The sequence below is a fragment of the Lygodium microphyllum genome, chromosome 3 (assembly GCF_053477565.2).
Source record: "Lygodium microphyllum isolate KBCC chromosome 3, Lygodium_microphyllum_v1.1.10, whole genome shotgun sequence".
NCBI classification, from domain to species: domain Eukaryota; kingdom Viridiplantae; phylum Streptophyta; class Polypodiopsida; order Schizaeales; family Lygodiaceae; genus Lygodium; species Lygodium microphyllum.
Window position 1 is genome coordinate 4,467,595 of NC_141137.1, and position 72,089 is coordinate 4,539,683.

The following is a 72,089-nucleotide window of genomic DNA, read 5'->3' on the forward strand; positions in this document are numbered from 1 at the left end:
AATCTTCATCATCTAGGATCAACAAATCACCTCAAAAGTATATGTACACTACAAGGATACGGAGAAATAGCGACGGCGCTTTCTGACGCAAAATAGTGGCGTCGCTATTTGCATCGCTATTAGTATCGCAAATAGCGATGGTGCTCATATGAAAAAACGTGGGCCAAAACCCGAGTGCATTATTTTACATGAACAAACGAAAGAGAGAGCGAAAGGGAGAGCGAACTCCATCTTGCATTTGAGAGGGAGAGGGAGAGAAAGAGGGAGAAGGAAAGCTTCTCACTACTGTCGTCGCCATTCACGAAGAAGAGGACGAAGTGTACGGAGGGTGAAGAGGAGCCGTCGTCGCGAAGAGGAGCTGCTGAATTGTCGGGCCTTCACAATGAGTACATTGTTTCTTCTTGCTTTGTTTTTATTTTTTCTCTTTTTCTTTTACTTGTTTTTGTTAAAAATAATGTGTTTTGAGAGAGGGAGAGGAAATGAGAGAGGGAAAGGAAGAGAGAAAAGGAAAGAAGGAACGAGAGAGAAAGGGAGAAAACATTAAACATAATAGGGAAAGAGAGAAAGAGAGGGAGAGGAAGAGGGAGGGAGAGAGAGGAAGAGAGGGAGGGAGAGGTTGTTGTTATTGTTGTTATTGTTTTATTTCTTATTTTATTTTTTTATTATTTGTGGTTGTTGCAGTAGTCATAGCAGTAGTAGTGGTAGTGGTAGTGGTAGTGGTAGTGGTAGTGGTAGTGGTAGTGGTAGTGGTAGTGGTAGTGGTAGTGGTAGTGGTAGTGGTAGTGGTAGTGGTAGCAGTAGCGGTAACAGTAGTGGTAGTTGTTGTTTAATTTCTTATTTTCTTATTTGTTGTTTTTGTGGTAGTCATAGTAGTGGTAGTGGTAGCGGTAGTGGTAGCGTTAGTGGTAGTGGTAGTGGTAGTGGTAGTGGTAGTGGTAGTGGTAGTGGTAGTGGTAGTGGTAGTGGTAGTTGTTATTTAATTTTTTATTTTCTTGTTTGTTGTTGTTATGGTAGTCGTAGTAGCAGTGGTGGTAGTGGTAGTAATAGTAGTAGTTGTTGTTTAATTTCTTCTCTTCTAGTTTGTTGTTATTGGGATAGTCGTAGTTGTCGTAGTCGTGATTGTAGTAGTAGTAATAGTAGTTTTCTTATTTGTTATTGTTGTAGTAGTAGTAGTCTTTTTTTTTTCTTGTTTATTGTTGTTTAGTTTTCTTGTTTGTTGTTGTTGTATATTGTTATTTAGTTTTCTTGTTTGTTGTTGTTGTTGTAGTAGTGGTAGTAGTAGTAGTTTTTTCTTCTTTTCTTGTTTGTTGTTCTTGTAGTTGTAGTAGTAGTTGTTGTTGTTGTTGTTAATTTTTTTTCTATTCTTGTTTATTGTAGTGGTAGTGGTAGTGGTAGTGGTAGTAGTAGTGGTAGTGGTAGTGGTAGTGGTAGTGGTAGTGGTAGTGGTAGTGGTAGTGGTAGAGAGAGAGAGTTGTTGTGGTAGTCGTAGTCATTGTAGTCGTGATTGTAGTAGTAGTACTAGTAGTAGTAATAGTAGTTTTTTTGTTTGTAGTAGTAGTAGTAGTAGTTTTTTTTTTCTTTTCTTGTTTATTGTTTTTTAGTTTTCTTATTTGTTATTTTGTTGTTGTTGTTGTTGTTGTTTTTTCTTCTTTTCCCGTTTGTTGTTATTGTAGTAGTAGTAGTTGTTGTTGTTGTTTATTTTTTTCTTCTTCTTTTCTTGTTTATTATAGTGGTAGTGGTAGTGATAGTGGTAATGGTAGTGGTAATGGTTTGTCATAGTCGTAGTTGTGGTCATAGTCATAGTCGTCATAGTCATGGTTGTAGTAGTAGTAGTGGTTTTCTTGTTTGTTGTTGTTATTGTTGTTGTAGTAGTAGTAATAGTTTTTTCTGTATTCTTGTTTATGTTGTTTAGTTTTCTTATTTGTTGTTGTTGTTGTAGTAGTGGTAGTAGTAGTAGTTTTTTCTTTTTTTCTTGTTTGTTGTAGTAGTAGTAGTTGTTGTTGTTGTTGTTGTTGTTTTTCCTTCTTTTCTTGTTTCTTGTAGTGGTAGTGGTAGTGGTAGAGAGAGAGAGATGTTTTGTTAAAGGAAATGAGAGAGGGAGAGGAAGAGAAAAAGAAAGAAGGAACGACAGAGGGGGAATAAACATACAACATAATAAAGAAAGAGAAAAAGAAAGAGAGATGAAAGGAGATGAGAGAATGAATGGATAAAAAACAAAGAGAGAGTGGTGGTGAGGTTTGGTGCAATACCACGAGACAGGAAACACTCCAAACATACGTTAATTTATGGGTGAGTGGAGACTTTACATACATTAATTTTTGCTGAGTTACAAGAGAAGAAATTCCTTCTCAAATAATTAAAGAAAGAAAAAAAGAATGATAACAAAAACAAATTATTTGTCGTAACGTAGACAAAATGGAAAACGATCAAGATCGTGATATTCAAGATCGCGAGGCATATCTTAATCAACATGTCCCGTATCCTTGCTCTCAATGTAAGCTTGCAATTAGACGAAAACGTCGATTGTCTATAGAATACATATGATGCTTCGGCGAGTTTCAATTTGAGATCATTGATCAGGCGATCTTAGATTTTGAGCAAACGGTAAGAAAAGTTTATATTAATCATGCATTGTATTCGCAAGCTAATTGAATACCATATACAAAAAGATTGGGTGTGGTTAACAAATTTTCTATCCAGGGAGGTGACGTCTCGTGCCAAGGAGAAGTGCACACTTTGCAGCCACTTAGAAGAGTTCTGGGTGTGCAATGGATGGAGTGCCTGAGCCAATCCACCACTTGGAAGGTACTATCCAATCCATACCGTCAATACCAGAGGAGACAGGCAGCCTCCGAGACTTATCTACAATCTTGGAGCTTGAGATGGAGGCAATGATCGATGCATTGATGCCCATGGATGTCGAGATTTCTAGTTCGCTTAGAGAGGAAGCATCCATACCATTATATGATGGGTGTCGAGTATCTCGCCTGAAGACATTACTTGCACTCCTAAGTGTGCAAGCAAAATACGGGTGGATCGATGCAAATGTGACCGAGTTGTTCAGGTACCTTGTACGTATGCTTCGTTGATTTCTTTTTGGCACTATTATTAAAAAAATTGTGCTTTTTTAAGGTGTTTTATGTTTTTTTTTCAGGTTACTAAAGTATCATATATTACTACTTGCAAATATCATGCCTGAGTCTTGTGATGAAGCACGACATGTTTTACGAAAGCTTGGCATGGACTACAATAGCATCCACACATGTATCAACAATTGCATATTGTTTCAAGGAGAATACGAGACTATGGAGACATGTCCAAAGTGTGGTGCTCACAGGTATCGATAGGACTTTCAAGGACAAACCATCCCTCAAAAAGTTCTTAAATGCTTTCTGCTTGTCCCCGGCATAAACCACATGTTTCGTATGTCTGGCATGGCGAGCTTGACAATGTAGCATGCGCAGAATAGGTCCACATATGGAGTTCAACAAATATCAATGGATTCATGCGCATGGAGCCACATTGACTCTACCTTCCCAGACTTTTCCCGAGAGCCAAGGAATCTTCGTCTTGGTCTTGCAATGGATGGCGTGAACCCATTCGATCTGCTCTCAACTTCTTACAGTATGTGGCCTATAGTCCTTGTCAACTACAATATCCCTCCATGGCTTTCTACGAAGAAAGGACATCTTATCCTTAGATTACTTGTTCCCGACCGCTACAAAGTCAAAAATATGGATGTGTACCTTCATCCATTAGTCAATGAGCTTAAGATTTTGTAGGAGGAGGGAGTCACTGTGCAAGATATGAGCAAGCGCGATGGTCGATGGTCCACCGATATTCGAGCCATTCTCATGTGGACGATGCATGATTTTTTGGGATTCGGAGAGTGCTTGGGTAAGTAAGCTTCCGTTCTCGTTGGTAATATCTATCATAGCTCGTTCAAGTTTGTATTCACTGGATAGAGGTGTTGGGACATGTCTGGTTACCTCAGGTTATTATGCATGTCCATTGTGCGGGCCACAGTTAGACTCCCGAAGATCACGAATCATGAAGAAGATGGTATATCAAGGATACACCGCTTTCTTGCTAGAGGGTCATGAGCTCAGGGAAGGTTTTCTTGGACGACCTCTAGCACGTATGAATGCCCAAAGCTGGTACGAGGTGAAAATGGTCCACATGGAGTCACATCCAAATGGAATGCGACGATTCTCAGTTTTCTACGAGTTGCCATATTGGACCCACTTACAGATCAACCACTTGTTGGATCCCATGCATATTTTCAAGAACGTGGGCAGTTTGCTATGGGACCACATCACAGGAGACACTATAGGGGCACGAATGGATTTGAAGGAGGTAGGCAAGATGGAGGCGCTTTGCCCGCAATCGAGTGTTGATGGTTGCTTGCAGCTACCTCGCGCTCCTTGGGTTTTGTCCACTAAAAATCAAATAGTCAAGTCTATCCGCACTCCCACATGTATGATGCATTCTCTCAGGTCTGCGTTTTCTAAAGACAACCAATTATCAAGGATAAAATCCCATGATTGGCATAAGATATGTTAGGTTTGTACTACTAATGGATTGTAAGTGGCTTGCGTATTTTTCTATTTAGAGTGTAGTCGTTATTCATAATGCTTTCTCGTTTGTGGCAGTTTGTACTATCGATCGTGATCGCAGGATGCCTTACTCCAGAAATACATGGGGCAATTTTTAGGTTGTTGACTTTAGTGCAATGGATCTCACAGAAGGAGATTAAGACATCCTCTGTTGAATCCGTGAGGCGGGGAGCAGTGGAGACGGCCTGTCTCTTTGAGAAATACCTGCCTACCAGCATGCTCACAATAAAAATCCACCTTCTTATGCATCTTGTAGATGAAGTGGATATTACTGGACATGTCCATACGCGATGGATGTTCTTCTTGGAGCGCTTCATGAAAACCCTGAAACGCTTTGTATGACAATGAGCTCGGCCAGAAGGTAGCATGGCTGAAGGTTGGTTGGTGTCTGAGGCGCTAGTGCATATTTCAAAATGGCTACCAACGATGGATTTAGACAATAGTATACTATGGTCGCTGAAGGACGATGATAGACTAGCCGGAGATGTGGTGGTTGAAAATAAGATAGAAAAAAGAATGGATGCTGCAATGGAGGAGAAAGTGAATCGCTTTTGTAAGTTGCACCATGCCTCTATGGAGACGTGGCTCGCTAGGTACCAGCAAGCTCGAAAAGATCCAGAGGAAGCGCGATCTGAATTTCGACGTAGTACGCACCATTGATTGATTCGATATCTCGAGGACATGGAAGAGATGCCACAGTTTATGTCAACGTGATGGTTGCATGGAGCTTTGACCGTAGCTCTCGCGAAGGAGTGGAGGTATCAACCGAGGAGTGAAAATTCTCGAGGGGATGTAGTCCAAAGGTGATGACGTGTTTAGGGTTTGTCCTATCTATATTTTATATGTGACAACTAATTGAGTATTTCAATGTACAGTACAAAATAAATAGTGCAACATGGTCACACAGACGGCATTTCCGCGTGGAGCATATTGACAAAATGCACTCCACAACAGATTGAGGTATCATGGCAAGGTTCGAGCAAGAGAGCTGACGACAAGAAATGGATCCAAACACGGTTATAGATGAGATGGAGTATTTTGCAAACTTACAAAGTATTGTCACAGTGGATTATCATAGCTTCTCCATGATCCTATTTGATGTGCAGTGGTTCAAAGTGGTACTTGAAGGAGCTGGAGCAATAGTTCGATGAGGTCCATCTAGATTTCTCGAAATAGATTCCAAAAAAAATTGGACAGATTTGCGCGACAGGTTTGTGTTGTCGGCCCATTGTGAACAGGTGCATGAACTCATGTGTTTTTTAATTGTATTATGACATGGTACATGTCACAATAGTTAAATCTCTCTTGTACGTGATTGTGAATAGGTAATTTTCTATCCAAACACCCGACACCTCGATGGTGGTATGTTATACCTTCAGCTCCCCGAAGTGCGAGAATATATGATCAAAGAGATGTTTTGAGCATAGATGAGGACAATATGCAAATAGAGGGGTCGATATTGCAAGGGGTGAAGGCCACCGAAAGCTTGGAGCATGTAGAGGAGCCAATATTGGGTAACAATGATGGAAATATAAGAGTCCAAGAATTCTCTGAGAACGAGGTGGACTTATCCTTTTTTGGTGACATATCTATTGACCTTCTAGTGTATACGGAGTTGTGTTAGGAGATTGACATGGGACCATAGGATACTTCATACTTGGAGCATCCACCTACTCAATTCATTGACTAATCGATTATAAGAGTACATAAGATATGCATTTTAAGTAAGATCATTTTTTAAAGATTTATATTATCGTGCTTTGTATGATTTATATTGATTATGCTAACATCATTTTTTGTCTGTGTAGGTGACCTTTGTGGATATTTAGATCATGAGGATGAGTCAAGGGATGAGTGATGAGGAGCTGCAGGAGATCTTCACGCGTATGTCTCCAAATCAGATGGTGAGATTCAGAGATATGGCAGACCAGGAGCTGTCTCGAACACCATCACGCCGCTCTATTAGATCTACTTTGGTGTGCTCTGATGCTTCAGTTTCTAGCAAACGAGGTCAATGCTCTAGACTTGGGCCAGATAGAAGGAGTGGTTCAGGGGGATGCTGTAGGGATCCGGATGCAGTGAGTCAGCTTGGGATACAAGTGCTACTCCTCTCGCTCTCATGGTGGTTCGAGAGAGCGTGGCTCAAGTGGTTGATGTGGAGGTACAGATGCGGTATCTCCGTCTCCTCATTCTGCTGGAGTTGTGTCATCTCCAGGATTTGTTACACCTGTGGGGATGTCTACTCCACTCACTTTGGATTTTGCTCAGCTGTTCGCAGGTGGCACCTCTATGGGTGCTACTCTGATAGATACTACCCTAGTAGGTACACCAGATGTATAGGGGTCTCCTGGATATGCACAGGAGCGTGGTTGTAGGTGGGAGAGGACCCATCTTAGGCATACCCCAAAGGGGTATGCCTACCTTGTAGATGACAGGTTAGGAGCCATCATCATGAATGATGAGGGGAGAAGGGTGATGGCTCGCATGAGAGTGTTGTGCCAACAAGTTTTTTGGCACAATGTCTTGGATCATTGGAAGAACATACCAGAGGGGAGCAAGGACTATATAGTAGCATCCTTCCATGAGGAGTTTCCACTACCAGCTGCAACAGATAGGTTTTCTACAGGCTGGATAATGGAGTGCATGCATGCATATATGTCACACAGATGATCGGACGCATGCAAGGCACTCAAGAGTGGGGCTTCAGAGCCCGAGTGGCTAGATGCGGGCGATTGGCGCCGACCAGGGAGGAGGCTACAAATTCTCCAAGATGTTGGAGACAATAGCGCGAGGTGGCAAGGGCATGACTAGAGGCCGGAGTGGTCCATCATCTTGGGAGTGGCGGCCACAGGACATATCTGGAGGACTTTGTAAGTTTTTCTTTTATTTTACTTGCTTATTTTTTTGTAATATCCTTTGTACTGACAATCGTGTTTCTAACAATTGTATTTTGTTTTCTTTGCAGCACTCCATTGCAAATCGCAATTCCATTGGCCTTGAGACTCAATATGCAGAGAGGCATGGTCTCACTACATTGATCGACGATTGCATGGACGCGGCGGCCCTATAAGTCACTCATCTTTCTTGTCGGTAGTTACCATGTTTAATTAGAATGCATTATTTTATGGTGGACTAATGTGTAGTTGTTTCTTTTTTTGCAGAGTCTATTCGATGCTCCTTTGCGATGGGACAAGGTTTTGGATGGCAATGATCTATAGCTCGCCCTTGGATCCCTGGAGCTCACATACTCTTCTTTTTTGGTCACATGATCTGTGTAGACATTTTCTGTGTAATAGTAGTATCTTGCCATGATTGTACCAGTCGCTTTTATTATGCAATCATGTATTTATTTCATGTATCAATGTTATGATTTAAGTACACTTTGTCTTTATTTACACAAGCATTGTACACATTTCTGAAACTATTTTGTATGGCCAAAATAAAGCACAAGCTGCCCTGCCACAATTTTTTTTTCCTTGTTACTGTCGCTATTAGCGTCGCAAATTTACTGCACATGTTGCTATTAGCATCGCAAAATGCGTCGCAAAGCATCGTTATATGCATCGATATCAATGTCACTGATACCGAGACAAATAGCGATGCTGATACCGATTGTTCTATGGCATCGCCAATAACAACGGTTTTTGCGATGACGGGGACAAATTTCTTTATGAACATTTTTGTCCCTTTTAACGTCGGTATAAGGTCTATATCTTGTAGTGGTAAGACATAAACATGGTATCTGGAGTCCCAGACTCTAAAAACACCATTCTTACCACCTCATCCAATAAATCAGAAGACCAAGCTCCACTTCAGCTATCCTTTGGAGGAGATAAATCCATCGTGGAAATCTTAATATAAAATGCTAGCTTATGTTGATGATAGTGCACAAAGAAGGCATGATTTGGAGGAATAAATTCTTGGAATTACTCAAAACAAGTCCATTCTTAATTGAAGTCTTTCCATCTTGGCTTGGAATAAAGAATATAATGTCTCATGTTTTGAAGAACAACTAAATCTGCAAGAGATAAGGAAGAAACTTGCTACACCATAGGGACTTTGTGAAGCATAGTGGAACCGATGAGCCAATTATTCCTTAAGCTGCTGAATTTGAGTATTATTCTAGTCTATGGTAGTGTTGGTTGATTTGAGATTTTTGTTTGGACAGCTATCAAATCTTTCAGCTCTTGGGCTTCCATCAATAACCTATCCCTCTCCTCAATCACAGTAAAATGAACTTTAGATTTGGTATCTGCCAACAACTGAGCTTGCAAAGTAGACATCACTTCTTGCTAGGCATCAATGACCTTAGTCTGTTGTAGTAAAATTGAGAGTTCAATAGAGCTTTGAATGTCTTTGCACAAAAATGGAATTGCATCTCTCGTCACTAGACATTGCACAAAAGGATTTGAAATATCTAGGGTACCATCTCTATGTGCTCTAAAAAGATTGGGTGTTGTAAGGAAAGCAGGTAGTGTACTGCAAGATTGGATAGAAACTAGAACTAAAGGAGTGGAAACTAGTATTGATTTAGTCACTTGCTTAAGACATTCCCATTGAATGACCCAAGGATAAGGAGAATCAGCATCCTCAATGATGACATCAGGATCTTCAGTATATAGGAGGAGGAGGAACCACTACAGGATCAACCAGTAGTGGGGGAATTTCCTTCGCAGGGCAGCATATGTCAAGAAATTATAAATGTAGGAACCATATGTGACATTAGTCACATTATGCCTCATGACTTGGATAAAATGTTGATGCATTTTAGTGAGGAGATATACACTCCAATCAATAGTGATACCCTTCAACACCATGCAAGAAGCTATAAACAATTCCTTCAAAAGATAATTAGAAGGGGTTTTGGCATGCATGAACTTGTCCTAAAGAAACTGGCACAATTGTTTTCAGAAAGGGTTAGAAATCTTCAATGCACTAACTCCCAAAGTAGTAATGACCCACTTAGGATCCAAGACATTCGTGGTCTACTTTTGCAAAAGCTTCAGAGTGTCCTCATTTGAGAAAAGTTGACGAGTAGTAGGAAAAGATTCCCCATGGTAGGGTAAAGAAAGAGCTTTGCCCAGGCTCTTGGGTGTCATGAGGATAATTGTGTCACAAACAAAGCCAAACCTCTTGTTGTAAGAAGTTAAAATTTGATCACACATGACAGGATCATCAAGGACAAGTGGTAATGGAAGAGCCACAAACTTGGATAACTTGGCCTTAGAAATAAGGTCTCATTCCAACAACTGTAAATAATTATGAGAAACCAATTTTTTACTGTGTTTCCACAGCACAGAGGAGCGGAGAACGAAAAAAAGGAAATAGCAAAAAAGGCGCAAGATAAAAGCAGAAAAAGGCGCCTTGACCGGTAACCAGACCCTGAAAAATTTAAATGTTCGGGCACGACCCTCAGAAAGTCTCAGTGTCACCCCGAGGCCACAAAAGAGTAAAATGCGCACCATTAAATATGGAAGCGCTCCCGAATCCTTGTAAACGAGCGCCAGGCTTGCTCCTGTGCAAATTGTATGCATTAGTTGGGAATAGGATGAAATTAGAGTGGTGGAAAATGGGAAAAGGGCCTAGGCTACGGCCGGCCATGTAAAAAAGGGAAAAAGGGGATGACTGCCCAAAAGGGATTTAGGGTTTTGTATATAAAGTTGAAAAGTGAATGAGAAGCTCATTCTTTTGGTGTGTGGCAAAAAGAGTCTTCTTCTTCCTCTCTTCTTCTCTCCTTCTTGCTTGTGTGTGCTCTTGAGAGAGGGAGTGTGAGAGTGTGAGGGAGTGAGTGTGTGTGGGACTGAGGGAACAAGAGGGTGAAGCTCTTCACCATCTCCTCTTCTCTTCTCTTCTCTTCTCTTCTCTTCTCTTCTCTTCTCTTCTCTTGTGTGCGTAGCTATGGAGGATGGAGCTTGGAGATGGAGGAGACTTGAGGATGCTTGAGCTAGCATCAAGAATCGTGGAGCTACCGGAGTGCAAGAGAGAGGAGGGTACTCGATCAAGCATCAAGGTAAGCTCACTACACTCATAGGATCGAAGGCACGTCGGCTAGGTGAGAGATAGCCATTAGAGCTCGCTTGGAACGCTTGAAACAATAAGCGGTCCATGGGTCTTGGCGGTTGAGCAAAAGCTCCCAATTTTGGTTCCATTGCCAGGACCAACGGATTCAAGCTTGAGCCTCATATCAAGGATTGAAGTAGGGGATTCATCCCCGAAATGGAGCTTGAGATAGGTAGAAAGTTTGGGTGTCTTTGATCTTCAAAACAAGGAAGTATTTTGGGATATTTTGGTTGTTTGATGATTGGAAAGCATGGAGAATCTATTTCAGTTTTTTGCCTTCGATCTTTGTTGCATTTAGCATAGGTTAGAGTTAGGAAATCGAACCGGAAAAGGGTAGGGTTTACTGTTTCAAAACAGGGCAAAACAGGGCAAAAATCATGCAGAATGGGTAAAATGCTCCCTAGTGATGCCTAAGATCGGCAAGTGAGTGATTGGGGGCATCAACGCCACATTTGGAAAGGCATATAAGAGCCAGGAGGCCAAGGGAGAGCTCATTTGTGCCATTTCACACAGAGAGAGAGAGAGAGAGAGCTCTAGCCCGTATCGATTCGATCGCATCACCGATGCACTTACCAGCCCGTTCAGGTATACGAATCTCTCCCTCTACTTCCCTAGATAGGATCTGGAAGTGCATGACCATGGTGCTAGCCTACATTTGGTGAAACGATTGAAATCGTGTTCGCGCGGGTTATACGCACCGCATTCGGCCCGTCCGAGTGGCCTCTCCTGGGCCGAGTCCCAGAATCGGCCCTCGGCCCTTGTCACTCAGCCCACTCGGCCAAACCCTAGTCAACCCTCGGCCAATCCTAGTCGGCCCTCGAACCCCGTCCGAGGCAACTGTCTGAGTCAACCCACTCGGCCGTCCGAGTCAAAGCTTATTGCCACATGGCACATCCGGCCTCGGCCCGTCCGAGTAACCCGTCCGAGTCTCAAATTCGGCCCTTAGCCTAGCGCCGTTCGGCCCGCCCAAATCACCCTGTCCAAATTCGCCACTCGGCCCGTTCGAATCAAAATCATCCGAGTCAAACCTGGAAATTCGGCCCTCGACCCTGTGCCTCCGCCCATCCGAGTGACCTACTTGGACCTTGCAATTCGGACCAGTTGGTCCGAGTGTAACTTTTTGTCAAAATTTTCAGAAATTTGACCTGACCCGACAAATACGCAGCAGCGCAAACTGTCGAAACCCTTCGGGCACTCAAAACTTGATTCTGGCACATGAGATAAGAGAAATTGTAGTGCGCAGCCGCTTAGCGGCTAGAAGTGGACAGTTGCGAGACCCAAGGACTTAGATGTGAGCCGCATAGCCGTAAAACCTGATCGACCGAAAACGAACAAGGCAACATACGAGGAAACCCTAAACCCTGACAAAACGGCCAGAAAATTGACCTACAAGCCTATCAGGCCCGAAACAAGTGAGAGTTGTAAGACGCTGAGGAATTGCTTGCTGCACTCACATGGAATTTCCGCACTTGAAGTACACTTAAGAAAGTTGAAAGCCTGATTGGGCACAAGTGCACGAGAAACGACACACGCACCGAGTGACCATAAATTGAGGGTTGTATTCAATAACCAAAGGAACTCACTCAGATAAACCACTCAAGGAACCCATCAATAGGAGAGGACCCAAGATATAAACAAACCATCAAAGCGCAGAATAGGACCAAGCAGGGAGCGCCAACGACGAGGATCTGTCAAGTCCATTCAACCTGATCGACAGCATAGTGAAGTGCGAGAACTCGACCATGACGGAAGAGAGCTCAGACAATCGGTCTAATGAGGAGCTCGATTTGAACGTATTCCCAGATGATATTCAGCTGAGCTGGTGAGCAATTACGACGCGCACGCCCGGTACGAGCACCGCAGCAGGACAACAGACGTAATCATTGCAGATCTAGAGGAGGAGAGAAGGCTGGCCCGCAAGGCATTGCAAGGCATAGCCGAGTACAATAGGGATTAGCAGGCTAGGAGCCAAAGGCAAAGCATGGAGCTGCACGAGGTGCAGCGAGTGCTAAACTTGGCTGGCCGAAACCGAACTGACCATGAGAGAGCACTAGAGGGAGACTTGACGTTGAGCGGAGCTTCTCATGAAATGGTTGCTCGATAATACAGCAGTAGAGCAGAGTGCCACCGCACTAGCGACATCATTACTCATAGGATTAGGGGCGAACCAAAGCTCAAAAAGCCAGGCCAAAATACCCATTGTTGCCAAGCAACTCGATAAATACCAACCTCAGGATGACCCATACAGCTTTGTTGAGCAGTTTGAGCAAGTCTGCGAAGCCAATGGCCTCAACGACCAAACTCAACTGTCGCAAGCATTCGGGCTTTGCCTAGGCGACAAGGGTAGGATGTGGTATACGAGCCTAGATGCTGTAGAGCGAGCCAACTTCAATAATAGCCCGGATACTCCGATAACCTGCTAGTACGCTTGATGAACGTCAAGCAGTAAGAGAAGGAGGACATCCGCGACTACGTGACCCATGTGAGGAGTCTCTTTAAGAGAATCCCTCTAGGCGAGCGACTGACTGACAGAGCAGTTTCAACTGTATTCATCAGTGGAATTCGAGACGAGGAGTTGTATAAGGCTTTGGCAGGCAATTCAAGCTTGCAGCGGGATGTGGTAGCTAGAGTGTTTGAGGAAGCCATCAGAGTTGATGATCAGCTGAAAGAGCGGAGCTCCAGGAGCTCAAATCTAGAGGAGACCAACCCGCGAAGCTCAGAGAGAACGTCAGCCTCTAGTGAGCAGTCAATCCCATCATCCCAAGATAACGGGAAGGCCACCGAGACAGAACATGGCTTGGCTGAGGTCAAGATGGAATTAGCCAAGTCGCAAGACATGTTGAGATGACCAATGTGCCCGCACGTCCAATGCGTGTACTGTGGCGGAAACCACTTGACGGCTGAGTGTCAAGACTCTAGGTCAAGACCTTGAGCTAACTGTGGTAGGTTCAGCCATGATGTCGCGCATTGTAGATTACTAAGAAGACTTTCATACTCGCAACCCTACGGCCAGCCTTATCTAGCGAACAGGCCACAGCCATTCTTCAAAAGGGGAGCCCCATTGGCTCTTCCCACGCCTAATGATATGAAACCAGCCATCCCTAGAATGGACATAAATCCTACAGGCATTCCTAGACCGCCTGGCCCTTACGTGACCCACCCACCGAGCGACTCCCCCAGTCCACTATGTGGAAGAGCCAAATGAAGAAGAGACCTACATATACCCTTACATCTCGCACGACGACGAGGGCAACACGGTCTCATGGATTATCGACCCTATGCCGGTGATGGCGTTAGGATAAGGACGAGGTAGAGGCCTAGGAGGGCAGCTGCTGCAGGATCTAGTCATTTGCTGGACTTGTGGTCACCCCGGCTATGTCTCATCACGCTGCTCGGAAAGAGAGCAGCAAAACAGAGACAAGGCTGACCAAAGGTGCGAAGAGTGCAGAATCACTCATCTTTTCATGGATTGCCCAAAGCGAAAGCCATCCTCTAGCTCAGCCAACTTGCCATCTGTCCCATTGGGGATGTTTGGTGTCGAAAACCCCGATGGGGAGACCACACCTATTCCATTGCGGGTCATGACCCGAGCCCAAATGAAGCAGGCCGGCATCTCTCTGCCAAGACCTAGCAATCTCGACGCAACCTCCATAGGGAAAAAGAAGAGATCGGAAGCTAAAGTCGCACTAAAAACCGAGAGTGCTACGGCTCTGCCTGTGGGAAAGAAGGTTTCAGACGCGGAGGCAAAAACTTCAGCCCCTAAGACGGCCGAAAAGGGAAGCGCTAAGGTAGGGGAATACCCGCATCCGAAGTGACAATTAGAGGCCATAGAAAAGGTGAAGGAATGGGTGAAGGAGGCTCAAGAGCATCTTAAAGACACTGAGCCCATCATAGAGGACGAGATTGATGACCTCTCCAGCGTAAGCACGCCGATATCACCGCTTCAACCTAAGTCAGCAGAAGAAACCGCACCACAAGCAGTGCCGCTAAGACCAAGCCTAGACGTGACAGAGCTGCAGATCAGCCGCGGCCATTGGCCCGGACAATCTAGGTTAGGGGAAGGATGAGTATCTAATGATCTCCTGACCACGCTAGTGACCACCCCTGTAACACTTAGCCTAGGAGATCTGCTTAAGCAGCATCCTACCCTATGGCAAGATCTTAAGTAGTGGGTCGAAGGATCACAAGAGCAGGTCATGGCAAACCCTCAAGACCATGATGCAGAAATGCAAATTGCCAAGTTTGACGCTGTACTCTGTGCCTAAATCCTTGCATGTCAACACCTTTTGGGAAGGCTCTGAGATGCACGCGGTCTTGTCGGTCCTAGCCCTGGGAGACACAACAAGAAAGGGAATCATAGACACGGGAGCTGGGGTTAGCCTGTCGAAGTTGCTAGGTTTAATGTCATGCTAGCAAACGGTATGAGAGTGAAGCCATTCGGGGTACTGAAGAATTGGCCAGTGAAGATCGCAGGTGTCCAATTCTCTGTCGACTTTATAGTCATGAAGGGAGTGGACTACGATGTCCTATTAGGCCGACCCTGGATGTGCAAGGCTAGAGTCATCGAAGATTGGGGTAACGGCTTGATGTTCCTTGGCAATAGAACGGACGCCATAAGAATAGAGATGGACACTTGGAATACCTCACCAGTCAACCTAGACACCATCTCTGCTATGCTCAAGGGGAACACTCAGGTTAAGAAGCCCTATGGGTCCTTGACCAAGTATATCCCATGCCCAGAGGATGAGCGGGATTGGATGCACGTTCTTGCTACAATCGACCTGCCATTCTTAGATCATGAAGCATATGAGCAGGCCATCAAAACGATCGGCAAGTCTAATGAAGCACTCTCTGCACCAATCTGCATGATGGCAGGGAGCTACCGGGGAAAGTCTGAGCCTGTCACCTTCCACGTGCCATCCAACAAAAGGGAACTCCAGGGGATACTGGAATACCTAACGGACTAGCTAGCTAGTAACCCAGCTGCAAATTTTAAACCACTGCAGGATCTCTTAGAGGATCTCAAGTGGCAATGGACCAGGGTGCACGATTTGAACCTCATGTATAACTGGGCCCTAGTTCCTGACCAACGACACGAGGCATACCAAGCCCTAGGAGACGATGAGTAGTTGGATGACAAAGATTCCAGTGACGAATACGAAGACTGCCAATCCTTCAGTGATGAGAGCGAGGGTGAAATAGATACCATAGAATACGACACTGAAGGACGAGAAATTGAGCAGATACGAGCAGACGCCAAGCCGTAGGGAAGGCAGAGACCCCTAGAATAGAGCGAGGAGTCATGTGTATGGAATGCGATCGTGCTTGGTTGGAATGCATAGGAGCCATAGACATTGAGCAAGCACGCCTAGCCCAGCCAGAAACGACGTCAATACTTAGGACTGAATCACCATCTGAACTGCGGCCACCAGGGGAGACCACCTCTTCCAGCGAAGATGGAGGGTTTGACTTTGAATCGAAAGTTAGTTCGGATAGTGATCCAGAGATCCCTAGGCCGCCCATGACCAGATGCACCAAGGGGGACATACCCATCCACGTGAGGCACAAACAGTTAAGGCAGGAAAAGGCAAAGCAACCCAGGGATACACGATCAGAAGAACAACGAAAGCCACAGGACCTCCCTAAACGCTTCACGAAATTCAAAAAAGGGGATAGGGTAGTAGTTCTGTTAGGTGCCAAACGTCAAGGGCAGACGAGCGAACCAATTGAAGGACCAGCCAAGGTCAAGGAGGTAGACCTAGCCCATGAAGGGGAAACACCCCGACCAGTATTCATTGCCGATGACTTGACTGGTGAAGAAGAAACAAGTCTTGTCACTCTCTTGCGAGAGTATATAGACATGTTTGCCTGGTCCTTAGAAGAGCTGCAGGGGGTAGATCCAAGTGTTGTGACTCATAACATACCCATGACGTCGAACGCGACGCCGGTCAAGCAGCGACCGTACCCTATGAATCCAAAACACACTCATGCTGTCAAAGAGGAAATTGGCAAGCTAATGAGAGCTGGATTCATTTATGAAATTGAGCACACAGACTGGGTATCACCCATAGTCATTGTGATGAAGAAGAACGGAAAAATCCGAGTGTGCGTCAATTACAAGAAAGTGAACGCTGCTACGAGAGATACAACTATCCATTGCCGTACACCGAGCATATGCTTAAGAGGGTGGCAGGCAAGGAAGCCTACAGTTTTTTGGATGGCTTCTCAGGGTACAACCAGGTGCAAGTGCATCCTGCAAACAGGCACAAGACCGCTTTTGCCACTGAGTGGGGCGTCTTTGCATACATAGTCATGCCCTTCGGGTTGACCAATGCCCCCGCCACTTTTCAACGTCTCATGTGCACTATCTTTAAGGACATGCTTCGCAAGGAGTTAGAAGTCTTTGTCGACAACCTGTGTGTCCATTCGACCTGGATCAAACACTTAGACAGACTCCGTGCAGTCTTTGAACGGTGTCACCTATATCGTCTCTCCTTGAACCCTTTGAAGTGTCAGTTTTGGGTAAAGCATGGATGCATCTTAGGACATGTGGTGTCGAGGAACGGCATTGCCACTAACTTCTCGAAGGTGAGGGTTATTGTTGACCTTCCACCCCCAATTAATTACAAGGGAGTTCAATGCTTCATAGGCCATACAGGATACTATCGGCGATTTGTACTGAACTATGCGCTAATTGCCAGACCATTGTACAAGCTGCTTATTGTCTTCGAGTGGACCAAGGCATGCCAACGAGTGTACGAATAATTGAAAAAGGCTCTAATAACAACGCCAATTCTACGAGCCCCAAATTGGATCATCACCTTCCACGTGCACATCGATGCTTCTAAGTTTGCCGTGGGGGCAGTGTTGTGCCAACTTGGTGAGCACAACTTAGATTATCCAGTGAGCTTTGCTAGCAGGCAACTCACTGAGATGGAGATGAACTACTCGACAACAGAGAGGGAGGGATTAGCCATGGTGTTCGTTGTGAAGAAATTTTGGCATTATCTATTGGCCACACCCTTCATCTTTTTCGTGGACCATCAAGCCCTGCTCTATTTAGTAAACAAACCTTGTGCTACAGGGTGCATAGCTCGATGGCTCCTCCTACTTCTAGAATTCGATTTCTCCGTGGTAGTACGAAAGGGAAAACAGCATTACATGGCTGATCACATGTCAGGCATCCCCACAGGAGAAGCCGCTGGACAAGGCATCATTGACGAGTTACCCGACGCCCACCTATTCCACCTGTCCAGCGAGAGAGACTTATTTAAGGCTGATCTAACGCCATATTGGGTGGACGACATAGTCCAAGTGCTGGAGCACGGACTACCTGAGCGACCAATAGAAAAACCAGACTTAGACACTTGATCATGAAGATTCAGCCCTACTAGCTGATTGCAGGCCAACTCTATAGGCTGGGGCAAGATGGATTGCTGCGTAGATGCATGTGTGAGCACGAGATGCACGATGTGCTCTTAGAGGCGCACAACGGCATTGTGGGAGGACACTTTAGTGGAGATACGATAGCATGGAAGGTGCTGCAATCTCAACTATGGTGGCCCACACTTTTTCACGATGCCAAGCGATTCGTCAACCATTGTGATGAGTGCCAACGGACAAAAGTCCTGATTCGTAAAGATCAAATGGAGTTGATCCCAATTATTGCTCACCAACCCTTCGAAAAATGGGGAATTGACTTCGTAGGACCCATCAGTCCTGCGGTACAATACTCTCAACCCAAGTACATCGTGGTGGCCACAGATTACCTCATGAAATGGGCAGAGGCAAGAGCCACACAAAAAAACAATGCTAGGACGACTGCCAAGTTCTTATGGGAGCAAGTGATCTCGCGCTTCGGTTGCCCCATCGAACTGATTAGCAACCAAGGCACACACTTCATCAACAAAGTGATAGCACATCTCCTATCCACCTTTCTCATCATCCATCGCAAATCCTCGCCATACTACCCTCAAGCTAATGGCAAGGTAGAATCAACTAACAAGATTCTTATCAAGGTCCTGACTAAAGTAGTCTTAGCCTCACGAAGCGATTGGGACAACAAGCTGATGGCAGCCTTATGGGCCTACCGCACAGCTTATAAAATGGTTGTCGGCCAAACCCCCTTTAGGTTGACCTATGGAACTGAGGCAATTCTACCGTTAGAATTCTTCGTTCCTAGCCTGAGAATAACACTTCAAGAACGATGGGAAGGGAAGGAGGATGGACGCAACACCTAGTCAAACTTGAACGCCTATCAGAGACTCGTCTTCTAGCCACCCACGCGCTCATCTATGAGAAAGCTCGATGCAAGAGCTGGTTTAACAAGCATGTCAAGCAGCGTGAGTTTGAACAGGGTGACTTAGTGCTCCTTTACTCAATTAAAGGGCATAAGAAAAAAATGAAATTCAAAGGTCTCGGACCCTTCAAGGTTCGTGCAATCAGCCGAACCGGCAATGTCGAGCTTGAGACACTAGACGGTGAGGGAATAGGCTTCTTCAATGGCAGTCGTGTCAAGAAGTACTACCCTCCCATGCATCCTTGGCATGAGCTACCATTGTTAAAACCGCCGGTCAAAGTACGAGTAGCTACAATCACCGAAAGCAACAAAGAGGATGAGGAAGCCGTGGAACCTGCTTACCTCCGTGTCACGGTCACTGCCAAGCAAACATGCGCTTTCAATGCCTTGATCGACGAAGGAGCAGACTTCAATGTCTTAACCCACAATCATTGGATCCAGCTTGGCAAACCACTACTTCAACCCACAACTGCCAAATTAAACCCATATGGGGCTCAATCATATGCACTTCTCGGCAAGTGCAGAGTCGCCATTTCTATCGAGTCTGAGACTGTTCTAATGCTTTTTTACGTGTTGCCAAGTGCTACAGATGCAGGCACGGAGTCACTGCTGGGGCGAACCTTCAAAAAGCAAACTCACTACAATGTTGATTATGAGTTGCAGCGCATCCACCTAGCAATAGGCAACGTGTGCATTGTCACAACTTTTAGCAAGGGCTGTGCGACACCATCACCGTCCACAAAGCCACCAGTAGAAACATCCGTAGGCAAGACTAAGGAGGGGGGTAGTGCGCGGCTGCCACTCCCCGACTTCCATAAACTGCAGCCCATAGCGACCAAAGCGAAGGCCCAACAGCCTCACTTCCAGTGGGTGCCTAAACAACCGCAACAACTGCCTAGGAGTCAACGTGCCTATCCTCATAAGACCCAGAACTCTAAACCTAGGAGGCCAAGACGCAATCACAGGAAGAGCCACGTGATCAAGCAAAGATGGGTCCCTAAAGATCTCTTGCATGCGCAAGGCTACTACAAGGGAAATACCTCACTGTGGATCCCTAAGGCCCCCACGGCCAAAGGCACTATTCATACGCCACCCTCAAGCTTGATCAGCCCACGTCCCGTAACACCTCAAAACCATAAGCCGCAGTGCTCTCCAAAGCCCTAGCCATCTGACTCATCTACGCTTCGGCCCAAGAAAGTCGCACAAACCTGTCGGCCCAAGCAACAGCCCCCGTCACAGGAGGCATCATCCAACCAAGTCAATCCGACTCCCCAAAGCAAAGTTGAATGCAGCAGTCCATCTATTGGGGCTGACCCTAATCCACCCATATTCCAAACAACCCAATTGCAGGCTCAAGGAAACTCCCAACCGCCCATCTTCGTTGTCAAAAGTGCTTGTTCTGTCAAACCGCAACAACCTATCGGCCTTACACCCTCCTACGAATGAAAATCCTTCACCTTGCAGAGGACACCGGGATGATGTGGTGGAATGCATTAAATGACTTAATGCCACCTTCGTATCGCTAGCCCTCAGCTACGACCGCTTGGACTTAGGTCTATTGGAAGAACCCCTTGCAACAGAAGTGCACAACATGCCTTGCTCTTGGGAGACCTTTGAATTTGCATTTGCAAAAGCTTCTCGCTCCGCCGCCGCTGAGTTGATCAAAAGCGAGATCTCCAAGCCATCAGACAGCGCCTCATCACGTCATACGATCCACGGACCACTTCTGCTATCACTGACCAAGAGATCGCAAAGTTATCACACCTTGCTGACACTGGATCACCTTTCTTGAGGCAGTGGTACGCTCTTAGGTTGCAATGGGAAGTTGAAGGATGTCGCATAATGATCAACACCGAGCCATCAAAACGGTAGAGTATGATCCCACTTACGTCGCGCCCACATTGTATAGAGTGTTAACCACTCTTCGGGCCCGATCCATGGACGAGCACATAAAGGGGCATCCCTACCTTGACCGCCTCTTAACAGAGGAAGAACTCCACATTGCAAGTTGGGTCGACTCTGGTGACTTCCTTACAGATGTTCTCACATACATCATGCACGTAGGAATTCGACCCTTTGATTGGGACCGCGCAGCTCAACTGGAATACAATCCAAATTTCTATACTTGGCTCCTTCACAAGTGACTCCCATCCCAACATGCCGAAAGCCTTAACCTTTTGACTCGCAATCCTAGGAAGGATTCTTTTCAAGATGAAAGGGGAGGGGGTAAGATGGAATGAATCAGATGAGAAATGAATCAAAGGGGATAAATCAAAGTAAAATTAGCGAAAAGCATAAACAGGTAGTATGAAAAAAAAAAGCATTCAAAAAGCATAGAGTTTTTCTTTTTCCACAATCAGCGAATTGATATGTGAAAAATACTAATGAAAGTTACAATTTATGGTAGGAGCATAAAATGTCGCAGCAAGACCACGCCCATTGACTTCCATTCACAGACGAGGAAAGGGAGCAATACCACATCCATCTAGAGAACCACGCCTTCAGCCAGCTCAAATTCTGAACCATCCACAACATAGAAGTCATGGTGGCTAAGGAGGAAGCAGCCAGGAGGGTGGTGGAACAATGCAACCTAGCAAAGTATCTCGAAAAGTTCTTACAGGAGCCGGACCACCTGAAGTGCATGGAGTTCCTCAGAACATACAACCCGGATCAAGAATGTGGTATTGTAACAGTGGGCAGAGGAGAAGATGCAAAACAGGTACAGGTCTGGTTAGATCCAGCCTTGGTGGAGAAGGCTTTGGGATTGGTACCAAAGACGGAGAGGAAACAAAGAAGGGATGTTTATGCCATGCTGAAAATGAAGAAGGAAGAGGTGCTCACAAATGACGGCATAAGCATCCAGGACATCCCTGACACAGAAGCCAGGTTGCAGGCCAAGCTTATACATGTGCTTTTCTTCAGCTAGTGTTACAATTCCTTGATGCATCGAATTAGCGTACCGATGTTGGAGAATGTAGCACCCCATACCCTAGACGAAGTAGATTGGAATGGGTATGTGCGAAAAACGATTGTTCAAGCGGCCAAAGCGTTGACCCTAGGAAGTGTACCAGCAGGAGGAGAATCTCCGGCTTCTAAAGTTACAGAAAGAAAGAAAGCCTCCTCCAAAGCCTCCTTCATCGGGTATGGAGGTGTCTTGACTGCGCTCATCCAGGAGGCAGTGAAGGAAGCACGGGAGGCGAAAGAAGGAGAAGAAGAAACACCAGAGAGGTCACCTCCTCACTAGGACAAGGATAGGTCCACTGACAGAACTGAAACAGAAGAAGAATGGGAGGGACAGACAAGCAAAGAGACAACCAGGAGACCCAAGAAGAAGACAACGCAGAGAAAGAAGAAGGATGATGAAGGCAAAAAGAAGGAGAGAGAAGACTTGGAAAGGGAAAAGAAAGAGTCCCTAAAAGAGGCCAAGGAGAGAGAGAGGACGAAGAGATAGGAGGAGGAGAAGAAAAAAGAAGAATTGCAGAAAGCAAAGAAGGCGTCGAAACAAGAAGCAGAGGAGAAGAAAAGGAAGGAAAAAGAAGAAAAAGGGAAGAAGAAGGAAGAGCAGAGAAAAGCGGAGGAGGAAAGGAAAAGAAAGGCGGATGAGAAAGAGGAAAAGCTACGAAGAAAGGAAGAGGAGGACCTAGCGGAAGCCACATGCCGGTCCATCGAGCAACAGAGCCGAGCAGGTGAACTGTTGAGTGTGGAAATGATTGGTTTTTGGGCTGATTTTTTTGTTGTTTTTGTTGCTGAATGGTTGTTTTTGATTGTTGATTGTTTGAGTTTGAAGATGTTTTGAAGTGTTTGGAGTGGTTTGAGTATGTTTGAAAGGGTTTATGTTGGTTTTTGATGAAATATGTTGTTCTGAAGAGTTCTGTAATTCTCTCTGTATGGTTCTGTAAGGCCTGATTTTGTTCTGTTTTGGTTCTGTTTTGGTAGTAAAGATGGTTGAATGGATGTTTTGAGAGATGATTGAAGTTGTGTGAAAAGTTTTATGAAAGATTGAATTGGTTTTGTTTTGGTTTTTATGGGTTTTGTTGATCTTCTGTAGCTTCTGTAGCTTCTGTAGCTCTGTAGTCCTGTTGCTCTGTTGTTCTGTGGTTTTGTTCTGTTTGTTTCTATTGAGTGTTATGATGGATGTATGGATGTTTTGGGAAGTGTTCTTGTCTTAGGAAAAGGATGAATGGAAGCTCTATTCAAGCTAATTGAAGTGAAGAAGATTTACAGAAGGTTACAGAGGACAGTGTGACAGAAGACAGATCTCACAGGACACTATGAAGTCTCTGGTGCCCCTTCATATCTGACATACCTTTTGGGAGGTGTATCCACGACCTAAGAAGGATTATTGTGAGTGATTATTGAGTGATTGTAGTGAGGATATGATGTAGTATTGAGAGCATACTATTGTGAGAGAGATCATATGCAAGAGATGGTTGATTCTATGTGAAACATTGTATCTTTCTATGAGGGAGAAGACTATGAAGAAAATGAAGATGAATACTATGTGATTTCTTTCCATCAAAAGTTGTGTTCTCTTTGTCTATTAATGAAGAATATGAAGAACATGATCAATTTTGTTAAAGATAAATCCGTGGGAGATATATACTATGATGTTGTGTGAAGAATTGTTGTTTTTTTTGTTTTGATGATCAAAGGAATGAAATAAAAGCTTGTTGATGTTACAAGATAGATTTTCTTGCAAGAGAATTCCCTTTTTCTTGGTGTTCCTCTTGGGGCTCTATGTTTTTGGTGCGCAGCCGAGGAAAAGGCCGGCGAAACTTGCCATCAACAAGCACCAGAAGAGGCTAAAAATGAAGGAAATGGCATTGCCAAGAAGAGAAGCATTCAATGGATGTTGGTAAAGTTCCTTCTTCCACTGAAGAGTTGGAATTTCTCATAATCAAAGCCACTTTCCACAATAAGTTCATCCCACAATGGCGGAAACACATCACCATCACGATGCATGCTCTATGTGGTGGACTATTTTCTCTTCCTGTTGAAGTAGCAGAAACTTGCATCTTGGTGGCAAGCTGTTTGGGAACAAACTGAAGAGCAGAAATAGAGAGAATGACCATCCATAGAAGATTTGGCATTCATTGAGAAGTTTTCAGACATCATCAAGTGGGAGATTGTGAAGAAGCTTCAGGAGTCTTGGTCTGTGGAGGTTCACAAAAATAAGAAGGAAAAGAGTTGGAATTTGTTCGTAGATGCTCAACAGCAAGATACATGGGATGCTTGGTGCACTGATAATCTTATGTTTGTTCAATTAGCAACCCACTAGAAGTTGGTAGATAGAGTGTTTTTCACAACATACACTGTTGAAACCCTCAGAAGCTGGTATTATTATAATGATGCAACAACGATCCTAAGAAGAATGAGTTTTGATATTTTTAGAACCGAATACCTTTCTCTGTGTAGTGGCATGAAAACAGAATTTAGAGATGTTGAAAAGAAAGAAGTAGAAGAAATGTTGGCAAGAGAGTCCTTCAGAGACTGAAGCCTTCTGTTATCCCTCTGTGGAGCACTAACACCATAGTGGATCCAACCCCTTGATGAATGACACAATAAAGAGGCAAGCGTTAGAACGAGTCTAGAGGTATGTGAGAAGAGAGAAGGCAAAAATCAAAGCTGAGAACGTGCTAGCAGGAGAAGCCGCCTTCGACGCCCTTGCGGAACTCTTTACAAAAGTCCCAATGGCACATCAAGCCCTTCCTCCTCCTGCTGGAGGTCCACTCCCAAGCCAGATCCGTCCTGGAAATATTGATGACAGGCCAGCGAATGTAGTCCCATTTCCAGTTTTTAAGGGAGAGTACAATGAAGACCCTGATCTTCATGTAGCAGAGTTTATGGTAGCATGTGTGGCTAACAATGCCAGAACCCCTGAGCATTGGTTAGCAATATTCCCCGCCACTTTCAAGGGCGCGGCGTTTCAGTGGTATGAGAGACAAGCAGCATGAACTTTTGGCACATGGGACGACCTGAAGTTGGCCTTCCTCACTAAATTCAGGCATGAAGGTTTTGAAGAGCGGATGCGAGAGGAATTTATGAATTTAAGTCAGTCCTCTGGAGAAAGAGTAGAAGCTTATGTCTCACGAATGAAATCCATCTTAAAGAGATGGACTAACCATAATCTAGATGATGGCATTCAGAAGGGAGTGTTTCTTAGAGGATTACAACCATAAGTCCGTAAGTTTGTGCAGATGCAAAGACCAGCCACACTGCAAGCTGCGAGACTGTACGATGAAGTGGAAGCTAGATTGGTGATGAATCCAGGAAGAGGAGTCCTACCTCCTCTGATGTCAGGAATGATGTACCCACCAAATGCAATCCCAGGGACTGCCCCCTACCCCTACCAACAGATGCCCCCAGTATCACAATACAGTGCACCAAATCCACAGTGGCCACAATCAATGCCTCAAATGATGGTTCAACCACAACAACAATGGTCCCAACCAATTTTCCCAATGCCAAATCAGCACCAACAGTCGAACCCTACCAACTGGAGCCAACAGCCAACAGTTCAAACAGGAGCTCTGAATCAGAATCAGAACAGAGACCCCTCTGCACCAGCCCAACCTGTTTATGCAGTGATTACAAAGACTCTTCAAAACCCTACTGCCAGTGCCTCAGGAGGAGAAAGCTTGAAGGATTATTGATCCAACTCAGTTGAAGTATCAAAAAGGAGTTGATGGATGTGATTACAGAGCAGCTACAGACGCTGAAAGTGAATACCGCTAGCATATCCAACGTTGTAGGAGCAGGAAGAGATGTGATGCGGTCAAATACTTGGTGTGGTAAGTGTCATCAAGCAGGCCATTTAGCCACTGAATGTACATGAAAGCCAACAGTCCCTGGAGCTTTCTGCTCCTACTGTCTTAGGAAGGACCATACAGAGGATATTTGCTCACTGAAGGAGATGCATGATAGGAGAAGGAAGGACGAAGACACAAGATTCAAATTGCTAGAATCCAAAATGACAACACAGGATATTGGACCAAAGCCTAGGGAGTTTGGTCCTAATTTCAGACCCAGAAGATTTCCATCCCAAAGTTACAGAGGAAGACAGTCTGGCGGTGGTCAGAGATCAGAAGTGGAGTGTTATAGATGCGGAGAAAAGGGACACATTTCACCAAATTGTCCAAATCCCAAAAGGTCAGTGGATTACAAGCCCTTATGCAGTTGATGCAAAGGAGAAGGCCACACTGCAAAAGACTATCCAAGCCCAACCCCAGTGAAAAACAACGTTACTGATAGTCCGGCCAAGGCCCAAGAACCTACCTCCAATTTAGTGGAACTGGAAGTTGTTGCCATCACGCGTGCAAAGAAGAAGGAACCACCTGTCCAGAAAGAAAATAATCCTCCTGCCAGAACAGTGAAGCTCAATCTTTCAACAAAAAAACAGAACAAAACAAAGCCTGACAGTGCCGTATAGAGCACTACAGTGCCACAGAGAGTCACAGAGACAGGACCAAAGGTCCAGGAGATAGAAGAGGAGGAAGTGCCACAAGTGGCAGAAGAAGGCCCCATGATGCCCCTGTTGGAAGAAAAAAGGAAAATGAAAATGGGTGTTGCCCCATTCCCTAATCGGTTAGAGAAGCCAGTGGATCCTATTAAGGAATACGATCTGGTCAGAGATCTAGATACCTTTAAACCAAACCTCACATTCTGACAATTATTGATGTTATCTCCCATTTGCCGAAAAAGGTTCAAAAGTATACTGACAAGAAGACGTGGCTTAAGGATTTCTCCCTCAACAGCAACAAAGTCCAACAAAGCTCCAGAGCCTGTAAAAGAAGTGGATGTGGCTAACGCCTTCCTAGATCCGAGTACCCCAGAGACTGGTGTGTGGATAGAAGGCTGCTTTATTGCAAATGCACTAATTGATGGTGGCTCATCAATGAACATTATGATGGATGTGACAATGAAGGATCTAGGCCTACAAGGTATGCAACCAACCCAATGGCTCATCAGACCGGCGGATCATAGCAAAATCAAGCCTTTGGGCATTCTCCCATATGTGAAGACTACAGTGGCTGGAAAAGATTATTGGCTAACCTATCTGGTGGTGAAGCCAAACTCTTATGGTACATTCTATCCCCTGTTACTAGGCAGACCATGGCTTTTTGAAGCCAGAGCAAGGATGGATTGGTTCAAAGGAACCTTGACCTTGGGTAGAGGACCCAATAAAGTGGTGCTGAAGCTATATGGTGCTCAAAAAGGACATGGATCCACCTCCTTGGAATTATCTTCTAACTCCCCCAATGAGGCTACAGATGAAACATCAGCAGACGAAGATGCTGTCAAATAGATCCTTTCCAAGAAAACAGTGGCACGTTCCTTAACAGTGGGTACGATAAGCCAACTCCCAAAAGATGCAAAGCCATTATCAATGGGTGAGAAAGCGATAAACATGAACAGAAATATAGAAACAAGGGTAAATTAAGGCCAACCTCGTGCTTTACCTTCATTATACATTGCACAAACACACATGTAATTTTCTAGAATTTTCCTTTTACCGTTTCCTAATTTTCTCCCATTTAAAACCCATTTTTTGATATTTTTCCTCTATTTTCTTCAATAAAAAATGCCTAAAAATTAAGATTGATTGTGGGCTATGGCCCTTAGGTTCCTTGACAACAAAATTTCAGGTTTTATAGGCATTATGAAAGTTTTCCATTGCTTTGGTTAGACACTAAACTGCGCCCAGATGGAAGAGTCTATCCCACCCGAAGAGGATATATATGAAGAAGAAGTTCCAAAAGCATCAGAACCAGACGAGCTCATGTTGTGGGACAGAATGGCGATGGTACCATTTGGTCTGGTAAATGGAATTTCTCATATGCAAAATCTTTATAAGAAATGGGTTAAGAAGAACAAGTCGTCTTTCAGCAGTGGCTCATGCCGCCCTCACCCACCTTTGCCAAGAAAAGATGATGATGATGCATCGTGCCAACAAGCACCAGTCTCACGATTCCAACAGGCATCAGAGGGTCCCTGTTATGTGATGTTCCTGGATGCGTCATCAGAAGATGAGTCTTCAAACCAAGAGGTAATTAACATTCAAACCAAAACCGAGACAGCCCTGATCCCATTTCACCATTTCAAGGGGCAACCTAAGTCCTTACGACAAGAAGAAGCTGGGTCTAGTGGGACATCAGAAGAGGACACCACTCCCTTGAAGGAGTTGGATTTGTATCCAGAAGCAGTCTGTGGGACCTTCATCTATGAAGTAGAAGGTGAAAGACAGTTAACCTTTGTGGATGCAGATGGCACTGAATGCCACTTGAAGGTGGGTAGTAGCCTACCAGAGGAGGAATTGTCAACCTTGTACAACTTGTTGAAAGAGAATTTGGGCGTGTTTGCATGGTCCTACAAAGACCTAAAGGGGATTGATCCCACAATATGTCAGCATCATATTGACTTGGAGCCTGATGCCAAGCCAGTACGGCAACGACAGAGGCGAATGAACCCGAATTTTTCCACATTGGTGAAAGCAGAGCTGCTGAAGCTTCTGGAAGCCGAATTCATCTATCCAATGGCAAATAGTGAATGGGTCTCACCCATCGTGGTTGTACCCAAGAAGAATGGCAAGCTTCGTATATGTGTGGATTTTCGCAAGTTGAATTCCAAGACCAATAAGGATCACTTTCCTATCCCTTTCACAGACCAACTGTTGGACACAGTGGCAGGACATGAGCTTTATTCCCTTCTGGATGGATTCAGTGGATACAATTAAGTGCAGATAGCAGAAGAAGATCAGTCCAAAACAACCTTCCATAGAATGGGGGACCTACGCTTACCGAGTGATGTCGTTTGGACCCTGCTACTTTCCAGCGAGTCATGATGGCCGCATTCCAAAATCATCTGTATGACTTTATTGAGGTATATTAAGATGACTTCTGTGTCTATAGTTTGATCTGTGAACACTGGGGACATTTGGAACAATGCTTTGACCGATGCCGGGAGTATGGGATCTCCCTCAACCCCGACAAATGTACCTTTGGAGTCTCTTCTGGAGTTCTGATGGGCCACATTGTCTCTACACAAGGGATATCAACAGACCCTGCAAAGATCGAGAAGATCGCAGCTCTGACAGCACCCAGCAACCTTAAACAGTTGAGGGGATTCCTAGGCCATGTGGGTTACTACAAAAGGTTCATAGCCCATTTTGCAACAAAGGCAACCTCCTTGCATAAGCTTCTGAGGAAAGATGCGGAGTTTATTTGGACTGAAGAATGTGACAAAGCCTTCAACACTCTGAAGCAGCGTTTGATTGAGGCACCCATTCTGCAACCTCCTGATTGGACGAAGGAGTTTCATGTACACACTGATGCATCAGTTGAAGGGCTAGGTGCTGTCCTATGTCAAAAGGGCCTTTTCAAATTAGATCAACCGATCTATTACGCAAGCCGAAAAGTCACTGATAGAGAGCGGAACTATACAGTGACAGAGCTAGAGTGCTTGGCAATGGTGTTTGCACTGGAGAAGTTTCGACACTATCTATTGTCTACACATTTCAAGTTCTTTGTGGATTACGAGGCCCTGTCCTTCCTAATAAACAAAGCAGAAGTGAAAGGACGAATGATGAGATGGCTCCTTCTATTCCAGGAGTTCGACTTTGAGGTAATTACCAAACCTGGTCGTTCCCATGTTCTGGTTGATCATCTGTCGCGTATCCCACAGACTGTAGACGAGGAGCAGGATGATCCAGACCTCCCTGATGCTTCCCTATTCCTGGTAGAAACTGTAACCCCCTGGTATGCAGACATTGCCAATTTGCTGGCAACCCAACAGTACCCTCCTGGCATTTCTAGTCGGGAAAGGAAGAAGCTTATGTTAGAATCAGCCCCCTACACCTTGTTAGGCGGTGCACTATACAAGAAAGGCAAAGATGAAGTGCTCAGAAGATGTGTTGCAAGAGATGAGATTGGGATTGTTTTGAAGGCTTGCCATGACGAGCCATGTGGAGGCCACTTTGCAGGAGAAGCGATAGCCAGGAAGGCTCTACTAGCAGGATACTGGTGGCCGACCCTCCACAAGGATGCATATGATTACTGTAAAAGATGTGATGCTTGTCAGCGGATGGGGAAACCCACCAAGACCAGCGCTATGCCACTGCAACCTATCCTTCCTTTGAAGCCATTCGAGAAGTGGGGCATCAACTTCATCGGCCCAATCGATCCTCCACCAGAAGAAAAAAGAACAGATACATCCTGGTATGTACGGATTATGTTACTAAGTGGTGTGAAGCCAAAGCTCTAAAGCGGGACGATGGTAACAGCGTGGCCATGTTCATGTACGAGAATATCATCACCCGTTTTGGCAATCCCCTAGAGCTGGTAAGTGACAGAGGTACTCATTTCATTAATAAAGTCATGGAAGAGTTGACAGAGCTGTATAAGATCCGCCATCGCAAGTCCACTCCTTATTACCCCAGAGCCAACGACCAAGTTAAAGTCACCAATCGCATCCTTTGCTCAATTCTGACAAGGACGATTGCTGCACATCGTCGTGATTGGGATAATCAACTTACAGAGGCCCTCTGGGCGTACAGAACCTCCCATAAAGCAGCAACAGGACATACCCCTTTTCAACTGGTGTATGGTACAGAAGCTGTTTTTCCCGTTGAACTGGAATTGCCCTCTTTGCGAGTGACTATCAAAGAGCAGTTGGGGGACGATGATTCACGGCAATGTCGTCTCCTGTACTTGGAATGTTTGGACGAAATTCGCAGGATGGCTCTACAGTGCATGGAAGCCACGCAAGCTCAACGTAAGGCTTACCATGACAGCTTCATCAAGCACAAGGAGTTCAAAGAAGGTGATTTGGTCCTAGCCTATGATTCACGATTTGGCAAGTTTCCTGGCAAGCTTCAATAGCGGTGGATGGGCCCATATAAGGTACTTGTTGTCAACCCCAATGGCTCTGTCTAAGTGCAGACCGTTGATGCATCTAATCATTCCTTCTTGATCAATGGATATCGCCTGAAGAAGTACTTCCCTCCTTGGGGATCTTGACAATCACAGTCACTTGATCCTTTCCCCCGTTGGCGTGGCACTGTCACTCTTATGATGCTACTTCTGATAGCCATTCTTCAGCCACTCCTGATGAGGTGGACGCAACCCTCTGTCCCCTCAACCCCACCTTCCAGCCCTGATCTCTTATCCTCTATTTTCCACCAGCGACAGTGGCGAGGTGGGTTTTGACAAATGGTATTTCTACCATTCCCTTGCTTAATTCGAAAAAGAAAAAAAATATACATATCGGTCATGGGAGAAAAGGACTTCGGTCCCTGTCATGCCAAGCTATTCTTCGAGAAAAGGTGGAGACACCCTCGGGAATAGGAAAAAATAAAAAAAAGAGAAAAAAAAACAAGAAAAAAGAAAAAAAGAAGAAAACAAGAAAAGATGAAAAAAACTGTTATGGGAGAAAAGGAAGAAATTCCCTGTCATAGCAGGCCTCGTTCTAAGAAAAGGTGGTTAATACCCTTGGGCGAGAAGCTGGCTGTGGAAAAGGTGGCAACACCCAGCAGTCTAGAAGGTGGATTCATCAGTTGACATCCCCAGGATCCAGTTCTGAAGCTACCTCCCTTGGTACATTGTGTCATGTGCCTTTCCGCAGAGCGTTTGACAGTCCTCTAGCAGACGCCATGTTCCTATCTAACACAACGTTCGATCTGATGGCTACCTCCCTGGGTACTCCTCTTCAACACCGAACGACGTGATCTTCATCGACAAACAATCGCGTGACGCGAGCTTTCATCCTAACCGGATGGGGAAGTGAGTATGGGTTGCCCTCTGTAACTATCAACAGAGAGTGAGACAGAGGGTGGGGCGAGTGACCAGTCTTTTCCCTTCAAATCAAATGAGAGGTGAGAAGTGTGAATGAAGTGTTGCACGCACGGGATGGGCCTCTCAATGCACAAAGCACGATTTGTTTCTGTGCACTGCACCATAAGGCTTTTGGCCTTCCTTCTTGCACCGTATGCCGACACAGGGCGGGATGCACAGTTGCACCATCAAATGCGCACAAGGCATACACCCTTTCACAAGTGACCGTGAGGATTACATCAATGGGTTTTAGGAAAGGGCTGCCCTCCTGTATCTATCAACAGAGCATGAGACAGAGGGTGGGTTGAGTGTGACTGGAGTTTCTTCAATCAATTACCGAGAGGTGAGATTGAGGGACGTTACGACCTTTGGAGCAAGGTATGCTCTCTTTTCCCTATGCACCCATGGGGTGGGGTTCTGCTATCATCACAGGACATGTCACCCTGTTCTGTACACTGCACTGTAAGGCTCCCTTGCCTTCCTGCTTGCACTTATGCCAAACGGGTTGGACGCACTGATGCACCATCAACTCTGCACCCTGGCATACTCCCTCTGCATTATCCCCCTTGTCAATTCCTAAACCGGGTGTGAGATATGGGTTTCAATCATTATTCATTGAGTGATATTAGTAATGGGGCGAGTGATTGTTCTCTCATCCCATCTGAGTACTGTAAGCTGAGAGACTCTCCTTCGTCAGCGACACCGACTCGATGCGATTCATCCATCAGCTATCTCCCTGGGTGCTGCTGCGTGGTCCCTGCCACAAAGGACGTGTGCTATGAAGATACCTTGGTACCTCCTGCAGCCGACAACGACAGTGGACGTGCCATCGACAATTAACCTTGATTCTCGACAACATGGGCTAAGTTTTTCTAACCCTACACTTTTTGTTGTCCGTGACGTTCATGTTTTAAGTGTGGGGACGTTAGCGGTTGGTTTGTCGTGTGGTATTAGGTCCCTGTTGCTCGGTCAACCCTATCCGTTAAGGTTTTAAGTGTGGGGGATGCGTCCCTGCGCGTCTACCTTGCATACCGCCCTGCATATGCCTCACTTTGATCATGCATGTATGCCATGACTTTCTTTTACCCTCCTAGGGTCCCTTCCCCACCCACCCGTCCACTGTCACCCCTCCCTTGGGGATGTTCCTCCTCCATTTCTCTTTTTCCCTTATTTTATTATTTTTCCCTGTGAACGCACCCTATGTTCCCCCAACTTCCAATCCAAACTTATAGCCCTATTCATCCCTTCGAACTATCCAATTTTCCTTTTTAGCTACCCCTGTTCGGATGCACAGTTTTTGAGTTATTAATTTTTGACGGGTTTTGCGTACATTAGACGGTTTTCCATATGAACGCGCTTTTCTTGCTTCGGAACCGTGATCTGATGTCATAGCCCTACCCCACCCTTTTCCCCTGATATTTTTTCTTTTTACTTCATGTCATTTCGATGCGCGGTTTGTCAAATATTAATTTTTGCGGTTTTTCAGGACCTTTTTGTGTGTTTTTTTTATATTTTTCCATGTAAACCTGCTTTGTTTGCATCGAAATTCCAATTTGACTTGATAGTCCTGTCCAACCCGCCTTTTCCCACCTTTTTCCTTTTTTCTCCTCCCTATTTTGACTCCTGCATTTTTTATTATTAATTTTTAATTGTGTTTTTTAGTGTCTTTTTGGCTTTTTGCATGTGAACGCCTCCGAACCCTATTGGAACTGCATTTTAATGTGACAGACATGTGAACCCCTGTCCCCCGCACATTTTGCGTTTTTACTGCACTTCGTTCCGGTGCACGGCTCGTTCCGTATTAATTTTCGAATCCCTTTTCGAATCTGTTTTTCGAGTTTTTTCCATGTGAACGCGTCCTATTTCGATTGGAATGGTGTTTTGTCACGACAGGCTTGTCAGGCACGTTCTTCTGCACATTTTTTCTTTTTCCCGCACTTCGTTCCGACGCACGGATCTTTCGATATTAATTTTCGTTTGCGTTTTTAGACCCGTTTTTTGCATGTGAACGCCCTTCCCCCCGGAACCCCCGTTGCACTTTTTCCTTGTCTTCCCCCTGCGTCTCATTGCCACCCCCCGCCTGGGCGTTGCCACTCCCTGCCAGGGCCGCAGCAGTCCGGCGCCTGGGAATTGAGGTTCGCTGCCGCCAGGCCAGCGCAGCTGCCCCCACCTGTGGCCGTTTGCCAGACGCCCGCCGCTGTCAGAACCGCCCGCCGCCCGTTTTGTGGACGCCGCCTCCAGCCCGCTGACACCACCCCCACCGCTAGTCCCGCCACGAACTCCCGCCTGCGCCTGGGGCCTTCCTGCCACCAGCTGCCTCTTCCCGCCCCGCCATCCCCACTATAACCCCAATCCCCCCCCCCCCCCCCCCCCCCCCCCCAATAAGCCCCCATTCCTTCCTCCATTCCCAACCCCCCCATAAGCCCCAATTCCCCCGCCTTCCCCATTCCACCAATCACCACCCTTCCCCCCACCCCCCCCTTAGGCCCCCATTCACACCTTCAACCCCCCCATGTACACAGTCACAACCCCCCTGCCAACCCCATTCCCACACCCCCATACAAACCTCCCTCTCTTAAGCCCCCATTCCCCCACACACACAAAACCCCCTCCTCAGCCCCTTTTCCCACCCACCCCCCCCCCTCAACGCGCAGACAACAAATGAATTCATTTAAAAACCAACAAAAGTCCCCGCACCCCCTTGTAGGCTCCCTGTCACACGCAGGGTGTGCCCGTGGCTGCTGTTTCCAGCCTTTGTGCGTGTTCGTGATCGCGATTTCGCTTAGCGACCGTTCACGCGCGGGGACGCGCGGTGTGCTGCAGCCCGCCATTCACATGCAGTCCTTATCAGCTGTTCACACGCAGCCGGGTACTGCCCTTTTAATTTAAAATCCTGAAAAACCTTAAAAACACATTTAAAACTTCAAAATTTTCTTAAAAATCAATTAAACATAAAAAAATTACAAAAAAATCCTACAAAATTCCCAATATTTTTGCAAACAATTGACATATTTTTCCAAACTAAAATATTAAAAAAAATTTACAAAAAAATCGAAAATTGAAATTCTTTTTCAAAACCATGAAAAAAATTCCTTAAAAATTCAAAAAAGTGCCGAAGTAATGTCAGAAAAAAATTTTGAAAATTCTGCAAATTCTTTTGTACATTTTGCCAATATTTTCTCATTGAAAATGCTTTCCTTAATTGGCAAAAGTATTAATTAGAGCCAAAACTCTAATTTAAAAAAACAAAATTCAATGAAAAAATCATTTTTAATTCCACAAATGAGCTGAAAAAAATGAATTAAATCCGATCACCTTCTTTACACTTGATGCTCATGATTGCTGAAATTTCGTGTCCACATCATTTAAATTTTTAAAAAAAACAATAAAAAACCAAAGAAACACATCAAAACACACTTTTTAAACAAAAAACAAACAAACAATACAACCAAACCAAACTGAGAAAAAAAACAAAAACAACCCACAAAACCAAACAATCATGATCTTAAATCCCAATCAATCCAAACCCCTAACATCTCCATTTTTTTTCTTTGGTCACACGTCGCATTTGTTTTATTATTTCTTTTTGGTCAATGTGTTAGTTGTTTTTCCGTTTTCATGTACGACAGGACGACTAGTCTTAGTTGGCCTTTTGTCAGTTTTGTGGATTATCGGTGGATTGTGTCTCTCCCTTTTCGAGGCCATCGTTTCAAACTTTGCAGACAGACCCACACATTGCCAGGTTTTTTTTCTTTTTCCCTCTCTCACGTTGCACCATAACACACATTTAAATTGTAATTAAAATCAATTGACCATTGCACATACACAAAATTAATAGACTGCACTTCATAAAATTGTAATAAAACGAACCCGAACGTTAATTGTAAAAGGAACCCCGCTATTTCACGAGCACCTTTGCACCATAACCCACTTAATTTTTGTAAATTAAAACCCATTCACCAATGCACACGCACACGCGTTACAGACACCTTTAATTTGTAATAAAATGAACCCCCCGAAGTCACGCATGCATGCACGCAAGTGCCAAAGATCATGTAATTATAACAATGAACTGCATTAGTAGAGACCTAGTCAAGTAAAGTCGTGTCAAGTCTGAGAGGGGCTGGGCTACGTTTCCGACTCACCATGCATTAATGGATTAAACATTAATAATGAACTATGCTTAATGGATTATTTAAACAAAATGAGTCATTAGTTTCACCCATCCACTTCACCGCACTGTAGAACCCTGAACGTTTACGGGGATTGGGTTTTCTTGGTCAAAGATGTCGGTTATATTTGTTCATGTCTATTTTACTAGTCCGAGTCTGTGATTCTGTTTGGAGTCTGGTCAGTGTCTGGGTTACGGTATGTGTGACACTTTTTTTTTATTTTGTGTGCTTGATTACGTGGTTTTGGGTGCCTATTTGTACTACATATTCACCAAGCTTTCGGTCGCATATTGCGTAGGTCATGTCGAATTTTCGGTAGGATGTGGTTTGCTTGGGGTGGTTTAGTCCAGTCAGTCTTGTCCTAAATCTTCTCCTGTCGATGGTCTCGGTGGTGGTTTTGTTTGTGGGTTTTGCAGGTTTTTCTCTTTGATTCCTGGTTTGTGAGTGTGGTTTTTGCTATAGTCTGAATGGCATCATCATCTTCTTCTTCCCCTCTGATTGTGGTACAGCATGTTCCCCTCGCAGTCCATGATTGTTCTCTCCTTCTAGAGGCGGATTGCATCCGACGTGCAGGCCTCAGACTATTTTTTGCCCTCACATTGCCGTCGGTAGATGAGAAGCTTTGTTACTCCTTCTTGGCTTCTTATAAAAACCAGTCTGGCCTGGTTTATAACTGTACCTTCTGCTTATCTACCGCTAATATCCATGAAGCGTTGTGCTTGCCCCTTTCTGCTTCCTTTGTGCCCAGCGTTAACCAGTTACTTACTGCTGAAGAGATAGTTACGCTCTTGAAGAAGGAAACTTCTACCCCCTTGCTTCTCAATCAACTTATTAATGGTTCAGGGGTCTCTATTGCTCCTATCTCTTCTCCAGTATGGAAGCAGTTATGTCAGTTCCTCCAGGACCGATTTATGACGAGTAAGTCAACTTATAAGTATCTTTCCAAGGAACTGTTCACAGCTTCTGTGAAGATCCTAGAGGGTGCTAGGTTCAACTGGGCAAGCTTCTTACTCTCCAAGATGGATCAACATTTCTAGCGTGTATGGAAGGGTCAGATCATTAATGTTTCCTATGGTGCTTTCTTACAGCGCATTATCACTTTTGCACCTCCTCCTGGTGGTGTGCCAGTGCCTGATTTTGTTTCTTTACCGCCACAGCCTAGAGGGTGCTAGGTTCAACTAGGCAAGCTTCTTACTCTCCAAGATGGATCAACATTTCCAGCGTGTACGGAAGGGTCAGATCATTAATGTTTCCTATGGTGCTTTCTTACAGCGCATTATCACTTTTGCACCTCCTCCTGGTGGTGTGCCAGTGCCTGATTCTGTTTCTTTGCTGCCGCAGCCTCCACCATCAGTCCCTTCCCCTCCACCTATGCAACCAAATTCAGAAGATGAGGAGTCCCCTGTTATATCTTCTCGCAAGAAACGCCTTTGTACAAAGGTTCCTTCCAGCCCTCTTGTACTTGCTTCCCTTGTACCCGCACCTATTCCTGTTGTGTCTAGTATTGCCCTTCCTTCTTTCCTCTCCTATCCTAATTTATTTTCAGCCCACAAGGAAGGACAAATTGATCAGCAGATGCCTTCATCCTTACATACTATATTATCTGGACCTATGCTTTCACAGCTAGTTTCAAATGTCCAATCCACTCTGGAAACCTCCCTTACCTCTTGTCTTCAGACTATGTATACCAGTGTTTATACTTCCTTGCAAGACAAGGTGGATTCCTTGACTGGTCAGTTGACTAAGGCACTGGAGGATTTGTCTGCAGAAAGGGCTACACTCGGTGATATTAATACTCAAATGACTGCTGACACATCCTTAATGGATTCCCAGAAGGCAACTATCCAAGAGTTTGAATCTAAGGTTGCTAAGTTGGAAGGGGAGAATGCATCCTTGCAGCTTGAGAAAAATTTTGCCCTTGAGGAAATGGTCACTTTGGCTAGTAAACTTGGCACTAGTGAAGGTCAGTTGCAGCACTTTCAGGCAATTGTAGAGTCCCAACAGAAAGTTATTGAAGAACTTAACCAAAAAGTGGCTGTTCTTTCTGTTCCTCCTCCAACTCCTATTGTCTCTTCAATCATATCTTCCAAAGGAGAGCTTGATCAGTTGCACCATAAAGCTAATTTATGTGATGGGTTCTCCGCTAAAGTGGAACGCCTTCAGCAGAGGATGAACTGTATGCAGGAAGATTTTACCTGCTATTCTGAATTGGTGTCACCTCCTCCATCCTTTTGGATCAAATATAATCAGCAGAGGTTTGCCCTGTATATCTCTTTAAGCAATGTGGATTTGGAACCTCCAGAGGATGGGTGGTCAAATCTTTGGTCTGCGGGTCTCTTGAGAGTAGTTTTTGATAGATTTGTGGATGAGTTGGTTTCCCATGAGGTTCAGTTATTATCTTTCATGTATCTTGTCGGACATTTGCAAATTCCTGATGAAGAGAACTTGAATGTTTATGTGGGGGATGTCATCTTACAGGCAGTCATGTATGTGCACTCTGTTGAGCTCCTGTTAGCAGATAGTTTGAAGTATTATCATGAGCAGACGTCTTGGTGTAAGGGACATGCTTGGCATCCACCTTTGGATGCTGATGCTTTGGAACCTCGTCGTCTTCGGAGTGTTTTCCGTAAACCTGATATCTAGCCATTACAATCTCAGTTGTTGAGCTTTATTGCTGATCGTCCATTATTTACGAATTCCTTTTTCTAGGACCTTAATTTCCATTTTACTATCTATCCTTTGGATCTTGGTGATCTCCTTTCTTATTCTCTTATGGCGTATTGTTTCCCTTTTGATATTTCCCTTCTTTCCTCAAGTCCTGATACCATTCCGCTTTTATCTTTTACCCCTTCTAGATTTCCTCATATCCTTGTTTTTACTATATGTCCTTTTATTGATGATCCTACATCATCACCTACCCCTTCTGAACCTCCACCTTCTGTTCCTCCTATTCCTTCTGTTTTCTCAGTGGATTCCCTTCGTACCTTTTTGTTGAATTCTCCATCTTTGCCATCTTCCTTATCCCTTCATTTGCCTTCCTTTTATGATGTATCTTATCCTCCTTTACAATGTTCTCCTCTTTTTCCATTGCCCCCTTCATCTGATTATATCAATCTTCCTCCCCAGTCAGTGCTAGATACTCCAGGATATGACAGTGATATACTCCGTCGAAGACAATGGACGCTACATGATTGTGTGACAGGACCGGTATTTAACTGGCCTCTCATTCCAGGGTCTTGGGATACATTTGCAGCATGTTCGAACTCTTACCTTCATTTTTCCAAAGTGCATGCTACTTCTGAGGATACCACTGTTCGCCTTGCAACTCATTTTTGTTGGTATCTTGCTTTCATGCATCAGCAGTCAAAGCTAAATACTCGAAAGAGTATCCCTCAATTGCTCATCAATCCAAATGTAGATGTGACTGTTGCTCAGATGGATGTTCTGTACTACTTTGCACAGGCCTTCCCTACCAGGTTCCTCATCTTATTGGAAAGGATGTGTTGCTTACAGTTCCTCCAGAATGTGCCTCAGCATTTTGTTGATGAGAGTAAAGCTTTGGAGCGTTTAAAGCTTAGTATGCAATTTAAGAAGAAATACCTTCATCCTACTTAGCAATGGAGCTTTTTCCTCATTGTATCATTCCTCCTTTATTAATGGAAAATTTCTTTTTGCTCTCCAATTTTTGGGGATCTATGCCATTCAGACTATATTTGTATATGGGTATTTTTTATATTGGGTGATGTTTTTTTCAATTGTGTGGAGCTGATGAAGATGAAGTTGTGAAGATTGATGCAGTTGGTTATCACATGGTTGCAGTTGCAGATTTGGATGCAGAACTCTTATATCCTTTAATAGTTTGAGTTTATAATATTGGAATGGTTTTTTTTTTGTGTTATTGGTTTTCCTTTCATATGTGTTTCAGATCCAGGTTATGAAGCTGATATGTTGGGGTTGTGATCAAAGTGGGTGATTTATGTTGAATTGAAGATTTTTTTAAGCAGATCATAGAGCTTTTATTCTTCCATTTTCTTAGGTCGCGAGGAGGCTTCCTTATTAAGTGTGGGGATATGTTGAGTGTGGAAATGATTGGTTTTTGGGCTAATTTTTTTGTTGTTTTTGTTGTTGAATGGTTGTTTTTTGTGGTTGATTGTTTGAGTTTGAAGATGTTTTGAAGTGTTTGGAGTGGTTTGAGTATGTTTGAAAGGGTTTATGTTGGTTTTTGATGAAATATGTTGTTTTGAAGAGTTCTGTAATTCTCTCTGTATGGTTCTGTAAGGCCTGATTTTGTTCTGTTTTGGTAGTAAAGATGGTTGAATGGATGTTTTGAGAGATGATTGAAGTTGTGTGAAAAGGTTTATGAAAGATTGAATTGGTTTTGTTTTGGTTTTTATGGGTTTTGTTGATCTTCTGTAGCTTCCGTAGCTTCTGTAGCTCTGTAGTCCTGTTGCTCTGTTGTTCTGTGGTTCTGTTCTGTTTGTTTCTATTGAGTGTTATGATGGATGTATGGATGTTTTGAGAAGTGTTCTTGTCTTAGGAAAAGGATGAATGGAAGCTCTATTCAAGCTAATTGAAGTGAAGAAGATTTACAGAAGGTTACAGAGGGGACAGTGATAGAAGACAGATCTCACAGGACACTATGAAGTCTCTGGTGCCCCTTCATATCTGACATACCTTTTGGGAGGTGTATCCATGACCTAAGAAGGATTATTGTGAGTTATTGTAGTGAGGATATGATGTAGTATTGAGAGCATACTATTGTGAGAGAGATCATATGCAAGAGATAGTTGATTCTATGTGAAACATTGAATCTTTCTATGAGGGAGAAGACTATGAAGACAATGAAGATGAATACTATGTGATTTCTTTCCATCAAAAGTTGTGTTCTCTTTGTCTATTAATGAAGAATATGAAGAACATGATCAAGTTTGTTAAAGATAAATCCGTGGGAGATATCTACTATGATGCTGTGTGAAGAATTGTTGTTTTCTTTGTTTTGATGATCAAAGGAATGAAATAAAAGCTTGTTGATGTTACAAGATAGATTTTCTTGCAAGAGAATTCCCTTTTTCTTGGTGTTCCTCTTGGGGCTCCATGAACTGAGGAGCCTGAGCCTGCATAGAGAAGAGGGGCCAGGGTCTAGCACACAGGTGCCGAAGTTTGTGCCACCTCCAGTCCCTGAGGGCAAGGGCAAGGCCCCGATTCATCCAATTCCTACCTTCCTGGTGCCTTCCACTAAACCCACCACCATCACCCCTAGCATCCTGACCAGTGCCGACGTGTCAAACTTCGTGGCGTGGATGCAGTACTTCATCAAAAAAGAGATGGGCCAGGGACAACACAGAAACCACGGCCACAGGACAAAAGAGGCCAGCTATGGATACGGAATCCAGCCAAGTGCCCAAAAGGCAGAAGGTAGAAGCTTCAACCTCGCCCATCCACACAACGATGACGCCATCGGCTAATTATGATGAATACGTCGCCAAGCTTCTCTCCCAATTGGAGAAAGCTAAGGAGGAACGCAAGATAGCCGTGGCTGAGTTGGCAGCCAAGAAGGAATCAGTGGCCGCCTTCCAGCTGAATAAAACGAGGATGATAGCCATGCAGTAGAGGGAGATCGCAGATCTCAAACAAGAAATGAAGGCTAAGGATGAAAGAGAGGAGCACTGGAGACAGTAGCTAAAAAATGAGACACAGGAGCTAGTGAAAATGCAAAGAGAGCACAAGCTCCTGATAGTGCAATACCAGGAGCTTGCTGTGAAATCTACTCAGGTTGATGCGCTTGTGGTTGAGCTGAATGCCAGGGACGAAGAGAGACAACAATGCATAAAAGAACAGCAAGAGGAAATCGAGCGCCTGAGAGATCAGCTAAACTCTGAAAAAGAAGAGCAAGAGAGGCTAGTCAGGGAGTTAGAAGACCATGAGCAGAAACTTATGATACCAACCCTAAAGTAAGGAGAGGGCTTGGAAGAAATGAACAAAAGAGCAGAGGAGTGGGCTGCGCACAATGAAAAGAGGGTGAAGACACTGGCGCGGCGCCTTGCTCTGGTAGAGAAGGAGAAAATCATCGCAGAGAGCAAGGCAGAAGCAACCCAAGTGGCCTTCAGCACTCAACAGAAGGCCTTCCTCGACACCATCCTGGACACCACCCATGCAGCGTCAAAAGAGTCATTGGAGGTGACACATAGAAAGCTCGGCATGGCGTGGAGAGCCTTACCCGCTGGATTGCAGATGCCACCCTTACTTGCGGAGGTTAGGCTGAGCTTGGATGAGCAACAAAAATACATTTTGCTAGCCGGCCTAACCCCCCAGGAAATCGATGCCCTCGGATTCGAGGAAGAAGCAACACAGGCAGAACGGCAGGGGGAGGAAGCAGAACTGAAAATCGACATGAACCGATTCAGGGAGGATGTAGTCCCACAACCCCCCTCGCCGCAGTCTCAAGAGCCACCACAAGAGGACCCATCTGCAGAAAGAAAAGCTGCCTCTAGGGAAAGATGCAAAAAGCTGGTAGAGGAATCCAGGAAACAACTGAGAGCCAAACCAGCCGTGCTACCGTCCGCACCTCTCCCACCGTTCCTTGATGATCTTCCCGCAGGATTCCACGTAGAACTGGTGTTGTGGGAGATACAGGAACAAGGAAAGAATTCATTCACCTTTAGTTTCCTCCTACCCAACAGTCTGCGGAGGGTCCTACCGCTCAAGGTGATGGATGAGGTAATCGCGGTCGGTGGCCGGTTGGGGCAAAGATGGCTGGAAGAGCAAGAAAATACCCCGACCTCTCGGGGCACAGAAGCAGTTGACTACTGGCAGAATAAAGTTTTTGAAGTCCCACACATTGTACAGGGCTACAAAAGCCAACCCCTGTGGAGGAGGCAAGTATGTGACATCAGCATGCTTGCCTGGATGGCATTTTGTAACACCCTGCCATTCGAGCGGAACAACCCTACCTACATGGCATACCCTCGAAGGGTAGGGGTGGATTTTGATGCCACCCTCCACGGGCGGTACGACTTTCCTATTATTTATAACTCCACTGTAGTATCCTTGGAGCATGCCCTTCTCTTCTGCTGAAAGCCTAGATACGTCTATGACGCGCTTTCTTGCGAATTTCTCCTCATGTCCTGACACCGCTTTTGTAACAACCTGTAATTATCTTAGGTTACTTAGGCTACTCCTTAAGCAGGACTCGACTCCACAAGAGCGCGGCCTACCTCCCCTATTCTTTGACCCTAACGCTATAGACAACTGCGCCATGGCCGTCTTATGATGAGGGCTAGTCTCCTTTCCTCTTTTTGCCTAGCCCTCCTAGAAGATATGAATGACAGCCAATTCATTAGGTGCAATCACCCTTTTCTCTCCACCACTTCTCTTCATGTCCGCATGAATCTGAAAGATTACATGCAAAGTCGCCAGTTTTTTAGCAAATCTATCCGACCCCCTTTCCCTCCTCATTCGGATGAAGACAATTAGGCATGGTTATCATTTCAAAAAAAAAAAAAAGAAGAAGAAGAAGAAGAAGAAGAAGAGAAAAAGAAAAAATGAAAAATGCACCACAGTCACTACACCTAGGGTTTTCCCTAGCCTCCTCCCCACTTCACACTTAGGGCACATCAAGGGCAGGACTTTCAGACCTGTCACCCTAAGACTTGCACCGCACCTCCAACGGCACACGAATTGGGTCATCAAGTGTGGGACATTACCAAGGGCTTGCCCAAGGTTGCCCAAGGTTAGACCCATCTCCCAGTTCCACTGCCATGGGCACCACGCACTACACGGAGAGGTAGACACACCCCTTAGGGAGTGCACAACTTTTCTTGCAGGTTATGTTCGAGTTTCAAGAAATGGCTACTCCGCTGAAGAGGATCACCCACGGCATCCTTTAATGACCAAAACTTTTTCCATGTGCCGGTGACCAGCCATCTGCCTGCTGATGGCTACCATGATTGAACCAAGTCAAGATAGATCTACCATCGGCATAGATCTTGGAACCTCGTCTTCTAAAGATGCATGCCCCACACCTCAAGATCTACGGATCGCTTATTGATTCCACAAGCCTGAAGAATTTCAATGCAGAGTTGAAGATCTTCAATGCAGTACTAAAGACCTTCAACTCAAAGACAAAGATCTTCAAATCAAAGATACAAATTTTCAATGCGAAGACAAACCATATCCTTGTCAAGAAAGAGTTCGAGGGGGGCTTCTCCAGAATAAATCCCTCCAATACCATCCTCCTAAGGGATTGCTTATTGCTTCAAACGTTTCTGATGCTCAAGGGACAACCGCTACATAACGGACGCCACAACTATGTGAAAGATGCTGAGCATCTTCATGGAGCCCAAAGCATGCCAGGATCTCTCTGGTCATCGTCACTAAACTCCATCCACTCTCATTCACACAACCACCTTGGAAGCGGTGTCATCCACCCACCAGTTTCGCCTCGCAGCAGACCTAACTAGCCACTACTTCCCATCGCAGTGCCATGCGACTAGCACTTGGCTAGGAGGGGAGTAATGTTACCGTGTTTCCACAGCACAGAGGAGCGGAAAACGAAAAAAAGCAAATAGCAAAAAAGGCGCAGGATAAAAGCAGAAAAAGGCACCTTGACTGGTAACTAGACCCTGAAAAATGGGCACGACCCTCAGAAAGTCTCAGTGTCGCCCCGAGGCAACAAAAGAGTAAAAGGCGCACCATTAAATATGGAAGCACTCCCGAATCCTTGTAAACGAGCACTAGGCTCGCTCCTGTGCAAATTGTACGCATTAGTTGGGAATAGGATGAAATTAGAGTGGTGGGAAATGGGAAAAAGGGCCTAGGCTATGGCTGGCCATGTAAAAAAGGGAAAAAGGGGATGATCGCCCAAAAGGGATTTAGGGTTTTGTATATAAAGTTGAAAAGTGAATGAGAAGCTCATTCTTTTGGTGTGTGGCAAAAAGAGTCTTCTTCTTCCTCTCTTATTCTCTCCTTCTTGCTTGTGTGTGCTCTTGAGAGAGGGAGTGTGAGAGTGTGAGGGAGTGAGTGTGTGTGGGAGTGAGGGATCAAGAGGGTGAAGCTCTTCACCATCTCCTCTTCTCTTCTTCTCTTCTCTTGCGTGCGCGGCTATGGAGGATGGAGCTTGGAGATGGAGGAGGCTTGAGGATGCTTGAGCTAGCATCAAGAATCGTGGAGCTACCGGAGTGCTAGAGAGAGGAGGGTACTCGATCAAGCATCAAGGTAAGCTCACTACACTCATAGGATCGAAGGCGCGTCAGCTAGGTGAGAGATAGCCATTAGAGCTCGCTTGGAATGCTTGAAGCAATAAGCGGTCTGTGGGTCTTGGCGGTTGAGTGAAAGCTCCCACACAATTGAACACATTAGACTGGGAGAGGAGTACGAGACGCCATTCAGATAGATAAACACCACACACACAAAGACAATCATAAGGAATGCCTGCAAAACAACATAATAGCAACAGATAAGATATCGACAAAAGAAATGACTCACATGGACATGATCGACTAACCACCCTAGGTAATCCACATTTTGAAAAATTTCGGCATGACCTCTCCACTTATGTGACCGAAAGCTTCGTGGAGTGTAGACATACGCAGGCACCCAAATCCCTCGTATCAAGCAAATAATAATAATACACACCGTATCCTAACTCAAATCAACATGACCAAAGAAAGCTCGACTAAACCAAACCATAATACACTAATAACCAGACCACGCCTAACTAAGATAGTTAATAAGGACTCAGACTTGGCGCTTCATTTAAAATGAGAATTGTGCAATGTGAGGTGAAGGGAAATTTTAATTGAGTGTAAATTTTAATAATTAATTAACAATTGATGAGTTTTATTAAGTGATAAGCCTTAACAAGAAAACATTGGTTCACTTTACCCATTAATTAAAAATGATTAAGTTTCATAGTGCTTTAATATTTCTCGGACATTATTCATGACTCAAGTTCTGTAAATGCAGATTCATTTTTAAAATTTTAATGTGCATGGAGTGTCTTCTTTTTAGCACATGCATTTGTGATTCATTTATTACAAATTAAACATGTGTGTACAGTGCAGGAAGCGCATGCTATGTGAACAACTAGTTCATTGTGATTAAATTATATGTGTGTATAGCGTGGATGCACATGAAAAATGTAATCAAGTGGTTCCTTCTAACCATTAGTTTTGATGTTTGGTTCAAAAAAAAAGAAAATAAGAAAAAGAAACTCGGTACCTAGAGAGGGTGTGAATGCAAGTGTATCTGAATGTGCTCACAAAATAATCAATTGATAGGACGAGGAAGGATCACAACCATAATGCAATCCAAAATACACTCCAGTTAGCTTAAAAATTTAAAACGTAAGGGAAAATACCACAACACCACTTGTATTTTATTCTATTTATTTTGGTTTTTTTATCTTTTTAAATTTTATTTAGATATGTTAGATATATATATATATATATATATATACTATTCAATCAACAAGACAAATGTTAAAAATTGATTATGAAAAATTTGTTGGATTTTTTATAACTTTTAGATAATTTTTTGAATTTTTATAAAATTTCAATTAAGTTTTGGAAATTTTGAGAGATTTTTATTTTTCTCTATATTTTTATTAATATTTTTTGGCTAATATGCACGATCAAAATTTTTTATTTTTTTAATTTTTTTGCTATTTTGTACTTTTTCTCATTTAATTTGAATTTTATGATTTTTTTATTTTTAATGGTTTTTGCCATTTAAAATCATGGGAATGTGTGTACCTAGGGTTGGACAACATGTTGACTATGTGTGAATAGTAACAATCCTACCACATGGACAAGAATACATGGGTAATCCTCGCACATGAACGACTACTTAAACAACATACACGCACGAACACAACAATCACGAACGCACCGCATGTGACCAATCACTAGAAAACTGGAACAAAAGAATATGTAGGAAATGGGGAGTAAGGCATCATGCAAACAACCTCGCGATCAACAATATGCAAGTGGATGCGTGTAATTTGCAACCTGCGAGTGATAGGGAGCCTATAGGATGGGTGTGTGGGGAGGTGGATATGGTTTTTGGAGATGGAAAAGGGGTTTTGTAATTACTTTTTTAGGGAGGTGGACAATAAAAAGGAGAGGGGGTGTGGAAATAGGTGGCGGAAGAAGGTGGGAGAAGGGCCAGGTGGCAATGATAAGGAAGGAGGGAGTAAGGAAGCAAGAGGAAGAGGGGGAGGAGAACACATGTCAGGCGAGGGGGCCGAGGAGGAGGGGGAGGAGGAAGAAGGGAGAAGGGAGGAGGGAGGAGGGGAAAGGAAGAGAGAGGAAGGAGGAAAGGGAGAGAGGGGGAGGGAGGTTGTGAATTTTGTATTTTCATTACCCTCGTGTGTCGCGTGAAAAGTTGGTTTTCGTCTCAGGATGTGTGCATTACGTCCCCTACATTGTGTTTGACACACTCGATAAATTTTTTTACCCCCGCCCCGCATTGGTGCATAGGATGGGGAGACCCGTTTATTATTTATGATTTTAAAAGAACCCAAAAACAAAAATACTACACTTTTATTTAAAAAACAAAAAATTAAAATTAGAAAACAAATATTTACCCCCAGCCATCTCGCCTACCTCCCCCATCTCCTTCTCTCTCTTCTCTCCCTCTTTCTTTCTCATTGACCTTCATCCTCTCCTCTCACTATGTTTTTGTTTTTCTTCTCCTCTTCTCCCAGTGTCTTCCTCTCCCCAACATCTCCTCCTTCTCTCTCCTCCTGCTCCCTTCTCCCTAAAATTTAATTCTGGCAGATCTAAACATCACATGAGCATGCTATAAAAGGAAAATTTGGTTAGGATGATTGGGGGAAGGAATTGGAACACACCATCGATACGTTCGGTGACAAAATAGGCAGTCACATGGAAAAATGTCCAAAATCGAGCATGAGAAAACACCCAAAAATTAATTTAGGAAAGTCCATCAGTTGGAACAAAGTGTAGAAAGTAGAAAAATTGTTAAAGATGAGATGTCAAACATGCTTGTCACGTCAAAACATAGTTCCGACACGAAGAGGATCTGTTTGCATGGAAAAAATAAAAAAAATGCAACTGAAAATGGAAATAGAAATTAATTTGAAAAAATTCGACAACCAAGGAGATCAAATACAAAAAATGTCCACAATAAAACGTCAAATAGGATGGGTAAGTGAAAATACAGTTTCGATAACAATAGGGTGTGTTCACATGGAAAAATTAACCAAAAGACACAAGCAAAATGAGGTTAGAAATTAATTCAAGAGAATCCATGCATTAGGAAAAAAGGCAACAAAAAGAAAAAAATATCAAGGTAAAAGTGTTAAATAGGGTTGTCATGGCAAAACATGCTTTCGGTGGTGAGATGACATGTTCATGTGGAGAAAATAGTAAAAACGAGCACAAAAACACATACAAAAATTAATAGCGCAAAAGTTGTGTATCAAAATGGGTGGAGGAAAAAGGAAAAATATGCAATTTGGTAGGTTGAAGAAGGCTATCTAATCAGATCTGAATTTCGATGAGAATAAAGTAGGTTCACATGGAAAAATAGAAAAAATCATGTTCAAAAATATATGTGAACACGCAACAAGTAATAATGGCCAAATAGTGCATTAGAACAATGGACTATAAAAAAGAAAAGTGTCCAAGAGAAGGGAAAGATCAAGGCTATCACATCAAACTATAGTTCTGGCATGAAAAAGGCACTTTCACATGGAAACACGACCAATTTGCATAAAATCCTTCAAAAATTAACATCTCATCAACCATCAATTAGAACTAAGGGCTAAAAAAGGAAAATGTGTCCACTGCAAGGGAACGAACAAGAGACAAGGTTAAATGTGAGTTTCAATGAATGTAGGTTGTTCTCTTTGTTTGTATTATGAGGTGTTTGACACTGTTATGTTTGGGTACTCCAATTGCTTGGAGTTAGGAAAGGGTAACACATTGGACTATGATTTAGAAATAGTATCTACAAACATATTCTTTGGTTAAATTAGTTCATAGCATCTATGCACTCATGGTAGCAAGGTCGTGGGGTTGTTTAGTTGAGTTTAGGAGGCCCAACTCTAGAGCCCTAGAGCCAATGTCAGGCCCATTTTTGATCTCGACAAAGAAACCCATTTTTCTTGGATACTGTGAACCAATTGTTTAAACAAGGTATTGAATATGGATTTAGGATTCCCATTTTAATCTTTTCATTTAGCGAGTCAAGCAATTTTGAAAGATGAGCTCTAGGCATTGGAATAGGGCAAAGATTCCAAGGTATATGAGGACTAGTGAAAATTACCATAGGTGTTGCAATCTCTAGATCCACATACCCAATCTCTTGCAAATAGAAAGCAAAGGCTCTACAATGTCATGCTAACATCTCCTCAAGACATTTTCTTTCTGTAGAAAGCAAAAACTCCCCATTCTTGATCTTCAATTCTTTCAATGTCTCTACTGAAAGCTTATAGCTAATATTTACTAGGTTTCTTAAATTTGGCTGCTTAGCAATCCTTTTCAATTGTTCATTACTATCATTAGGTAATGGCTCTGCAGCTTGTTCGAGAGCTCATTTCACTTTCTTATCAACTATTTTATACTTGATTTTAACCCTGGCTTCATTCTATTTTAATTAACCCAACTATTACTACAAATGGGCTGCACAACCTTATCTTTTAAAATAAATTAGTCCTCTTCTCTTTGGATTGCATAAGATGTTGAGATGGCAAGCTCAACATGTGTGGACATTGATGATGGATCACCTGGCTAGATGGGTCTACACATCTACAATTAGCACGTCGGTGGTCATTATGATTCTCACATGATCACTGGTGTTAATCCCAAGCCAACCTTCATTAATACTCAGAGTACATTGATACTTGCAAGGAACCCAAATTTTTCTGCTCAATAAAGCACATTATGCCCAAGCTGAGAAGGCGGAAGAATGAATGAAAAAGCGGGAAGAAGATGGAAAAGGAGCAAAGACACGCAGGTAGCCTCTAAAGCTAAGCGGGGGCCAAAAGCGTAATTTTAAATGAAAGGCGCCTCAAAAACTCTAAAAACTCTTGTAAAAGAGTGCTAGGCTCCCTCCTGTGCCACTTGTAAAAGAATAGATGGGTATAGGCTTAGGGCATGAAACAAGAAGAGGGAATTAGAAAAAGGGACCTTGCCACAGTGACCGGTCATGTAAAAATGGATGGGCGCCCATGGGGTTTTAGGGTTTGCATATATAAAGTTGAAAAAGTGAATGGAAGCTCATTCTTTGGTGTGTGGCTAACAAGAGCTCTTCTCTTCTTCTCTCCTTCTCCTCTTCTTGCTTGTGTGTGGGAGTGTGAGAGTGTGAGGGAGGAGTATGTGAGAGTGAGGGATCAAGAGGGTGAAGCTCTTCACCATCTTCTCTTCTCTTCTCTTCTCTTCTCTTGCATGCGTGGCTATGGTGGATGGATCTTGGAGATGGAGGAGGCTTGAGGATGCTTGGCTAGCATCTAGGATCGTGGAGCTACTAGAGTGCACGAGAGAGGAGGCAACTCATTTCGGCGTCAAGGTAAGCTCACTACACTCGTATGATTGACGGCGCATCGGCTATGTGAGAGGTAGCCATTAGAACTTGCTTGGAATGCTTGAAAAAATAAGCAGTCCGTGGGTCTTGGTGGTTGAGCGAAAGCTCCCACATTTTGGTTCCGTGTTGCCGGGACCAACAGATTCAATCTTGAGCACTTGCATGCCTCATATTGAGCATCGAAGTAAGGGATTCATCCCTGAAACGGAGCTTGAGATAGGTAGGAAGGTTGGGTGTTTTGATCTTTGAAACAAGTAAGTATTTTGGGTTAGTTTGTTTGTTTGATGATTGGAAAATAGGGAGAAATCATTTCAGTTTGTTTCTTTCGATTCTTGTTGCATTTAGTGTAGGTTAGGATTAGGAAATTGAACAAAAAAAGGGTAGGGTTTACTATTGCAAAACAGGGCATAAATCATGCAAAAAATGGCAAAAAGATTGCTTGGGATGCTTAATCTTGGCAAGTGAGTGATTGGGAGCATCAAAGCCTTACCCGGAGGGGGTTTAAGAGCCAAGAGGCCAAGGAAGAGCTCATTTGCAACCATTGCAGTGAGAGAGATAGAGAGAGAGAGAGAGAGAGGGCCCCCGCAAAGATTCGATTTGATCTCGTCATCGGAGAGCCTACCACTCACCCCAAGTATACCAATCACTTCCCTTGGTGCCTTAGTTGGGATCCGAAAGTTTGTGCTTGGAGTGATTTCCTGAATTGTGAGATTTGATCGAAATCGTCATCACGCGGCATTCGTCACGCTGCGTTCGGTCCGTCCGAGCGTAGACTAGGCTCTCAGACCCTGCCATTCGGTTGGCTCGACCCGGAAACCCTAATCAGCCCCCGGCCCATAGTCCACTCAGCCCGTCCGAGTGTGACGGCACTCCGCCCCATTTACCAGTTCGGCCCTCGGTCCAAGACTCAACTTAACCCTTAGTCCAACACTTGACTCGGTCCGTGAAAAACTTTTGTACTCGGACCAGTGCGATTCGACCTGTCCAAGTCACCCACTCGGCCCCTACAATTCAGACCATTTGGGTCGAGTGTGTATTTGCCCCAATTTCTTAGAAATTTGACCTGACCCGCAGCAGGCAAACTGTCGCAAGCCCTCCTGACGCTTAGAACTTGATTCTGGCATGCGGAATAGACAAAATCCTAAGGCGCAACCACTTAATAGTTTGAGTAGGCTATCGCGAGACCTAGAAACCTAGAGACCTAGAGGTAACCCGCTGAGCCATAAAACCCTGATTGGACCCAAAAACGGGCAAGGTTGTGTAACCGAAAAGCCCTAAATCCCATCAAGACGGCCAGAGAATTGATCGACAAAGCCTATCAGGCCCAAAATGAAGCGACGGTGCGTAAGACGCTTAGAGGCTGTTTGCCGCACTCACCTTGAATTTCCACACTTGAAGTGCACATAAGAAAAACTGAAAGCGTGATTGAGCACAAGTGTGCCAAAAAGAACACACGCTGAGTGGAGATAAATTGAGGACTGTATTTAATAAGTCAAGGAACTCACTCAGATAAGCCACTCAAGGAACCCACAAATAGGAGAGAACCCACAGACAGAAACAAATCATCAACACGCAAAGTAGGACCAAGCAAGCGGTGCAAATGAAGTGGATTTGACAAATCTGCTCAATAGCTTGGTGGAGCACGAGAACTTGACTATGGCAGAAGAAAGCTTAGACCGCAGGTCTAATGAGGAACTTGACTTAGATGTCTTCCTAGAGGCTATTCAGCAACTGGTCAGTAGCTACGATGCGCACGCCCAGTATGAGCCAATATGAGCAGCGCGGTCTGACAGTAGATGGTACCATTGCAGACTTAGAAGAAGAGAGAAAGCTAGCCCATAAGGAGTTGCAAAGCATAGCCACATACAATAGAGACTAGCAGGCCAGGAGTCAAAGGCAAAGCATAGAGTCATGTGAGGTGCAGGAGTGCTGAACTTAGCCGGCAGAAACCGAACGGATCACGAGAGAGCCCTAGAAGGAGACTTAACGCTGAGCGAGCTTCTTATGAAGTGATTGCTAGACAATATCGCAACAGAGCAAAGTGCCGCAACATTGGTGACCTCACTGCTGGCAGGATTAGGAGCAACCCAGGGCTCTAAGGCCAGTCTAAAATCCCAATAGTCACAAAGCAACTCGACAAGTACCAACCCCACAACGATTCATACAGCTTTGTAGAGCAGTTCGAGCAAGTCTGCAAAGCCAACGGCCTCAATGACCTGACTCAGCACTCTCAAGCGTTTGGGCTCTACTTAGGTGACAAGGGTAGGACTTGGTATACAAGCTTAGACGCCGCAGAGCGAGCAAATTTCAATGGCCTTAAGAATCTCTTCATTAATGATTTGTCGAGCCTGGATACCTTGACAATCTACTAGTATGACTGATGAATGTCAAGCAGAAAGAGAAGGAGGACATTCGCGATTATGTAACCCATGTGAGGAGCCTCTTCAAGAGAATCCCTATAGGGAAACGATCGACTGAAAGAGCAGTTTCAACTGTGTTCATCAGCGGAATTCAAAACGAGGAAGTGTATAAGGCTTTGGTAACCAACTTGAGCTTGCAGTGAGACATGCTAGCTAGGGTTTTTAAGGAAGCCATCAGAGTTGATGATCAACTGAAAGAGCGGAGCTCTAGGAGCCCCAACTCAGAAGAAGCCAACTCCTGAAGTTCGGAAAGAGCGTCAGTCTCTAATGAACGATCAGCCCCATCATCCCAAGATAAGGGAAAGGCCACCCGAACAAACCAAGACTTGGCTGATGTCAGGATGGAGATAGTCAAGTTGCAAGACCTATGGAGACGACCAATGCGCCTACACGTCTAATGTGTGTACTATGGCGGAAACCATTTGTCGGTCGAGTGTCAAGACCCTCGATCGAGACCTTGTGCTAACTGCAACAGGTTCAGTCACGGCATCGCGCATTGCAGATTGCCCAAGGGACCTCCGTACTCCCAACCATACAGTTAGTCTCACCTAGCAAACAGAGCACAGACACTCTTTGGAAGGGGAGCCCCATTGGCCCTTCCTGCGTCTAACGAAATTAAGCCGGCTATCCCTAGGGTGGACATAAACTCTACAGGTATACCTAGACCGTCTGGTCCCTATGTGACCCATCCACCGAGTGACGCTCCAGTCCACTACATGGAAGAGCCAAATGAGAAAGAGACATACTTATACCGTTATGTCTCTCATGACGACAAGGGCAACGCTGTCCTTATGGACTATTGACCTATATCAGTGATGGCATTGGGGAGAGGACGAGGTAGAGGCCTAGGAGGGCAGACGCAAGATCCAATCATTTATTGGACTTGTGGTCACCCAGGTCAGGTCTCATCACGTTGCCTCGAGAGGGTGCAGCAGAACAGAGACAAAGCTAACCTAAGGTGCATTGAGTGCGGAATCACCCATCTCTTTGTCAATTGCCCAAAGCGAAAACCTTCTGCAAGTTCAGCCAATGTACCATCTGTTCCATTGGGGTTTTTTGGTGTCGAGAACCTTGATGGGGAGGCCACACCCATTCCATTTGCGGGTCATGACCCGTGCCCAGACAAAGTAGGCCGGCATATCACTACCGAGACCTAGCAACCTCGATGCAGCCTCGATAGGGAAGAAGCCGCAGGCGAAGGAAGAAGAGGTCGGAGGCTAAGATCGCACTGAAAACTGAGAGTGCTACAACTCTGCTTGTTGGAAAGAAGGTCACGGATGCAGAGGCAGAAAATTCGGCCCCCAAGACGGCCGAAAGGGGCAGTGCCAAGGTAGGGGAATACCCGCATATGAAGCGCCAACTCAAGGCCATAGATAAAGTGAAGGAATGGGTGCCCAAGAGCACTTAAGGGATGTTGAGCCCATCCTAGAGGACGAGATCGATGATTTCCTCAGCATAAGAACGGCGGTCTCACTCTCTCAACCAAAGTCAGGAGATGCAACCGCACCATAGGTAGCACCCCTTAGACCAAGGCTTGATGCTGCAGGCCCACAAATCAGTCCAGCCATTGGCCATGATAATTTGGTTTAGGAGAGGGACGAGCAGTCGATAGCCTCCTTACCACGCTAGTGACCACCCCTGTGACGTTAAGCGTGGGAGACTTGCTTAAGCAGCATCCCACCCTATGACAAGATCTCAAGCAGTGGGTTGAGGGGTCACGAGAACAAGCTGCAAATCTGCGCGATCATGATGGAGAAACACAAATACCGAGTCTAACATTGAACTCTGTGCCAAAATCCTTGCATGTTAATGCTTTCTAGGAAGGCATCGAGATGCATGCAGTGTTACCAGTCCTAGCCTTAGGCGACACAATGAGAAAGGGGATCCTAGACATGGGAGCTGAGGTTAGTGTGTTGAGCCATGCAGTACTACAGACCTAGGGAAACCCACTTGTCGAGACCACTTGGTTTAATGTCACATTAGCAAGTGGCATGAGAGTGAAGCCATTCGGGGTACTTAAAAACTGGCCAGTGAAAATCGCAGGTGTCGAGTTCTTTGTCGACTTTGTAGTCATGAAGAGGGTGGACTACAATATCCTGTTAGGCTGACCGTGGATGCGCAATGCCAGAGTTATCCAAGATTGGGGTAACGACTTGATCTTCTTAGGCATTAGGATGGAAGCTGTGAGGGTAGAGATGAACACTTGGAAGACCTCACCAGTCGACTTGGATGCCATCTCCGCGATGCTTAGGGGTGACACTTAAGTCAAGAAGTCTTATGGGTCCTTGACCAAGTATATCCCATGCCCAGAGGATAAGCGAGATTGGATGCATGTCCTTGCTACAGTCGACCTGCCGTTCTCAGATCAAGAGGCATATGAGCAAGCCATCAAGATGATGGGCACAACTGACGGCACACGCCCTCTGTACCAGTTTGCATGATGGAAGGAACCCTTCTTAGGAGACCTAAGCCTGTCACCTTCCAAGTGCCAAGCAACAAGAGAGAACTCCAGGATGCTCTGGAATACTTAATAGACAAGTTGGCTGATAAATCAGCAGTAAACTTCAAACCACTCCAGGATCTCTTAGGCGAATCCAAGTGACAATGGACCAAGGTGCATGACTTGAACCTTATGTATAGCTAGGCCCTAGTTCCTGATAAATGACAAGAAATATACCAAGCCCTAGGAGACGATGAGCAGTCTGGCGCAGAGGACTCTAATAACAAGTACAAAGACTGTCAATCCTTCAGTGATGGAAGTGAGGGTGAGATGGACACGGTAGAATACGACACTGAGGGACATGAAATAGAATAAATACGAGCGGACTCCAAGCCACAAAAGAGAAGTGTCTACAGGATAGAGTGAGGAATCATGCACATGGATTGTGATCGCGCTTGGTTAGAACACATAGGAGCCATAGACCTTGAGCAAGTAGGTCTAGCTCAACCAAGGGCGACACCAATACTTAGGGCAGAATCACCATCTGAACTGCGACCACCAGGGGAGACCCCTTCTTCTAGCGAGGAAGGGGAGTTCGACTCTAAGTTAGAGGTAAGCTCGGATAGTGACCTAGAAATACCTAGGCCGCCCAAGACCCGACGCACCAATGGGGACCTACTCGTCCACCTGATGTGCACACGATTGAAGCAGGAAAGGGCGAACCAACCCAAGGACACATGAACAGACGAACAACGAAAACCGCACGACCTCCCTAAATGATTTATGAAATTCAAGAAGGGAGATAGGGTAGTGATCCTGTTGGGTGCCAAACGGCAAGGGAAAATGAGTGAACCAATTGAGGGACTAGCTAGGGTCAAGGAGGTGAACTTAGCCTAGGAAGGGGAGACACCCCGACTAGCCTTCATTGCCGATGACTTAACTGAGGGAGAAGAAACGAGTCTTGTCGCTCTCTTGTGAGAGTACGTAGACGTATTCGCTTGGTCCCTGAAAGGGGTAGAGCCAAGTGTAGTGACTCATAATATACCCATGACACTAGACGCAGCGCCGGTGAAGCAACGATCGTACCCAATGAATCCAGAGCATACTCATGTGTCAAGGAAGAGATTGATAAGCTGATGAGAGCAGGATTCATTTACAAAATTGAGCACATGGACTAGGTATCACCCATAGTTATTGTGATGAAGAAAAACAAAAAAATTAGAGTGTGCGTCAATTACAAGAAGGTGAATGCTGCTACCAAAAGGGACAATTATTCATTGCCATACACCGAGCACATGCTTGAAAGAGTGGCGGGCAAGCAAGGCTACAGTTTTTTGGATGGCTTCTCAGGATACAATCACGTGCAAGTGCATCCTGCCAATAGGCATAAGACTACCTTCACCACTGAGTGGGGTGTCTTTGCTTACATAGTCATGCCTTTCGGGTTGACTAATGCCCCTGCCACCTTCCAACGTCTCATGTGCACCATATTTAAAGACATGCTTTGCAAGGAGTTGGAAGTCTTTGTTGATGACCTCTACGTTAACTCGACCTGGATGGAGCACTTAAACAAACTCCAAGCAATCTTTGAGCCGTATTGCCTATATCGTCTCTCCTTGAACACCTTGAAATGACAGTTTTGGGTGAAGCATGGATGCATCCTCGGCCACGTGATGTCGAAGAACGGCATTGCCACTGATTTGTTGAAAGTCAGGGTTATTGTGGACCTTCCACCCCCAACCAACTACAAGGGAGTTCAATGCTTCTTAGGCCATACAGGATACTATCGGCAGTTTGTGCTGAATTATGCATTGATAGCCAAACCTTTATACAAGCTGTTGATTGTCTTTGAATGGATTAAAGCATGCCAACGAGCATATGAAGAGTTGAAGAAGGCTCTAACCACATCATCAATTCCACGAGCCCAAGATTGGACCATTACCTTCCATGTGCATATCGATGCTTCTAAATTTGCTATGGGGTTAGTGTTGTGCCAACATGGCGAGCACAACCTAGACTATCCAGTAAGCTTTGCTAGCAGACAACTCCCTGAGATGGAAATGAACTACTCGACGATAGAAAGAGAGGGCTTGGCCATGGTGTTTGTTGTAAAGAAGTTCTGGCATTATCTATTGGCTACACCCTTTACCTTCTTTGTGGACCATCAAGCCTTGCTATACCTAGTGAATAAACCTTGCACTACAGGATGCATAGCTCGGTGGCTCCTTCTGCTTTTGGAGTTTGACTTCTCCATTGTTGTATGGAAGGGAAAACAACACTATATGGCTGATCATATGTCACGCATCCCCATAGGAGAAGCCACTGGAGAAGGCATTACCGATGAATTGGCAGACGCCCACCTCTTTAACCTCTCCATCGAGAGAGATTAATTCAAGGCCGATCTGAGGACGTATTGGGCAGATGACATAGTCCAAGTGCTTGAGCACAAACTACCTGAACGATCGATAGAGAAGGCAAGATTGAGGTGACTTATTCTCAAAATCCAACCCTTCCAGTTGATAGCATGCTAGTTATATTTCTTAGGGCAAGATGGATTGCTGCGTAGATGCGTGTGCAAGCATGAGATGCACGATGTGCTCTCAAAAGCACACAACAGAATTGCTGGTGGGTACTTTAGCGGAGACATGACGGCTCACAAGGTGTTGCAGTCTCAACTATGGTGGCCAACGCTATTCCGTGATATTGCACGATTTGTTAAGCATTGTGACGAGTGTCAGCAGACGAAAGTCCCGATTCACAAGGATCAAATGGAGTTGACCCCAATTATTGCAGGACAACCCTTCGAAAAATGAGAAATTGACTTCATAGGACCCATCAGCCCCAATGCACAGTATTCGCAAGCCAAATACATCATTGTGGCCACAGACTACCTAACGAAGTGGACAAAGGCAAGAGCAACACGAAAGAACGATGCTCCAATAATTGTCAAGTTCTTATGGGAGCAGGTGATCTCACGATTCGGATGCCCCATAGAACTAGTCAATGACCAGGGGACACACTTCATCAATGAAGTGATAGCGCATCTCCTATCCACCTTCCTAATTATCCATCGGAAATCCTCTCCATACTACCCTCAAGCAAATGGCTAGGAAGAATCCACAAATAAGATTCTTGTCAACGTCCTAACCAAGATAGTCTCCGCCTCACGCAACAACTGGGATAACAAGCTGATTACAGCCTTGTGGGCTTATTGCACATCTTATAAAATGGCTATCGGACAGACCCCCTTTAGGTTGACCTACAGAACCGAAGTAATTCTCCCTGTAGAATTCAGGAGCGATGGGAAGGGAAGGAGGCATGGACGCAATGCCTAGTTGAGCTCGAACGCCTCTCGGAGACTCGCCTTCTAGCCACTCATGCACTCATATGTGAGAAGGCACAACGTAAGAGATGGTTTGACAAGCATGTCAAGCAACGCGACTTTGAACAAGCCGACTTAGTGCTCCTATACTCAATTAAGGGGCATAAGCAAAAAATGAAGTTTAGGGGTCTTAGACCTTTCAAAGTCCGTGCGATCAGCTGAACGGGCAATGTCGAGCTCAAGACTCTAGACAATGAGGGAATAGGCTTCTTCAATGGTAGTTGTGCCAAGAAATACTATCCTCCCACACATCCTTTGCTTGAGCCACCAATGTTGGAACTGCGTGTCAAGGTACGAGTAGCCACTATCACTGAAATCGATGACGAGGATGAGAAAACCGTGGAGCCTGCATACGTGCACATCATGGTCACTGCCAAGCGAACATGCATCTTCTCAATGCCTTAATTGACGAGGGATCGGACTTCAATGTCTTGACTCACGATCATTGGACCCAACTTGGCAAACCACCACTACAACCCACTAATGCCAAATTAAGCCCATATGGGGACCGCTCATACACACTTCTCGACAAGTGCAGGGCCGCCATTTCTATCGAGTCTGAGACTATACCAATTATCTTCTATGTGCTACCAGACGCCAAGGACGCAGGCATGGAGATGCTGCTAGGGCAAACCTTCAAGAAGCAAACTCGTTGCAGTGCATTCACCTCGCAATAGGCAACATCCACATTGATACAGCTTTCAGCAAGGGCTGTGCGATCTCACCCCAGTCTGCACGGCCACCAGTAGAACTATTAGCAGTGAAATCTAAGGAGAAGGGTAGTGCTCAGCCCTCACCCACCACCTCTCAAGAACCACTGCTCGTGGTAGCAAAAGCTAAGGCTCAACAGCCTAGTTTTCAATGGAGGCCTAAACAGTTGCAACCACCGCCCAGGAGTCGTCGCACACAATCTCATAAGACTCTAAGCTCTAAACCTAAGACACCAAGGTGCAGTTACAGAAATCAGTGCATAATCAGGTAAAGGTGGGTCCCTAAAGCCCTCCTACACGCATAAGGCTACTATGAGGGGAATGCTTGGATATGGATCCCTAAAGCTCACACGGCCAAGTGCACCACTCGTACACTACCCCTAAGCCTGATTATCCCTAGCCCCATATAACCTCAAAACTATAAACCGCATCGCTCCCCAGGGCCACATCCATCAAGCTCATACACACACATGCCCAAGAGAGTCAAACAAGCCTATCGACCCAAACGACAAACATCGTCACATGAGCCATCACCCGCTAGAGCCCATCCGACTACAATGATCCACTCTAAGGCAGCAGTCCATCAGAAGTAGCTGCTACTTCCCCAGTCCTAAGCCAGGAAACCCAACTGCAACCTCAAGAACACCTGCAACCACAACTATCCATTGTCAAAGGCTCTAGTGCTATCAAACCGCAACCACTAGCACGTCTTAAACCCTCCTATGAGCGGAAATCATTTTTGACACTAGCCTCAGATCTAGCCGAAGATATAGGGGATGACGTGGTGGATTGCATTATATGGCTCGATGCCACCTTCAGAGAGCTAGCTCTGAGCTACGACCGCTTGGACTTAGGCTTGTTGCCCAAGCCTTTTGCAACTAAAGTTTGTACGATGCGTTGTTCTTGAAAGACGTTTGAACTTGCCTTTGCAAAGGCAGAAAACTCTGTTGTTGTATTGCTCAACAGTGAGATCTCTAAAGAGCAAGCCCTCAAAGAGTGCCTCATCACGTCATATGATCAGCAAACCACTTCTGCCATCACCGAACCAAGAAATTGCAGAATTATCCAAACTTGCTGAGAGACTGAATCCCCATTCTTGAGGCACTGTTACACTCTTAGGTTGCAATGGGAAGTAGAAGGGTGCCGAGTCATGACAAACGCTGAGCAGTGCTGCGCAATCAAAATAGCGGAGTACAACCCCACTTATGTCGCGCCAACCTCGTATAGAGTGTTAACCACTCTTCGTGACCGCCCCCTGGAAGAGCACATCAAGGGACACTCTTACCTCGATGGCCTATTGACTAAGGAAGAGTTACATATTGCTAGCCGCGTCGCCTCCAGTGACTTTCTAACAGATGTTCTCACTTACATTACACACGTGGGCACTCGACCTTTTGATCTAGACCGCGTAGCTTAGTCAGAGTACAGCCCCGATTTCTACACTTGGTTCCTACGCCGGTAACTCTTAGGCCCATTGCAGAATGTCCTCAAACTCCAAAACCTTCAATCCTAGGAAGGATTCTTCTCAAGCTGGGAGGGTAGGGGAGAGAGGTGAATCAAATTAGAACCAAGAAAAGTCAAGTAAACACTCTCTTAGATAGTGCCTATGGAGGCACCAAAAGCATGGGAGAGAGAAAATCTCAAATTGCTATGAGATTTGGTATATGAGGAGAGCATTGTATATTCTACAAGTAAGCCCTTTAGGATTTTTCCACTACTTTTCTGGCCATTTGAGACCGTTTCCAGCAATGTTTTAGAGCTGCAAGGTTGCGGATAAAAGTTTCAATGTATACTTTGATTTTGGTTATATTGATCGAAAGTCTATGCACAAATTTCAAATTTCAAATTTATATGTCATCTTGAGGTGTTTGCCAAGAAGCAAACACAAGTTTTATCTACAAATAAGTTGTAGATTATATGTACTATTAAGTAATAAGTGAAAAAGGTTGCTTGGTATATTGTTGCACACTTGTTATAAAAGAGTGTAGAAGACTAACTTGTTGTTTTTTTGTCATAATGACTAAGAATAGTGAAAACCACATCATTGAGAAGCTGGGCAAGAACAACTACCCATCATGGAAGTTCCTTGTGAAGATGGACTTTCTTATTGGAAAAGGAATTTATGAGTTTGTTTCATGTGAAAAAAAGAAACCAAAACAGGCAAAAGTTGAATACTTTAAAGAAAGAGAATATATGGGTATGTTTTGAAAGTGAGAAGCATTGCAGATGCCCTAAAAGCTATTGATGCAATGCTTGATGATGATGATTTGGTTTCATCTACTTTGGATGGCCCTAATAATAAGAAAGTCCAGAAATCATTTGTCATTTTTGTGTATATACAAAAGCCATTTCCAATTTTTGATGAGTTAGTCTCTTTCATGATCACTAAAAAGATCAATATACAAGGTGAATCATTCGGAAGAGATGGTAAATAGGTCCAAGTATTTTACTCAAATTTAGAAATGTGACATGGTAGATTCTCTTTAAGAGGTTGTGGTATAGGATGTGCTGGTGACTAACAAAATAGGTTAAATAAATAGTTTGGTAAAATACAGGTTTCAAGAGGCCATGGAAACTTTAGAGACAAGGGGAGCTCTAGAGGAGGAGGTGGATGGTAGAATAGAGGTTTTGGCAATTCTAGTATTGTGTATCATTATTCTGGCAAAACAAATCATATTGCAACCCATTTTTATACTAAGAAGGATGACATCCATCACTACAAGGATACATGAGTATAACAATGGTCATTTTCTACGCAAATTAGCGGCGTCGCTATTTGTGTCACAAATATGACACAAATAGTGACGGTACTCATGCGAAAAAAAGCGGACCGAAATCCAAGTGTGATATTTTGCACGAATGAACGAAAGAGGGAGTGAAAGGGAGAGCGAACTGCATCTTGCATTTGAGAGGGAGAGGGAGAGAAAGAGAGAAAGAGGAAGAAGGAGAGATTCTCACCACTGCCACCGCCATTTGCGAAGAAGAGGAGGAAGTGTATGGAGAGCAAAGAGGAGCCGCAGTCATGAAGAGGAGTTGCCCAATCCATCCTCGGGCCTTTGCAGTGAGTGTATTGTTCCCTCTTACTTTGTTTTTGTTTTTTCTCATTTTCTTTTGCTTGTTTTTGTTAAAAATTATGTGTATTGAGAGAGAAAGAGAGGAAATGAGAGAGAGAGAGGAAGATAGAAAAAGAAAGAAGGAACAAGAGAGAGAGAGAGAGAGAGAAAGAGAGAGAGAGCGAAGGAAAAAACATTAAACATAATAGAGAAAGAGAGAAAGAGTAGTAGACGAGAGAGAAACATACAACATAATAAAGAAAGAGAGAAAGAGAGAGAGAGACGGAGGGAGAGAAGAGAATGAATGGATAAAAAACAAAGAGAGGGTAAGATCTTATTCTTTAACTTCTTCTTTTTTTGTTTGTAGTAGTAGTAATAGTAGTAGTAGTAGTAGTAGTAGTAGTAGTGGTGGTGGTGGTGGTGAGGTCCGGTGCAATATTATGAGATGGGAGACACTCCGACATACATTAATTTGTGGATGGGTGGAGACTTTACATATGTTAATTTTGTTGAGTTACAAGAGAAGAAATCCCTTCTCAAACAATTTAAGAAATAAAAAAATAATGATAACAAAAACAATTTTTTTGTCATAACGTAGACCAAATGAAAAATCATGAAGGTCATGATGTTCAAGATCGCGAGGTATATGTTAATCAACATTTCCCATGTTCGTGCTCTCAATGTAAGCTGGTAATTAGACAAAAATGTCGATTGTCTATAGAACACGTACTACGCTTCGGCCAGTTTCAATCAGAGATCATTGATCAGGAGATCTCAAATTTTGAGCAAACGGTAAGAAAAGTGTATATCAATCATGCATTGTATTTGCAAACTAATTGAATATCGTATACAAAAACATTGGGTGTGGCCGATAAATTTTCTATCCAGGGAGGTGACGTCTCGTCCCAAGGAGGAGTGCACCCTTTGCGGCTAGTTAGAAGAGTTCTGGGCGTGCGATGGATGGAGTGCCTGAGCCAATCCACCACTTGGAAGGTACTACCCAATCTATACCATCAATACCAAAGGAGACATGAAACCTTCCAGACTTTTCTATAACCTTGGAGCCTGAGATGGAGGCAATGATCAATGCATTAATGCCCATGGATGTCGAGACATCTAATCCACTTAGAGAGGAAGCATCCATACCATTATATGATGGGTGCCGAGTATCTTGCCTGAAGACATTGCTTACACTCCTAAGTGTGCAAGAAAAATACGAGTGGAGCGATGCGAATGTGACCGAGTTGTTCAGGTACCTTATACATACGCTTTGTTGATTTCTTTTCGGAACTATCATAAATAACATTTGCGCTTTTTCAAGGTTTTTTATGATTTTCTTTCAGGTTACTGAAGTATCATATATTACCACTTGCAAATACCATGCCTGAGTCTCGTGATGATGTGCGACATGTTTTACGAAAGCTTGGCATGGACTACAATAGCATCCATGCATGTATCAACGATTGCATACTATTTCAAGGAGAATACGAGACTATGGAGACATGTCCTAAGTATGGTGCTCATAGGTATCAACAAGACTTGCAAGGGCAAACCATCTCTCAAAAAGTTCTTAGACACTTTTTGCTTATCCTCTGTATAAACCACATGTTTCGTACGTCCGGCATGGCGAGCTTGACAATGTGGCATGCGCAAAATAGATCCACAGATGGATTTCAACGAATATCAGCAAATTCATGCACATGGAGCCACATTGGCTCTACCTTTCCTCGAGAGCCAAGGAATCTTCGGCTCGATCTTGCTATGGATGGCATGAACCCATTCGGTTTGCGCTCAACTTCTTACAGTGTGTGGCCTATAGTCCTTCTCAAATACAACATCTCTCCATGGCTTTCTACAAAGAAAGGACATCTCATCCTTAGCTTGCTCATTCCCGGCCACTACAAAGTCAAAAATATAGACGTGTATCTTCTTCCATTAGTCAATGAGCTTAAGATTTTGTGGGAGGAGATGGTCATCGTGGAAGATATAAGCAAGCACGATGGTCGATGGTCCGCCAATATTCGAGTCATTCTCATGTGGACTATATATGACTTTCTAGGATTTGAGGAGTACTCAGGTAAGTAGGCTTCCGTTCTCATTGGTAATATCTATCATAGCTCGTTCAAGTTTGTATTCATTGGATAGAGGTGTTGGGACAGGTCTGGTTACCTCAACTTATCATGCATGTCCATTGTTTGGGCTACAGTTAGACTCTTGACGGTCACGAACCATAAAGAAGATGGTATATCAAGGACACTCCGCTTTCTTGCCAGAAGGTCATGAACTCAAGGGGTTTTCTTGGAAGACCTCCAGCATGTATGAATGCCCAAAGCTGGTATGAGTTGAAAATGGTACACACGGAGTCAGATCCAAATGGAATGCGACGGTTCTCAGCTTTCTATGAGTTACCATATTGGACCCAGTTGCAGATCAACCACTTTTTGGATCCCATGCATATTTTCAAGAACATAAACAACTTAGTATGGACCACATCACAGGAAAGAGAGACACTACAGGGGCACGAATGGATTTAAAGGAGATAGGCAAGATGGAGGCGTGTTGATGGTTGCTTGCATCAACCTCGTGCTCCTTGGGTTTTTTCCACTAAAGAATAGCACATTATGAAGAAAATTATCAAGTCTATCCGCACTCCAATGAGTATGATACGTTTTTCAGGTCCGTATTTTCTAAAGACAACCAATTATCAAGGATAAAATCCCATGATTGGCATAAGATATGTCAAATTTGTACTATGAATGGATTGTAAGTGGCCTGCATATTTTGCTATTTGGAGTGTAGTCATTGTTCATAATGGTTCCTCATTTGTGACAGTTTGTACTACTGATTACGATCGCATGATGCCTTACTCCACAAATATACGGGGCGATTTACAGGTTGTCAACTTTAGTGCAATGGATCTCACAGAAGGAGATTAAGACATCCTCTATTGAATTCGCAAGGTGGGGAGCAATGGAGATGATATGTCTCTTTGAGAAATACCTGCCCACCAGCATGCTCACGATATGAATCCACCTTCTTATGCATCTTGTAGATGAAGTGGAGATTGCTGGACGTGTCCATACGCGATGGATGTTCTTCTTGGAGCGCTTTATGAAAACCCTGAAAGGCTTTGTGTAACAACGAGCTTGGCCAAAAGGTAGCATGGCTGAAGGTTGGTTGGTGTCTGAGGCGTTAGTCCATATTTCACAGTGGCTACCAACAGTGGATTCAGACAACAGTATGCTATGGTTGTTGAAGGACGATGATAGATTGACCGGAGATGTGGTGGTTCGAAATGGGGTAGAAAAAAGAATGGATGCTATAATGGAGGAGAAAGTGAATCGCTTTTGTATGTTGCATCATGCCTCCATGGAGACGTAGCTTGCTAGGTATGAGCAAGCTAGGAAAGATTGGGAAGAAGCATGATCTGAACTTCGACGTAGTATGCGCCATTGACCGATTTGATATCCCAAGGCCATGGAGGAGATGATGTGGTTTATATCAACGTGATGGTTGCATGGAGCTTTGACCACAGGGTCTCGCGAAGGGGTGAAGATCTCAACTAAGGAGTGGGAATTCTCGAGGAGATGTAGTCCAAAGGTGATGATGTGTTTAGGGTTTGTCGTATCTATATTTATATGCGACAACTAATTGAGTGTTTCAATGTACAATACAAAATATATAGTGCGGCATAGTCACACGGATGGCATTTTCACGTGGATCGTATCAACAAAATGCGCTCCACAACAGATTGTGGTATCATAGCAGAGTTCGAGCAAGAGAGCCGACGACGAGCAATGAATCCAAACACGGTTATAGATGAGATGGAGTATTTTGGAAACTTGCAAAGTATTATCACGGTGGATTACCATAGCTTCTCCATGATCCTATTCGATGTGCAGTGGTTCAAAGTGGTATTTGAAGGAGCTGGAGCAACAGTTTGATGAGGTCCATCTAGATTTCTCGAAATAGATTTCGAAAAAAAAACGGATTTGTGCAACACGTTTGTGTTGCCGGTCCATTGTGAACAAGTGCATGAACTCATGTTTTTCGTAATTTTATTACGACATGGTATATGTCACAAAAGTTAAATCTCTCTTGTACGTGATTTTGAACATGTAATTTTCTATCCAAACCCTCGACAACCTCAATGGTGGTATGTTATACCTTTAGTTCCCTGAAGTGTGAGAGTACATGATCAAAGCAATGTTCCCAGCATAGATGAGGACAATATACAAATAGAGGGGTCGATATTGCAAGGGGTGGAGGCCACCAAACGCTTAGAGCATGTAGAGGAGCCAGAATCGGGTAACAATGATGGAAATATAGGAGTACAAGAATTCTTTGAGAACGAGGTGGAGTCATCCTTTTGTGGTGACATGTCTATCGACCTTCTAGTGTATGAGGAGTTGTGTTAAGAGATTGACATGGAAGCATAGAGTACTTCATACTTGGAGCATCCACCTACTCAATTCATTGACGAATCACGTATAAGGGTACATAAGATATGCATTTTAAGTAAGATCATTTTTTTAAGATTTATATTACCGTGCTTTGCTTGATTTATATTGATTATGCTAACATCAATTTTTGTATTTGCAAGTGACCTTTCTGGATATTTAGATTAGCACGATGAGTCGAGGGATAAGCGACAAGGAGCTATAAGAGATCTTAATGCGTATGTCTCTAAATCGGATGGCTCAATTCAGAGATATGGCGGACTAGGAGTTGTCTCTGATACCGTCAAGCATTCTGTTAGATCTACTTTGGTGCACTTTGATGCTTTAGTTTCTAATAAATGAGGTCAATGCTCCAAACTTGGACCAGATGGAGGAAGTGGTTCTGGGGGATGCTGCGGAGATATGGATGCAGTGAGCCCGCGATCGGCTCGGGATATAGGTGCTACTCCTCGCTCTCATGGTAGTTCGAGAGAGCGTGGCTCAAGTGGTTGTTGTGGAGGTACCAATGCAATGTCTCCGTCTCGTCGTTTTGCTGGAGTTGCGTCACTTATGGGATTTTTCATACCTGTGGGGATGTCTACTCCAGTCACTCTAGCTTTTGCTCAGTCGTCTGCAGGTGCCACCCCTATGGGTGCTACTCCAAGAGATACTACCTCCCATTAGGGCCGAAAACGCTTCAAAAAATGCACTTTTGTTAATCACGGGATTAAGAAAAGGGCCAAAGAGAGTTTGCCACGCGTGCAAGAATATGGTATTCTTGTCTCCTCTTTTTTGGAGATAGTAGAGTCCACTTCATGATTCTCTCCTCCTTTTTAGCCAAAATCTCCAATGTCTGACATGTTTTGGTAGTTACATATAAAATCTGACAAATGACATAATAAAGTTGCTGTGAAGTTAATGATGATTTTTTTGAAAGTCGAAAACTTTTTGGCGCCCAATATATTTTCATTAGTCTTCTTAATATTCATTTTTAGTTCATTCACCTTTCTCAGTGAGCTTCTTTCTCTGCTTTTTAGTTCATTCATCTTTCTCGATGAGCTTCTTTCTCTGCGAATTTAATTTAAGTATGGCATCCAGAAGGCGCCCTTCTCGTTTAGTAAACTCTTGCACTGTCTATAGCAGAGTTGATGAAAATTGGGAGCCAAAGATCTTTAGTATAAACGATTAGGTTGCCATACTGCCCTCTTACAAGGACTCTCACAAGGTGAAAAGAAAAAAACGAGAGGATATTAAACATCACTGGAAGGGATGTATCATTTCTTTCAAAATTATGCATGAAGGGTGGTTTATCAAACTGCAACATGTTTATATGGCGAAGGATATCCACTTGCCTCCAAACGAGTATGTTTCGCAGCAAACACATTGTAAGACTTGAGTTGATAACGTTTTTTTAATTTATTTAAGCAAGTACTAATAATGAATTCTTGGTTGTAGATATATTTCTATCAACAAGTACGGAATGGCAACCTATGGAAAGCTTAAGTGGAACCTTCCATGAGATTCATAAGGTGTTCACAGACATTATCTATGCTGATCAGATTGTGGGTTCTTTTATTATGCATGTTTCGTGGCTTTGTGGAGGGGAATCGGAATCAACTAATGTGATTATCCTATCCAAAATCAACTCAATACATTGCTCCCTTATCCATGCATATATGAGTTAGGGTAATCTTAGCACTACGACCAAAAATGTGACAAGTTGGTAAAAAATGGTCCCTAAAAAAACCAACAATATGAAAGAGACTTGCATTCACTCCATCTATCTTGAGTATCTTTGAATCTATTGTCCTGCAGACATTTGAAAAGCACTCTCTTTCCACAAGTATATGTATGACTTTGTGACTTTGCGATGGTACTTCTTGTTAGAGAGAGTTATATGGTTTTCTAGGATCAACAATATCCTCATATGTGGTGTCCAAGAAGGTAGTCATGAGCCTGCCAGCACTGCAAATGGAAACATGTAACTAAAATAGACAATTAAATAAAATAAATAATTAACCAAAAAGCAAGTAGTATTCCATTCAACCCACATTCTTCCTTGGCCATGGATACCACTTAGAGAGTTCATGAGGATAATTTCTCTGGTGAGTGTATCCGATGTAATAAAAAAATATATGGTAGTTGTGATGGAATCAAAAGCTTTGAAAGACATTGCTATATTTGAACCAAATCTCGAAAAAAATCCCATTGATAACAGTGGATCAACAATACACATAATTTTAGAGATTTATTGGCTAAGAGATGCAATCAATGTCCTAAAGCTAATAGCAAAAATAAAGGGGTGTTATTTGCAATCAATAGCACAATTATTCTATATACTAAAAATGTTTAGAGTCAAAATACCTTACCTTATGCAATAATAAACTACAGAATCTAACAATTAAATATCCTTTTTACAACTAGCATGGACTTGTCCTCATGAGATATGCTAAGATAGTCCTCTTCCTCAAAAGTGCAAGAAACATTGATAACCATTTGCCCATACACCTCACCCATTCTCTTATAATTAATAGGTCCAAGTACATCGATTTTTCTCTTACAAACATCATCCTCGGTACCTTATTCTGCTAATCATATTAAAATCTTTGTTCATTAGGGTGATCTTATGAGCATGAGCAACAACAATGTAAGAATAATTCATAAAGTCATAAAGTCAACCATGTGAGAATAAGTTGATATGATGCGAGAGAAGCAAAGCCAAATTTTCACATGGTCATATTCGCGTTGTATCGTGGAGCAGCTCATACGGCGCGAGCGTGGCAAAAAGCATAATGTTTGGTACTATACTTTTCTCTCTGTATGGTGGATGAGTTGATATGGTGCGAGAGTGGCATAATAAAATCTCCGTAGGGGTCCTTCAAAGCTGCTCGAACACCCCCCTTGTAATGACTTATTTTTTATGAGACCTTACACCCATAAAAAAAATCAAAAAAATTTCCATAAGTTTATTAGGCTCTTAAAAAATTTTAGAAATTTTTTAAGATTTTTTTGAGCTTTTTTACTATTTTAAAACAATTTTTTAGTAAAAATGAGCCTAAAAAAGACCCCAAAATCACAAAAAAAAAAAGCACCCAAAAATAGCATGTCCGATACGGTGCGAAAATGGGTGTTTTTTTGTGATTTTTGGGGTCTTTTTAAGGCTATTTTTTACTAAAAAATTGTTTTAAAATAGTAAAAAAGCTCAAAAAATCTTTTAAAAATTCTTAAATTTTTTAAGAGCCTAATAAACTTATGGAATTTTTTTCGAATTTTTTGATGGGTTTAAGGTCTCACAAAAAATAAGTCATTACAAGGGGGATGTCCGAGCATGTCCGATACGGCGCGAAAAATAGCATGTAAGATACGGCGCGAAAATGGGGTGTCCGAGCATTTTCGCGCCTGCTCGGACACCCCATTTTCGCGCCGTATCGGACATGCTATTTTTGGGTGATTTTTTTATGATTTTTGGGGTCTTTTTTAGGCTCTTTTTTGCTCTTCTGCTTAAGGAAGTTCATGTTATTTATTTATCTAACTTCATTGTCTTGTCAAAAGTTCATGTTATTTCATGTAGAGAACTTTGTTTAACATCATATAATACTCTTTAAACTATTTTTAAAAAATAAATAAGATCATGAATGCTATAGAGTAAAGGAGATCTATAATCACAAAGATTATTTTGATGGTCTTTTTTGTGAAATTGAGATATATTACATTTGAAAAAAGATATACAAGGATAAAGCATCAATAATGTAGTGATGCTTTCAATTATAAAATCAGTCTGCATTAGAATTAGAGTTCTGAGAGAAATAAATAGAGTCAAGTCCTTTCTATTTCTTCTTACAAATCAAGGGAAGAGATCTTAAGAGATTTGCTAGGATATGATAGCATGAGTAGTATCATCCCATGACATCAAGCCACCATTTAGGTATTGAAATCTGATAGTGCTAATAAGAATCACAATTGAAGATATTGAAACTTGAAACCCCATAGTGCTAATCATAGTAGAGGGTATGATGAGAAAAATACTCCCAAGAGCTAATATCAAGTAAGAAGTTGTATCCTTCATATTCTTCGAAGCATCCTACACACATAAAATCATCTTAATCCTAAAGTTGATATGATATACAATATCACTAATACTTCTATCTATTACTTGTTTAATGTTTTTTATATTTTAATAAACAAAATTGAATAATAAACATTTGCATCAACACCATGGGACTCTTTTACAGAATCTTACAGAATGGATGTCTTAGGGGTCGAAGTAAAGATGCGGCTTGGATGTCCCAACCTAGTTAGGTCTGCTGAAAACTAATGAGATGATATCGTCTCAAGTCCATGGAGGACCATATTTCTATAGCTCAATCGGCAAGTAAGTGGTATTGATCCTCTGTGTAGAGACTCTTTTGATTGTTGATCACATTCTCAAGATTTTGTGAAAGGAGACGAAGGGAGACCAATGCACGCTGCTGATAAGAACCGGTCGTGATTTTGGTGAGAAATTTTACGACAGAGTAAAATCTGCTTTAAGAACTAAGAAACAAAGTGAAGAGGAGAGAACGATGATTCAAATGAATGCAGACGAAAAAAGAAGCGTAATTTTGGTGGGAAACGTGATAGTAGAATATTCAAAAAGAAAGAATAATGGCCGAAAAGTAACCTCTGACATGAGTTAACGTCCTTAGGCATTTAATGGCTAACCTCTTAAATGAATAATAAATTCTCTCATTAATCACATCTGAATGGCCAAATTTGGAGGGTTTATTATTTTAAAACCTCAACTAATTAGTAACTTAATCATTTTCTTACAAGTGTCATTTTTGAAACGTTTTTGGCCCTAATGCATAGGTACACCAGATATACAGGGGTCTCATGGATATGCCCAGGAGCGTGGTCGCAGATGGGAGAGGGCACATCTTAGGCATACCCTAGAGGGGTATGGATACCTTATAGATGATAGGACAGGAGCCATCATCATGAATGATGAGGGAAGGAGGGTGATGGCTCGTATGAGAGAGTTGTGCCAACAAGTTTTTCAGCACGTCTTGGATCATTGGAAGAACATACCGGAGGGGAGCAAGGACTACATAGTAGCATCCTTGTATGGGGAGTTTTCGGTATCCA